The sequence below is a fragment of the Papaver somniferum genome, chromosome 7 (genome assembly GCF_003573695.1).
Source record: "Papaver somniferum cultivar HN1 chromosome 7, ASM357369v1, whole genome shotgun sequence".
NCBI classification, from domain to species: Eukaryota; Viridiplantae; Streptophyta; class Magnoliopsida; order Ranunculales; family Papaveraceae; genus Papaver; species Papaver somniferum.
This window is the reverse complement of record NC_039364.1, coordinates 50,384,962-50,457,050: the sequence shown is the minus strand read 5'-3', so window position 1 is coordinate 50,457,050 and position 72,089 is coordinate 50,384,962. Positions and strand designations below refer to the sequence as shown.

The window sequence follows — 72,089 nt, the reverse complement described above, 5'->3', positions numbered from 1 at the left end:
TAATGATTAAGTCCTGAACTTTCAACTGCATATTGTTATGAACAAAATCAGTATAACCAATTTCATTAATTAGTGGGGATAATCCATACCAGTTATCAAACCATATTGAGATGCTAGCACCATTTCCAATCTTCCAAGAGATGTCTTCTTGTAAAGTAAGCCAAGCCCATTGCAAACCTGCTCTTACTGATGATAATTTCCATTTTGAAAACCATATCCCATATTTATCTTTGAACTTAGCTGTAAAAAACAGAGCCCATTCATCTGATGAGTATACCAATTTCCACATCATTTTCATCAGCAAAATTTTGTTAAGAACTTCTAGCCTTCTAATACCCAAGCCACCTTCAATATATGGCACACAGATCTTCTTCCAAGATGAAGTTTTGTACTTTCTAACCTCTCCATCACCTGACCATAGAAAGTTCCTTATTAGTTTTTCACATATCTTAATAACTGAAGATGGCCATTTATAAACTGCCATATTGTAAAGAGGGTAGCTGCACAAAACTGTTTTTACAAGAATCAGTCTATCATGAAAAGATAATAATCTTCCTTTCCAAGCTGCAAGTTTGCTCTGAAGCATAAGAACTATTGGCCAGACCATTTCAGTAGTTACTCTTCCTGGAGCTAGAATGATACCAAGATACTTATCAGGAAAATTAGATATATCCATACCAACTATGCTGCTAATTTGTTGCTTTCTGGTTGAATTAGTACCATCAATGAAACACTTGCTTTTGGCTTTGTTAATCATCTGGCCTGAGCTATGTTGATATTTGTCAATCAGCTTAAATAGACAAAACAAAGTCTTCTTAGCTCCATTACAGAATAAGAAAACATCATCAGCAAAAAATAAGTGTGTTGGATATATTCCGTTTCTAACTACCATTGGAGTTATCTGCCCTGTATTAACCAAATTTGTGATATTTCTACTCAATACATCTTCTATCAAAATAAATAAAATAGGGGATAATGGATCACCCTGCTTAAGACCCCTATGCATTGAGAAAAAGCCACATGGTCCTCCATTGACCATTACTGATAATTTTGCAGATTTAAACATGGTTAACAACCAATCACACCAAGATGATGAAAATCCATATTTGTGCATAATTTTAAGAAGAAAAGTCCAACTTAAAGAATCATAAGCCTGTGATATGTCCAGTTTAAAAGCCACATTACCGCCTCTTCTCTTTTTCCTCATTTCATTTACCATCTCTGAAGCTAGAAGTATTTGTTCTTGAATGCTTCTTCCTTTAACATAAGCAGCCTGTTGTGATGAAATTAACTTCTCCATGAGTCCATTCATTATGACATAAATTATCTTTGTGAAAATTTTGAATAATACATTACTCAATCCAATTGGTCTATATTGACTTGCTTTCTTAGCACCTGCACATTTAGGAATGAGGGTTAAGAAATTTGAATTCAGGCCTTTGGGGATAAATCTTCTTCTCCAACAAAATTGTATGGCATCTTTTAAATCCAATTGAATTATATCCCAGCAACTTTTATAAAAGGATCCAGGAAATCCATCTGGACCAGGGGCACTATCTGAGTCCATTTCAAAAACAATTTTCTTGATTTCTTCAGTGGTGGTAATGGAGTCCAACATTTCTTGGTCTTTATCTGTAATAACTGAGGGAATAACATCAAGCAATTCTTCAGAAACATCAACATCTTGAGATTCAAATTTTTGTTGAAAATGCTTGACTAAAGTATCTGCAATTTGAGATTGATCACTAATAATATTTCCATTTGCATCTTCTAGTTCACTAATTGTATTTCTTGCTTGTCTAATCTTCATTCTAGCATGAAAGTATGCAGTGTTTGCAGAACCATCTTTAATCCATTTTTCTCTTGATTTAAGTCTCATAAGAGTATTTGCTTGAACTTCTCTTGTTGCATGTTAATTTTGTGCTGCTACTAAGTTGGCTAAAAGATCTTCATTTAAGGGATTTTGATCAGATAACTCCATTGCTTTTTGAACTTTCTCTTCTGCCTCCTTAATTTTTGTATTAATATTACCAAATACACTCCAATTCCACTCACTTAAGAACTTTTTTAGCTTTTTTAGCTTCTGCATGAAAATAAAAGATGGATCACCAATAATATTCTCAGTCCATACTTTCTTCACTTCACTTAAGAATGATGGATGATCAATCCACATTTTCTGAAATTTCCAGGGAACATTCTTTGGTCTGGGTATGCTTGCACAACCACATAATAAAGGAGCATGATCTGAAACTATCCTCAATACAACCTTATATCCCCAATCACCATACTTTTGTAACCATAAAGAATTGAAAACAACTCTATCTAGAACACATAGGATTCTTTTTGTTCCTTGTTGACAATTGGACCAAGTGTATTGCTGACCTGTACTAGGAGCTTGAATTAAGTTACATTCATTAAGGCAATGAATAAAATCCATCATTGAAATTCTGTTTGGAGCTTTACCACCAAATTTCTCTTCAGGTGAAATTATAGCATTAAAATCACCTAAAACAACCCATGGTTTTTGTAGCTGACTAATGATTTCCATGTCTGACCATAGAAACTTTCTTTGACTCTTTTTAACATGAGCATGAACACCAGAAACTAATACTTCACCAATACTGACAGTTACCATTTGGCTAGACATTGAAATAACTTGAGGAGTAGATAAATAAGCATTCCAGAATAACCATAAATTACCTTTTGTAGATGAGGTTGAATTATGTATCACCATACTTTTCATTCCAGGGAGATTTAATTGACTGCAAAAGAAGCACTACAAGAAATTTTTGGTTCTGCAACCCAAATTAGAGATGGGTTAAATTGATTCACCAAAGACCTTAGTTTATTATGAGCCCTAGGTCTTCTTAGGCCCCGAATATTCCAATATATGATCTTCATCTTGGTGGTGGAGGATTTTTGGTACCTCCCTTACCATGATTTTGTCTGAGATTATGTTTCTTATTTGTAACAATTGGATTACCACCTTTAGATGCACCTGGAGAATATTGAGAAGTGGAAGAAGTAGAAGTAGGATTAATCACTTTCTTTTCAACCACTTTTGATCATGAAGTAACCTTAATAGTTTCATCAGAGACTGTCCCTGTCTTTCCATCTACAAATTTGATTTGAGGAGTTTCTACAACATCAGCTGTCTTATCTTCATTAACCACAATATCTTAAAGAATATTTTCTTGAACACATTCAAGAGGACTGAATCTCCCAGTAGTAGCATTGTGAATAATTTGATGATCACTTATGTTGTGCACCTTCAATTAAATTGATCACTTTTTGTGGTTTGATTTAGTTGTGTATTCCAATTAAATTAATCATGGGTTTTCTTGTGATTAATTTGGTTGAGTTTTGGATATAGAAAATCATTTTTATGGTTTTTGGTGTCCAATTTAAAAATCCTTCTTTTCTTTCGAAATTAAGGTCGCTCTTGTTGTTCTTTCGGGAATGACATCAAATGGGGGAGAGTTCTTTTGAAATTGTGCTTAATGGTAATATCTTGCGAGGTGTGCGGCTGTGGAATTTTATAGGGGTTATTTTGTATCTTAAAACTCCTTGATAAATGCATTTAGCTTCGGCTTTATGATTGCGTCTAAATTAAGTTGGTATGTATTTTTCTTTTAGTCTATGAAATGTCTCTTGTGGAAATTTCATTATGATTCTGTTCTTGTACCTTTGCCAATTTTAATAACAAAAAGGGGGAGAAATATTGTAGTTCACACTACAAATACATATGGTTTTTGGATTATTGTGTAAGGGGGAGTGGTTTCCATGATCGAGATGGAGTATTGACTAAGGGGGAGTGATACATATCACCATAGTGTTATTGTTAAAGTCGTGATACAATTGGACTTTGATGTTACATAATAATACTATGACACTGTATAATAATGATCGAGAATCTCGATTTCTCTCATTGTTATATCTACGGATCTTCAACAACGGTGATGCTAAACTTACAACCTTTGGGATCATTGGAGTACTTGGAAGGACGAAGATTTCCGAGAACGTTGAAGATTAGACTATGGAATAGGAGCCACTAAAGTTTATCTTTTTTGTATTCCATATGCATTAATAGTTTTGTCACTAAAATTGACAAAGGGGGAAATTGTTAGAGCATAGCTCGGTCGACCTCGCATGCGTTTCTATCTCAAGCATGTTTGTCAATGTTAGTGATCAAAACTATGAGTCTTGATTTCTAGCCTACATAGCTAAGTCTCGGACTAGGATAGAAAAGTGTAGTTGAGCTCAAGGACTTCATGTCGATTCATCATACAACGACGAAGATCTACTCAAGGAACCGTGGAACTTCATCAACAAAATATATATGGAGACTTGAACTTATCTATCACTCAAAATTCTATCTCTTCTATCTCCTACTTCTTATGAGACAAAAGTCGTATGCTATATAGAATAGATCATACACATTTGATATTTCGAGCCGAGTATATCTTGCCTATCTATATCTCGAAATCATGTGTTGGTAAAGCGTTTCGCTTTGATCAAGTTTATCTTCACCTAGTGACGAAAGTCATGAAAAGTTTCAATTACTTTGAGAATTGCTCTGACGCAAAACGGTCTGTGAATAACGGCTATATAACGTCCTCTGAGAATGTCTCAATGATTGGAATGAGAGTTTAGATTACATAACCATGTATTCCTTAATCCGAAGTTTTCGAACTTTGTTGATTGAGAGAAACCGGAGGAATTGGCTTTGCCAAGTCCGCGAACCCAGTCCGCGAACTGACGGAAGTTCTTGTACCGAGAATTTGTGCTGGGATTTTCCAAAAACTCATTTGCATGTAAGTCCTCGAACTGGCGAAAGTCTCTTTGCCGAGATTTTCTGCTGAGTTTGGAAAAATCCACCGGTTGTCTTAGGTCCGCGAACTTGTTTGTGAACTTAAGAGGTTATGATCTAAAGATGTGCTCTGAACATGAAACTTAAATTACTAAGGAATGCTTTATGCAAACCGTGGCTATAAAGTTCATGAGCCGATTCAATCGAATCGAATCATCTTTGTTTCAATTGTGTCTTGTGTAGTTACATAAGATCTCATAGCAATTGAACAACTCTTTAATTAGTTCATTTGAGTCAATTGAACTAGTTATGGTGAAGAAGAACAAGGTTAATATGAAATGCTCATATGGTTAACCTTTTGGGTTACTATGTTGAACCAACATACATGTACACGTTTGGGCATGGTTTTCACAAACCCAGTAAACGTCTACCCAAGTGTGTGTGACAAGCGAAGTTTTCGATCTAACGGTTGAGAAATATTAGCTTGAATCTAAATCAGGTTTTCATCTAACGGTGAATATGGATTGCTTTGTAACTAAGGCAAAACCCTGATTTGAAGACTATATAAAGGAGACATCTAGCATTGTGCAAAACTAATCCCCACACGTCTGTGTGACACTAGTGCGCTAGCTAGAGTCGATTCTCCTTTAACCTTTGGTTTTCTTCTCTAAAACCAGGTTAACGACTTAAAGACTTCATTAGGATTGTGAAGCCAGACCAATACTTCTTTTATCGTAGTTGTGTGATCTGATCTTGCATCTTCTATCGTGCGAGTACAATATTTGATTGGCTTGAGATCGTGAGAGTTCTCCGATAGGCAAGATAAAGAAGTCACAAACATCTTTGTCTCACTGTTTGTGATTCCTCGACAAACCGCCTGTATAGTCAGGAAGGATTGTAGAGAGGTGATTGATTAATCTAGGGTGTTCTCCGGGAATATAAGACCGGATTATCAATTGGTTCTTGTTCACCTTGATTTCATATCTTAATATGGAACAAAACCTAGGGTTTATCTGTGGGAGACAAATTTATCCTTTGATAGACTTTTCTGTGTGAGGCATATTTGTTTATTATTATCAAGTCTGCGATTTTGGGTTGCAGCAACTCTTGGTTGTGGGTGAGATCAGCTAAGGGAATCAAGTGCGCAATATCCTGCTGGGATCAGAGGCGTAGGAATACAACTGTACCTTGGATCGGTGGGACACTGATTGGGGTTCAACTATAGTCCAGTACGAAGTTAGATTGGAGTAGGCTAGTGTCTGTAGCGGCTTGATACAATGTGTATTCAATCTGGACTAGATCCCGGGGTTTTTCTGCATTTGCGGTTTCCTCGTTAACAAAACTTCTGGTGTCTGTGTTATTTCTTTTCCGCATTATATTTTATATAATTGAAATAATACAGGTTGTGCGTTCGTGATCATCAATTTCAAATCCAACCTATGTTTGTTGATTGATATTGATTGATCCTTGGATATTGGTCTTTGGTACCTTCCAAGTTATTCCTTGTATTTGATAAAGACTCGCTATTGATTTAGCTCGAGTAAAAATAAAATCAAGAGAGAGATATTAACTCTTTGAGATACTTTTATCTAGATTGAGTCTGACTGTCTAGTTGATTCTCTAGCAAAGTATTTCGGAGTTAGTCCATACAGATTGTTAAGCGAAATATTGGGTGGTGTTGTTAGACCCACGCTTTTTCAAAAAATATTCACTAATTTGTTGTGGTAACGACTCGCATCATATTTTGGCGCCGCTGCCGGGGAGCAGCGGACGATTTTAGTTGTTTTATTTTTCTTTTTGCTTTATTCTTGCTTTGTTAGATTTTATATCGTATCTAATTTAGTATTTGAGAATCTTGTTTCAGGTATTATAACTTTAGTGAATGCTTAAAGAGGGACAACCGAGTCCAATTGGTATACGTCTTCGATCCGCCACTCTACTAAAGAACTTCATTCGAGTGGTTAACACTCCGCTTCCTCCTTCTTCATCAAGTGAATTCGCAGATTCGGACATAGAAGAAGAAGCAATGGGTGATCGTACACTCAAGGACCTAGCTTCTCACAAGATCGATACATAACAATGGTGTATCCAAACTAACTCAACCTTCGAGATCAAGCCGGGGTTGATTAGAGAGTTAGCAAAGTTTCATGGCATGGTGAATGAAGATCCAAACAAACATCTTATGGACTTCTATACCATACTTATGGCCATGCTTCCACCGGAGACTAATGAGGATGGAGCAATGTTGAAAGATTTTCCGTTCTCTTTGGCGGGCTATGCTAAGGAATGGTTGTATTATTTGCCTTCCAGAAGTATCATAACATGGAATGGGATGAAGAAACTTTTTCTCGAGAGATATTTTCCTGCATCAAAAACTACTCAAATTCGCAAGGAGATTTGTGGGATGAAGCAAAATGTGGGAGAGTCATTGTATGAATGTTGTGAGCGATACAAGAGATTGGTGGCAAGCTGTCCACACCATCAACTTAGTGACGTTATAATACTCCAATACTTCTACGAAGCTCTCCAACCAAGTGATAGATCTCTTCTTGATGCCGCGGGTGGTGGTGCACTAGTGAACAAGACGGTGACCCAAGCTACCGAGTTGATTGAAAGTATGGCTGCAAACTCGCAACAATTCTACACAAGAGAAGAACCAATGGTTAGGAGAGTGCATGAAGTTAGTGATTCCTCATCACACCTTGATCAAAGGATGGGGAGCATAGAGAGGGTAGTGCAACGAATGGCCACGGTAATTATTCGGGATGATGAGACCGAACAAGTAAATGCTTTATATCCAAATCAAAGGCCAAGGTACGATCCATACTCAAATACTTAAAATCCCGGTTGGAAGGATCATCCTAACTTTAGTTATGCAAATAATCAAGCGGCGACTCTTAATCCATATGTGCAACAAGGTGAATTCCAACAATCACGCTTCCAACCTCAACAACAATTCTAACCACAACAAGTCAAGGAGCAAGATTCTTCGAATTATGACAAGTTCAATGTGATAATGCAAAGCATGCAAGGTCTCACTTCTATGTTACAACAAAACCAACAAAAGACTGGTTCGGCAATCAAGGATTTGGAACAAAAGACCGGTTCGGCAATCAAGGATATACAAACTCAAATGGGATAATTAACGACCGATATGAACTTAATGGAAGCTCAAGCATCCACAAAGCTTCATTCACAACCATTTGTGAATCCAAGAGAGAATGTTAATGCGGCTACTTTCAGAAGTGGGAGACAAGTGGAGAGTCCAAGTCATCATGAAGAAGCTAGTGAATAAGTAGTCAAAGATAAGGAGGAAGTCGCACCAAAGGAGAATTCAACACCAACCGACCAATCCAAGGAACCGGTTCCTACTTTCACTACTCCGCCTCCTTTTCCTAGTCGCTTTGCCAAGTCCAAGAAAGAATCTCAAGACAAGGCACTCATGGATATCTTCAAGAAGATCGAAATCAACATCCCATTCATCAAGGCCATCAAGACAATGCCAAGGTATGCTAAGTTCATGAAGGAATTATGCACAAAGAAGGATAGGTTGCTTGATAATGAAATTAATAAAGTTGGCGAGAGTGTGTCGGCTATGCTATTGAAGAAGATTCCTACAAAGTGCACGGATCCCGGTGGTTTCACGGTGCCAATTACTATTGGTACAAAAAGGTTTGAACATGCTTTACTTGATTTGGGAGCTTCCATTAGTGTGATGTCGGCCGATATATATGACTCCTTGAATCTTGAACCTTTGAAAGAGACAAAAGTTATTATCCAATTAGCAAAAAAGTCTAACATATATCCGAAGGGACTTGTAGAAGACGTGCTAGTGCAAGTAAATGAGCTTATTTTTCTGGTTGATTTCTTCGTGGTGGATATGGACAACAATGAGAATCGATCGTCTACTTCTTTACTTCTTGGGAGGCCATTTATGGAGACCGCAATGACGAAGATTGATGTTGATAAGGGTACACTCACTATGGAATTCGACAAGGAGATAATACGCTTTAACATATTTGAAGCCATGCGCTACCCAAGTGATGTGCATTCCGTTTACTCCATTGATGTGGTTGGTTCATTAGCGCAACAAATTGTGGAATTAAGTCAAGAGGACGAACTTGGTGTGGTATTGCAAAAGAGCATTGAATTGGACATACACGACTTGTCTAACTTGGATGTTGAAATCTCCAAGGAATTGGTGGAGATGTGTGGTGCCTTGACGGCATTACAAGAAGCTAAAATGGGTAATGTTTCATATATTTCTTTACCCGTGAATGATGAAATACTTGTACCATCTATTGTGAAGGCGCCTAAACTAGAGTTGAAGCCACTTCCGGACCATTTGAAATATGCATTCTTGGGATATGGAGATGAGCTTCCGGTGATTATTACAAAGAACCTCACACCGGTACAAGAAGACCGTTTGCTTAGAGTCTTGAAAGAGCACAAAACGGACATTGGTTGGACAATTGCGGATTCAATCGGTAACCATTCTTGGTGTAAATCCTTATGGAAAAGATTATTCTTCCTTCTAAGCATATAAATTCTTGTTTATACAAGGTTGTATCTTAGAAAAGATGATCACAATACTTGATCTTCATGATTACGTACATATTGTGTATTATTACCATGAGATATCTTTATTGTTTAGTAACATGATCTCATGAGAGACTTTCAATGATTGGTTCTTAGTTCGTATCTCCTTATGGGGTTTCTAAAATCTAATATATAAATCCTTATCTCTGGAGTAATATCACTCTTGTTGTTCTTTCGGGAATGACATCTTATGGGGGAGAGTTCTTAATTGAACTTGTGCTTGCCATATATTTGAGGGGAGAAGAGGTTGGCGAACATGTAGGGGTTAACTTGTATTTTAATAAACTCCTTGATGAAGTCACTAATTTTCGATTCTGTGATATCATCTAAAGTAAAGTTTATATGTTTTCCTTTGGTCAAGAAGTTCCTCTATGAAAATTTCATTAGGATCCCACCAGTTTTCGTACCTTTGCCAATTTATATTGACAAAAAGGGGGAGAATTATTTGTAGTTCACACTACATATACATATGGTTTACGAATCATTATGTAAGGGGGAGTGGTTTTCATTGTGAGATGAAGTATTGACTAAGTGGGAGTGATACATATCACCGTAGTATTATTGTCAAAGTTATGATACAATTGAACTTTGATGTTGTATAATAATACTATGATGGATCTTCAACAAGTACAGGATGAACACACACATAGTTGAAGAACCAAGGAAATCAAGCATGTTGGGTTTTGGAGCTGTAATGCTTTTATTTGTTTAAATCCATATGTAAAATGGTTTTGTCACTAAAATTGACAAAGGGGGAGATTTTTAGAGCATTGATTGGTTGAACCCACTAGCGTTGGTATGTCAAGCTAGTTTTCAAATTTAGTTTCCAAAACGCATTCTTGATTTAGTATACTAAAGATAGTTTCAGACTAGATTAGGTCTAAGAAGAGCTATTCTTGAAGGATGAAGACTGAAGATTGCAAGAAGACATCAAAAAGGACTTCATCAACAAAGGTATGTCGTGATTGATTTCATTTGAATTCTTGTTCAATTCTACCTTTCTAATCTGTCGAAAAAAATGCTCAATCTATGGAACAATTCTTATGGCGGTTAATATACATTTATGTATATATACTTGAGGTTATTTGAGCCACGACTTTTGTGACAATAACCTTTATCCTTGGAAAGGTTCTCATGTTATAGTGAATGATCTTACGAATTCAACGAGCCAAGAATCACTTAATTCCGAGTTATAACGATGAAGTTATGAGTGATTTATTAAAGTAACAATTATAAGTGTTGCTATAATTGTTACAGTTCGTTAGTAGGAAACAATCCATGGACTGTTTGTAAGACTTGGGCCCAATTACGTGACTAGAAGTCTTTTTTAGTCAAATTGGTGATGTTTCCTTATCTAGGAAAGTTGGCTATTAATCCAAACATATTTGATTTCCATATTAAAGTGTTTGTGATTCCTTCCTAAGTTAAAATGTGATTTATTCACATAAATACAATATTTGCTAATTAATAATTTATCTAATTATTTTGGCAAGAGTTGTAACTTAGGAAAGACTCCCATAATTAAGAGAGTCTTGAAAAAGGAAAATAATCAAAACCCTAGCTTAGCTTTTAAGCTACCTTGTTCACTATAAATAAAGGGTTCATGAGTGCTACACGTTTTTATCCCCTTTGAAAAATTGGTGTAAGCTTCATAAGGTTGTTTTCTATGTCTTCTGTTCTTCGTGAACAAGAGTGAGATAAAAGTCTTTGTATTGGGGATCACAAAGCCAAGTTGGATTTAATCTTCGTGATTGATCATACAACTTGTAATCTAGGTTTTCACCTCTTGTCTATTCTAAGGTTTTCTCTTCTGATATAAAACCATTCAAGAGTTGTTGATCATAAACCCTAGGTTTTGATAGATTTCAGTTTCCGATCGTATACCAACACTTGTTAGTCGAAATCGGAAGCTAGAAAGAAAACTTCGATTAAGGTATCTCATAAAAATCCTTAAGAAGTTTAAAACAAGATATCTCTAGATTTATTCTAGTTGTTCTTGTTGTAGTTATTAGGGTTTTCTTAACTTGGAAATTGATCTTTGGACTAGTTGATCTGAGGATTAGTTTGCTTGAAATGCAAACTTCAATATTTATAGACCAAGGAAGTTTGGACACCAAGGAATTTCCAAAACCGAAAATATTCTCAAGATATGCAATATATTTCCAAATTCGGTTTTCATAATTTCTGGAAATGCTCTGTCCAAATATTGATCGAAATCTCAGTAGAAAATATCCAATTAGTAAATGTGCATTACCAATTTTTATTTTCTAAAGATATGCATTTTAATTGCTAGAAATTAAAAGCATATAAAACTAAAAACCTTAATTAAAAGATTCTCAATTTATTTCGATCCAGGATTCTCCTTTAGTTATTAAGTCTTTGAACAATAAAAGATAAGAGTTACTGCACATGTTCAAAGTATGTCGACATCTTTACTTTGTAAATCCTTTTCCATATTTACAATCTTGGAACCGATTTGACACACTTCCAAACGAGTTTAGAATTGGTTCATCTGATTTCCAAGAACTATGTGATTGATCAAAAACATTCAATCACCATTCATGGGTTAAACGGTTCTACCAAAACAAGTTTCGGTTCTACCTCCAAGTGTCTACTAGGATCGGTCACATTAGTTTCCAAAATATTGTTAACTAAGTACCAGGATCGGTTACCACTTATTTATGGTACTTACTTGTGATCGGTTGCACAAGTTATAGGATCAGTCACACCAATTACTAAAACTTGTTAACCTACTACAAGGATCGATTACACATATTGTGATTAGTCCCAACCAAGTTCTAGGATCGGTTACCCAATGACTAGGAATGGTCACACCAATTACAAATATTGATCATACCATCTCAGGTGATTACTTAGGATCGGTTTCACTAATGAAAGTCATACCAATACAAAAGTCATGTATTGTGAATAGTTTTACCAAGATACATAAACAAGTTATGAGTGGTTATACTAAACACACATATTGGTAATCCAAAGATTTGCTATGAATAATAATACCAATAAGCCTAGCGATTTCCCTTTCGATTCATAAAAAAAGTTTATGAATTGTACTTCCTTTAAACGAATGTAAAACATTGTTTCCTAGGATGAAATCTTCACCCATACCCATACACATAATCACAATACCATTTATACGATTATGTCGATGTCTTATATACGAACTTTAAAAGATAGACGTTATACTTCGTATTGTAATTCCTTAATACTACGTCTAACTAGAGTATAATCATTCACAGCTTCGCAGTTATGTTTTCAATATGCACGACTTGAAAGATATGTTAGGAAGAAAACAGTTCAAGTCAAATATTACTAACCTCAAGTGGAAGGATAATGTCGTCATTGTAGCTCTTTAATTCTTCACATTCTTCAAGTCTTCATGTAATACTTGTAAGTCTCATATCCTAGTAACTTTCTAGCTAACCTATACGAAGTTGACTCTAGTAAATAATCAAGCGACTCTGTAAATGAGTTTTGATTCACTAAAATATGACAACCAAACTTGACATACCAACTCTTAGTGGGTTCAACAGAGCAATGCTCTAACAATCTCCCCCTTTGTCAATTTTAGTGACAAAACTCTTACATCATATGGATAAACAAATTACAAGAATTCATTACACGTACGCTTGATTCCAAGTTTCAACAACACAGTAACCAATATACATTCAATCCATAAATGCCGCTGTTGACATTATAATAACAAAGCTAATACTCCCCCTGAAGGTAAGATAGGTAGATTTTCAATCCGCACGTCTTTGTTATTCCCTTTGTAGTCCATATAACTACTAGTATCAATATGGTATGTTACTCCCCCTTAGTCTATGCTTTACTCTTTCGTTAGATATAAAGTTTAAGCCCATTGTTGTTTCCTTAGTGATACCAAATCACTTGTTTACTCCATATATTTCTCCCCCTTTTTGTCACAAAATGACAAAGGTACGAGCAAATAAAAGACAAACCGAAAGGATCTTACAAATCTCAAAAGACTTGCAACCTATAAGAGTCAAGCATGAGGGTTCCACACACCATTTTAGATAACCAATATCAAAAGCGAAACTACAAAGTAATTTTGTTTTGATATGTTACCAAGGAAACAATTGCCCAAAGCAATTTTCCCTAATAGTTTAGAAAATCAAAAATTGACTAAGCACCTTAGTTCTTTTGCTAAACCGATTGCACAGATACAATCGCTTGTTCGATAAGACCAAAATAAAGATCAGAACTAACTTTATTTTTCTCATCAGGTTCTAATTATTCAAATAATAACTTAGAACTTTCACTTTTAAACAAGACAAGTACTAGGTTAGTTAACTAGCATTTCTTGTTGAGGCATTCGATTAGACTTGAATAACCGAAACCTCCACTTTGATAAGTCTAACTAAGATCATAAATAACTTAGTTTCTCTTATCCGGAATCAAATTGGACTAAACAATTCATCCCGAAAACCTTTTTGTTAAGCCATAAATAACTCATACAAACCAAATGAATCAACTTGCATAATTATTTACCTCAACCGGAAGCAATTGAAACAAACATAGACATTATAATACCGCAATTGCACCGTAATTTTGTAAGCCTAAACAAATGATACCAAACAATAAAGCAAGATAAAAATAGTTTTTCTTAACCGGAAACAATTGAATCATACACACATCCATACACAAATAATGGAATAAACATCAATTGTACCGAAATTTTGTTAAGCAAAAGCAATAAATATATGCAATAAAATCAGGCTCTTCTTAAACAGGAAAACGATTAACTAACAAATTCGTTACCTCAAGTTCCGCATCCTCTTAACCCCCAAAAGATATGTCATTAAGTGCAAGTTCACATTAGAACTCTCCCCCGTTGTGTTGTCATCCTCTCGCCAAAACAAAAGAACAACAACAAGGGCCAACCTTTACCAGAGAAAGGTTTAAAACCGGTTTTAACTAATGCAATGCAAAAGTTGAAACCCCGAAACACATATGCTTTTATGCTAAACCAAATGATTCAACATATTGTGACTTTTTCACACATGAGTTTCAATCGGAACACCTTATGATCCTTTGATAAAGCCTACCAACATGGGCTAGAACTTAATCCTGCTAAATCAAAAAGTCACCCAAACCATAAGGGTTCACACAATATGAGATCGAATTTTAAGGTTATGAAAACTGAAATCAAATATCCCATAACATACATAGCAATAATATAAAGCATTCAAGCATAGTCTATGTAATTGAAAAAACTATCACAAGAAAAATTATAAACTAATCATTTCATTCATAATAATAGATAGTTTTATTCAAAATAGACCATATACAATTATTGAAAGAAATCAAAAATTGATGTCTATTCTCCTGGATTAATCCTTCATCTCAATGCTATAGGAAGGTAGATTATTACTTTCAGCCTTCAGCTTGTGAAATTCTTCAAGTACCTTGTTGTTTGACCAGAATTTCTTGTAGTTGAGAAGTTTTCGTGAAGGATTCTGCAAGAACATGTAATTTTGTCTTTGATTGAACACAAAAATGTGTCAATGCTTCAATACACTGATCTTTCTTCAGCATATTCTCTTTTTCCTTCTTGCTAAGCCAATCTCTCTTTTTGATTTTGCTCTTTGATTTCTCTATATCAAGAGAAGATGCAGACTTATTCTTAAAGTGATCTTTCTGATTTAGCATCTTATCAAGAGAAGACATTGGATCCAGACTCATAGTTCGGACAAGGAATGACCAAAGAAGGAGAAGGATCTTTTTATAGTTTTCATACTTCCGAAAATATAATATTCTTATAAATACGAATATCTCAAATATTTTCAATTACTAGATTTTATTCCCATAATCTACACATAAGTGCCTTGATTTTTCTTCTTCCTCACTAATTTTGGCACACGAGGTTAGGAAAGAATGCTGATACCAATCAGGTGGTATTAGTATGAGATTTTCTATCATTATGGAAATTTGAATAACCAGAGTGTCCTTGATCTAGTATCGTATGAGAAATTCTCTTTTTGTTACCTCGAACTAGCGAAGTATCTTGAGATTGACTTGGGTTGCCTATGCAACTTTTAACAATTCTGTTTTTGAGACAGTTTTTGCACCTTGTCTTATTTTTTCCTTTACTATTAGATGATTTAATAACATCGGAAGACATGTCCATTTTTAAAATGGGTAAATCACTAATAGAGGAGGAAGGAATAAGATTGACAACTAATGCAATATTAGATGTTTCCTCTTCTTCAGAATCATATGAATCAGAGGTCTCATCTAGAGTTACATCCAGAGCCTTACTTCCAGTGTATTTCTTAAGATTGGGACAATCTTTAGCAATATGACCAAACCATTTACACTTAAAGCACTGAGGCTGATATTCATCATCTTCTTTATGATCCTTTTTGAGAGGAACTCGATCGTGTGGACGTGAAGATCGATGAGTATCCTTTATGAATCTCTTATTTATTTTATTTAAGAGATCTCGAAAATGCCTAGTAATCAATGATAATAATTGTTCAATTTCATCATCAGAATTTTCTGCAATCTGTTCAACTGAATCATCCATCTGTCTATTTCTCTCCATTGGAGCTTTCGAAATTTTTGCAGCTTTAAAAGCGATTCCTTTAGTTTGAATAAACTGTGATTCATGATAAAAAAATATTTAACTTTCCAACGAGTGTGCTTGGTGAGAATGTTGAAATATCATTTGCTTCTATGATTTCATGCTTCTTAGAATCGTATCTAGATGGCAACGATCTCAGAATTTTGCACACTATATCCTTTTCAGAAATAACCTTTCCAAGAGAGAAAGAAGCATTAATTATCTCATAGAGTTTAATATGAAACTCTTCAAAAGTGTCGTTGTCATCCACGAAGGTTTTCCCAATCGGACGTAAGAGTTTGAAGTCTAGCTTCTTTCTCTGATGTGTTTCATTCGAATACGATCTGAAGATTATCCCAAGCTTCTTTCGAAGTTTGACATGTTGATACATGATGTTGTAGATCACGACTTACAACATGTATTATAGCATTCAAACCATCTGAATTATGCTTAGAAAAAGCCTTTTTTTCGTTTGAAAAATCCACTAAGCGTTTAAACTCAGTTTTCCGAATTTTATACTTTCGGGTGATTATAACCATCGACGACTAATAACCATGTATTAAAGTCTCGTGATTGAAGAAAAGATCTCATAGTATATTTCCACCATAGATAGTTTGTTCCGTCAAATCTTGGCGTTACGTTAATTGAAGTCGATTCATGAGAACCCGAGTTCATTTCTTATAGGTTGGATCGCACCAAACACAAATTGTTAGATCTTTTCATGTTTGCCTGCTCTGATACCAATTGAAAAGACGAGGGTACCCAAATATACCTCAATCTAAAACTTTTCCACATATAAGTTCTTTCTCCGAAAGTGATTGTCTATGGACTGAGTCGAGACAATACGACTAATCGGTTCACACTTCGTGTGATCGTCTATAGATATGAGATCAAGACGATACGACAACAAGATAACTTGTGTGATTGACTATGGATACAAGATCGAGATAATACAACAAAGAAGTATGGTTACTTGATAATCGGTTCGGACTTAACCAAACACAATATGATAGCTATCAAGTAATTAGGAATTAACCTTTGTGTATTTTACTTCTAATTATAATAAAACAATTGTAATTGCGGAAATAGAAAAGTAAAAGACACAACAAGATTTTGTTAACGAGGAAACCGTAAATGCAGAAAAACCCCGGGACCTTCTCCGGAATTGAATACTCTCGGGATTAAGCCGCCATACAAAATCTAAACCAAATTCGTATAGTTGAGACCAAGCAACTGAACCTATAGTTCACCTAGTTCCGTCTGTATCCCTGCGCCTCCAACTTGTAATAAGTCACGCACTTGGAACAATTCCTTTGGTTCGTATTCCAAACAGTAAAAGAACAACAAATCTGTTAGGTAACAACTCTTTTCAAACAAGTGATATGAGTTTGACAAAAGGCTCTTCCGTTTATCGCAATAAACTCCTTTGTCGGGTTCTTAGATCTATCTATTTAACAACTACCAAAGTAATTGTCTAGATTTTGCAATCAATATCTTAGTCACAAAGACAATATATTGATGCCGATCTACTCAATAATCAATCAAGATTATCACAAAGATAAACCGATTATAGTTGGATCCCCAGCCGATCAAGTTTTGTGCACACCAAAGATTATGAACTCAAACAAGAAATCTTCTTTGTCTTCAAATCTTTTAGATCTTCAATAAACACCTGCACACAATCAACTTGAATCTCTTGTGATCAATCACACACAGAACAGAGTCTGTTAACGATGGATTATCACAAGACGTCTTTAGATCTAAAACAGTCTAAAGATCCCCGTCGAAACTTCGATCTAGTTTGAGTGAATCTTATATCAGAAGAGAAGATTCTCAAGCATAAACAAACTAGGTGCAATCAAAGTTCAACAACGTTAGTCAATCAAATCAATCGAAAACTAATAATAAACTGCAATTATCTAGTTTCCCACCAACGGTACTCGTAGAGCTTCCCAATCCCAAAGAAGTCTTTAAAACGAGCGGTCGTAAGAGATTTCGCCTAATTAGGGTACTTTCCTCTCCGAATAGACGGCTCCACCAGTAACACACAACTAGGTAGTTTTGCTGGCTCTGAGGATTAGTTTGCTCGAAATGCAAACTTCAATATTTATAGACCAAGGAAGTTTGGACACCAAGGAATTTCCAAAACCGAAAATATTCTCAAGATATGCAATATATTTCCAAATTCGGTTTTCATAATTCCTGGAAATGCTCTGTCCAAATATTGACCGAAATCTAGTAGAAAATATCCAATTAGTAAATGCAATTACCAATTTTTATTTTCTAAAGATATGCATTTTAATTGCTGGAAATTAAAAGCATATAAAACTAAAAACCTTAATTAAAAGATTCTCAATTTATTTCGATCCGGGATTTCCTTTAGTTATTAAGGAATATCTTTGAACAATAAAAGATAAGAGTTACTGCATGTTCAAAGTATGTCGACATCTTTACTTTGTAAATCCTTTTTCATATTTACAATCTTGGAACGATTTGCCACACTTCCAAACGAGTTTAGAATTGGTTCATCTGATTTCCAAGAACTATGTGATTGATCAAAAACATTCAATCACCATTCATGGGTTTAACGGTTCTACCAAAACAAGTTTCGGTTCTACCTCCAAGTGGCTACTAGGATCGGTCACATTAGTTTCCAAAAATTGTTAACTAAGTACCAGGATCGGTTACCACTTATTTATGGTACTTACTTGTGATCGGTTGCACAAGTTATAGGATCGTCACACCAATTACTAAAACTTGTTAACCTACTACAAGGATCGATTACACATCTTGTGATTAGTCCCACCAAGTTCTAGGATCGGTTACCCAATGACTAGGAATGGTCACACCAATTACAAATATCGATCATACCATCTCAGGTGATTACTTAGATCGGTTTCACTAATAAAAGTCATACCAATACAAAAGTCAGGCATTGTGAATAGTTTTACCAAGATACATAAACAAGTTATGAGTTATACTAAACACCATATTGGTAATCCAAAGATTTGCAATGAATAATAATACCAATAAGCCTAGCGATTTCCCTTTCGATTCAAAAAAAGTTTATGAATTGTACTTCCTTTAAACGAATGTAAAACATTGTTTCCTAGGACGAAATCTTCACCCATACCCAACACATAATCACAATAGCATTCATACGATTATGTGATGTCTTATATACGAAGTTCAAAAGATAGCGTTATACTTCGTATTGTAATTCCTTAATACTATGTCTAACTAGAGTATAATCATTCACAGCTTCGCAGTTATGTTTTCAATATGCACGACTTGAAAGATATGTTAGGAATGAAACAGTTCAAGTCAAATATTACTAACCTCAAGTGGAAGGATATGATGTCGTCGTTGTAGCTCTTTACTTCTTCACATTCTTCAAGTCTTCATGTAATACTTGTAAGTCTCATATCCTAGTAACTTTCTAGCTAACCTATACGAAGTTGACTCTAGTAAATAATCAAGCGACTCTTTAAATGAGTTTTGATTCACTAAAATATGACAACCAAACTTGACATACCAACGCTTGGTGGGTTCAACGAGCAATGCTCTAACAATCTCCCCTTTGTCAATTTTAGTGACAAAACTCTTACATCATATGGATAAACAAATTACAAGAATTCATTACATACGCTTGATTCCAAGTTTCAACAACACATAACCTGTATACATTCAATCCATAAATGCCGTGTTGACATTATAATAACAAAGCTAATACTCCCCCTAAAGGTAAGATAGGTAGATTTTCAATCCGCACGTCTTTGTTATTCCCTTTGTAGTCCATAACTATAGTATCAATATGGTATGTTACTCCCCCTTAGTCTATGCTTTACTCTTTCGTTAGATATAAAGTTTAAGCATTGTTGTTTCCTTAGTGATACCAAATCACTTGTTTACTCCATATATTTCTCCCCCTTTGTCACAAAATGACAAAGGTACGAGCAAATAAAGACAAACCGAAAGGATCTTACAAATCTCAAAAGACTTGTAACCTATAAGAGTCAAGCGAGGGTTCCACACACCATTTTAGATAACCAATATCAAAACCGAAACTACAAAGTAATTTTGTTTTGATATGTTACCAAGGAAACAATTGCCCAAAGCAATTTTCCCTAATAGTTTAGAAAATCAAAAATGACTAAGCACCTTAGTTCTTTTGCTAAACCGATTGCACAATACAATCGCTTGTTCGATAAGACCAAAATAAAGATCAGAACTAACTTTATTTTTCTCATCAGGTTCTAATTATTCAAATAATAACTTAGACCTTTCACTTTTAAACAAGACAAGTACTAGGTTAGTTAACTAGCATTTCTTGTTGAGGCATTCGATTAGACTTGAATAACCGAAACCTCCACTTTGATAAGTCTAACTAAGATCATAAATAACTTAGTTTCTCTTATCCGGAATCAAATTGGACTAAACAATTCATCCCGAAAACCTTTTTGTTAAGCCATAAACAACTCATACAAACCAAAAAATCAACTTGCATAATTATTTACCTCAACCGGAAGCAATTGAAACAAACATAGACATTATAATACCGCAATTGCACCGTAATTTGTAAGCCTAAACAAATGATACCAAACAATAAAGCAAGATAAAAATAGTTTTTCTTAACCGGAAACAATTGAATCATACACACATCCATACACAAATAATGGAATAAACATCAATTGTACCGAAATTTTGTTAAGCAAAAGCAATAAATATATGCAAAATCAGGCTTCTTAAACAGGAAAACGATTAACTAACAAATTCGTTACCTCAAGTTCCGCATCCTCTTCACCCCCAAAAGATATGTCATTAAGCGCAAGTTCACATTAGAACTCTCCCCCGTTGTGTTGTCATCCTCTCGCCAAAACAAAAGAACAACAAAAGGGCCAACCTTTACCAGAGAAAGGTTAAAACCGGTTTTAACTAATGCAATGCAAAAGTTGAAACCCCGAAACACATATGCTTTTATGCTAAACCAAATGATTCAACATATTGTGATTTTTCACACATGAGTTTCAATCGGAACCCTTATGATCCTTTGATAAAGCCTACCAACATGGGCTAGAACTTAATCCTGCTAAATCAAAAGTCACCCAAACCATAAGGGTTCACACAATATGAGATCGAATTTAAGGTTATGAAAACCGAAATCAAATATCCCATAACATACATAGCAATAATATAAAGCATTCAAGCATAGTCTATGTAATGAAAAACTATCACAAGAAAAAATTATAAACTAATCATTTCATTCATAATAATAGATAGTTTTATTCAAAATAGACCATATACAATTATTGAAAGAAATCAAAAATTGATGTCTATTCTCTGGATTAATCCTTCATCTCAATGCTAGAGGAAGGTAGATTATTACTTTCAGCCTTCAGCTTGTGAAATTCTTCAAGTACCTTGTTGTTTGACCAGAATTTCTTGTAGTTGAGAAGTTTTCGTGAAGGATTCTGCAAGAACATGTAATTTTGTTTTTGATTGAACACAAAATGTGTCAATGCTTCAATACACTGATCTTTCTTCAGCATATTCTCTTTTTCCTTCTTGCTAAGCCAATCTCTCTTTTTGATTTTGCTCTTTGATTTTCTATATCAAGAGAAGATGCAGACTTATTCTTAAAGTGATCTTTCTGATTTAGCATCTTATCAAGAGAAGACATTGGATCCAGACTCATAGTTCGGACAAGGAATGACCAAAGAAGGAGAAGGATCTTTTTATAATTTTCATACTTCCGAAAATATAATATTCCTATAAATACGAATATCTCAAATATTTTCAATTACTAGATTTTATTCCCATAATCTACACATAAGTGCCTTGATCTTTCTTCTTCCTCACTAAATTTGGCACACGAGGTAGGAAAGAATGCTATACCAATCAGGTGGTATTAGTATGAGATTTTCTTCATTATGGAATTTTGAACAACCAGAGTGTCCTTGATCTAGTATCGTATGAGAAATTCTCTTTTTGTTACCTCGAACTAGCGAAGTATCTTGAGATTGACTTGGGTTGCCTATGCAACTTTTCAATTCTGTTTTTGAGACAGTTTTTGCACTCTTTCTTATTTTTTTCCTTTACCATTAGATGATTTAATAACATCGGAAGACATGTCCATTTTTAAAATGGGTAAATCACTAATGGAGGAGGAAGGAATAAGATTGACAACTAATGCAATATTAGATGTTTCCTCTTCTTCAGAATCATATGAATCAGAGGTCTCATCTAGAGTTACATCCAGAGCCTTGCTTCCAGTGTATTTCTTAAGATTGGGACAGTCTTTAGCAATATGACCAAACCCTTTACACTTAAAGCACTGAGGCTGATATTCATCATCTTCTTTATGATCCTTTTTGAGGAACTCGATCGTGTGGACGTGAAGATCGATGAGTATCCTTTATGAATCTCTTATTTATTTATTTAAGAGATCTCGAAAATGCCTAGTAATCAATGATAATAATTGTCAATTCATCATCAAATTTTCTGCAATCTGTTCAACTGAATCATCCATCTGTCTATTTCTCTCCATTGGAGCTTTCGAAATTTTTGCAGCTTTAAAAGCGATTCCTTTAGTTTGAATAAACTGTGATTCATGATAAAAAAATATTTAACTTTCCAACGAGTGTGCTTGGTGAGAATGTTGAAATATCATTTGCTTCTATGATTTCATGCTTCTTAGAATCGTATCTAGATGGCAACGATCTCAGAATTTTGCACAAACCATAAGGGTTCACACAATATGAGATCGAATTTTAAGGTTATGAAAACTGAAATCAAATATCCCATAACATACATAGCAATAATATAAAGCATTCAAGCATAGTCTATGTAATTGAAAAAACTATCACAAGAAAAATTATAAACTAATCATTTCATTCATAATAATAGATAGTTTTATTCAAAATAGACCATATACAATTATTGAAAGAAATCAAAAATTGATGTCTATTCTCCTGGATTAATCCTTCATCTCAATGCTAGCGGAAGGTAGATTATTACTTTCAGCCTTCAGCTTGTGAAATTCTTCAAGTACCTTGTTGTTTGACCAGAATTTCTTGTAGTTGAGAAGTTTTCGTGAAGGATTCTGCAAGAACATGTAATTTTGTTTTTGATTGAACACAAAAATGTGTCAATGCTTCAATACACTGATCTTTCTTCAGCATATTCTCTTTTTCCTTCTTGCTAAGCCAATCTCTCTTTTTGATTTTGCTCTTTGATTTCTCTATATCAAGAGAAGATGCAGACTTATTCTTAAAGTGATCTTTCTGATTTAGCATCTTATCAAGAGAAGACATTGGATCCAGACTCATAGTTCGGACAAGGAATGACCAAAGAAGGAGAAGGATCTTTTTATAGTTTTCATACTTCCGAAAATATATATTCTTATAAATACGAATATCTCAAATTTTTCAATTACTAGATTTTATTCCCATAATCTACACATAAGTGCCTTGATTTTTCTTCTTCCTCACTAAATTTGGCACACGAGGTTAGGAAAGAATGCTGATACCAATCAGGTGGTATTAGTATGAGATTTTCTATCATTATGGAAATTTGAATAACCAGAGTGTCCTTGATCTAGTATCGTATGAGAAATTCTCTTTTTGTTACCTCGAACTAGCGAAGTATCTTGAGATTGACTTGGGTTGCCTATGCAACTTTTAACAATTCTGTTTTTGAGACAGTTTTTGCACCTTGTCTTATTTTTTCCTTTACTATTAGATGATTTAATAACATCGGAAGACATGTCCATTTTTAAAATGGGTAAATCACTAATAGAGGAGGAAGGAATAAGATTGACAACTAATGCAATATTAGATGTTTCCTCTTCTTCAGAATCATATGAATCAGAGGTCTCATCTAGAGTTACATCCAGAGCCTTACTTCCAGTGTATTTCTTAAGATTGGGACAATCTTTAGCAATATGACCAAACCATTTACACTTAAAGCACTGAGGCTGATATTCATCTCTTCTTTATGATCCTTTTTGAGAGGAACTCGATCGTGTGGACGTGAAGATCGATGAGTATCCTTTATGAATCTCTTATTTTTTTATTTAAGAGATCTCGAAAATGCCTAGTAATCAATGATAATAATTGTTCAATTTCATCATCAGAATTTTCTGCAATCTGTTCAACTGAATCATCCATCTGTCTATTTCTCTCCATTGGAGCTTTCGAAATTTTTGCAGCTTTAAAAGCGATTCCTTTAGTTTGAATAAACTGTGATTCATGATAAAAAAATATTTAACTTTCCAACGAGTGTGCTTGGTGAGAATGTTGAAATATCATTTGCTTCTATGATTTCATGCTTCTTAGAATCGTATCTAGATGGCAACGATCTCAGAATTTTGCACACTATATCCTTTTCAGAAATAACCTTTCCAAGAGAGAAAGAAGCATTAATCTCATAGAGTTTAATATGAAACTCTTCAAAAGTGTCGTTGTCATCCACGAAGGTTTTCCCAATCGGACGTAAGAGTTTGAAGTCTAGCTTCTTTCTCTGATGTGTTTCATTCGAATACGATCTGAATATTATCCCAAGCTTCTTTCGAAGTTTGACATGTTGATACATGATGTTGTAGATCACGACTTACAACATGTATTATAGCATTCAAACCATCTGAATTATGCTTAGAAAAAGCCTTTTTTTCGTTTGAAAAATCCACTAAGCGTTTAAACTCAGTTTTCCGAATTTTATACTTTCGGGTGATTATAACCATCGACGACTAATAACCATGTATTAAAGTCTCGTGATTGAAGAAAAGATCTCATAGTATATTTCCACCATAGATAGTTTGTTCCGTCAAATCTTGGCGTTACGTTAATTGAAGTCGATTCATGAGAACCCGAGTTCATTTCTTATAGGTTGGATCGCACCAAACACAAATTGTTAGATCTTTTCATGTTTGCCTGCTCTGATACCAATTGAAAAGACGAGGGTACCCAAATATACCTCAATCTAAAACTTTTCCACATATAAGTTCTTTCTCCGAAAGTGATTGTCTATGGACTGAGTCGAGACAATACGACTAATCGGTTCACACTTCGTGTGATCGTCTATAGATATGAGATCAAGACGATACGACAACAAGATAACTTGTGTGATTGACTATGGATACAAGATCGAGATAATACAACAAAGAAGTATGGTTACTTGATAATCGGTTCGGACTTAACCAAACACAATATGATAGCTATCAAGTAATTAGGAATTAACCTTTGTGTATTTTACTTCTAATTATAATAAAAACAATTGTAATTGCGGAAATAGAAAAGTAAAAGACACAACAAGATTTTGTTAACGAGGAAACCGTAAATGCAGAAAAACCCCGGGACCTTCTCCGGAATTGAATACTCTCGGGATTAAGCCGCCATACAAAATCTAAACCAAATTCGTATAGTTGAGACCAAGCAACTGAACCTATAGTTCACCTAGTTCCGTCTGTATCCCTGCGCCTCCAACTTGTAATAAGTCACGCACTTGGAACAATTCCTTTGGTTCGTATTCCAAACAGTAAAAGAACAACAAATCTATTAGGTAACAACTCTTTTCAAACAAGTGATATGAGTTTGACAAAAGGCTCTTCCGTTTATCGCAATAAACTCCTTTGTCGGGTTCTTAGATCTATCTATTTAACAACTACCAAAGTAATTGTCTAGATTTTGCAATCAATACTTCTTAGTCACAAAGACAATATATATTGATGCTGATCTACTCAAATAATCAATCAAGATTATCACAAAGATAAACCGATTATAGTTGGATCCCCAGCCGATCAAGTTTTGTGTAAACCAAATATTATGAACTCAAACAAGAAATCTTCTTTGTCTTTAAATCTTTTTAGATCTTCAATAAACACCTGCACACAATCAACTTGAATCTCTTGTGATCAATCACACACAGAACAGAGTCTATTAACGATGGATTATCACAAGACGTCTTTAGATCTAAAAACAGTCTAAAGATCCCCGTCGAAACTTCGATCTAGTTTGAGTGAATCTTATATCAGAAGAGAAGATTCTCAAGCACAAACAAACTAGGTGCAATAAAAGTTCAACAACTGTTAGTCAATCAAATCAATCGAAAACTAATAATAACTGCAATTATCTAGTTTCCCACCAACAGTACTCGTAGAGCTTCCCAATCCCAAAGAAGTCTTTAAAACGAGCGGTCGTAAGAGATTTCGCCTAATTAGGGTACTTTCCTCTCCGAATAGACGGCTCCACCAGTAACATCACAATTAGGTAGTTTTGCTGGCTCTGAGGATTAGTTTGCTTGAAATGCAAACTTCAATATTTATAGACCTAGGAAGTTTGGACACCAAGGAATTTCCAAAACCGAAAATATTCTCAAGATATGCAATATATTTCCAAATTCGGTTTTCATAATTCCTGAAAATGCTCTGTCCAAATATTGACCGAAATCTTAGTAGAAAATATCCAATTAGTAAATGCAAATTACCAATTTTTATTTTCTAAATATATGCATTTTAATTGCTGGAAATTAAAGGCATATAAAACTAAAAACCTTAATTAAAAGATTCTCAATTTATTTCGATCCGGGATTTTCCTTTAGTTATTAAGGAATATCTTTGAACAATAAAAGATAAGAGTTACTGCATATGTTCAAAGTATGTCGACATCTTTAGTTTGTAAATCCTTTTTTCATATATACAATCTTGGAACTAATTTGCCACACTTCCAAACGACTTTAGAATTGGTTCATCTGATTTCCAAGAACTATGTGATTGATCAAAAACATTCAATCACCATTCATGGGTTAAACGGTTCTTCCAAAACAAGTTTCGGTTCTACCTCCAAGTGGCTACTAGGATCGGTCACATTAGTTTCCAAAACATTGTTAACTAAGTACCAGGATCGGTTACCACTTATTTATGGTACTTACTTGTGATCGGTTGCACAAGTTATAGGATCAGTCACACCAATTACTAAAAATTGTTAACCTACTACAAGGATCAATTACACATCTTGTGATTAGTCCAACCAAGTTCTAGGATTGGTTACCCAATGACTAGGAATGGTCACACCAATTACAAATATCGATCATACCATCTCAGGTGATTACTTAGGATCAGTTTCACTAATGAAAGTCATACCAATACAAAAGTCAGGCACTGTGAATAGTTTTACCAAGATACATAAACAAGTTATGAGCGGTTATACTAAACACGCATATTGGTAATCCAAAGATTTGCAATGAATAATAATACCAATAAGCCTAACGATTTCCCTTTCAATTCATAAAACAAGTTTATGAATTGTACTTCCTTTAAACGAATGTAAAACATTGTTTCCTAGGACGAAATCTTCACCCATACACATACACATAATCACAATAGCATTTATACGATTATGTCAATGTCTTATATACGAAGTTCAAAAGATAGGCGTTATACTCCGTATTGTAATTCCTTAATACTATGTCTAACTAGAGTGTAATCATAGATTCGCAGTTATGTTTTCAATATGCACGAATTAAAAGATACGTTAGGAATGAAACAGTTCAAGTCAAATATTACTAACCTCAAGTGGAAGGATGATGTCGTCGTTGTAGCTCTTTACTTCTTCACATTCTTCAAGTCTTCATGTAATACTTGTAAGTCTCATATCATAGTAACTTTCTAGCTAACATATACAAAGTTGACTCTAGTTAATAATCAAGCGACTCTTTAAATGAGTTTTGATTCACTAAAACATGACAACCAAACTTGACATACCAACGCTTGGTGAGTTCAACCGAGCAATGCTCTAACAAAATCAGTATAAAATTTTAATGCCAAGAAGATTTAAAATTTTGATATTACGTAGAAACCCCCTAAATTTTTGGCAAATCCCAAACTCTTGAATCAATCCAAATCCAAACTAGGCATGCACAGTTTCCAAGAAAAAGAAGGATTAATAGATTAGGTTTTCTTTTTACTATTTAAAAAAAGGTAAAGAGAAAAAAGTAGAAGAAAAGAGAGATGAAAGTGATGGACAAGGGTTTACTCAATAAATACTTTTAGATAATTTTAAAGACTTTAACGAAATTCTAAAGTATTGTGTTATTGGTTGTCTATTTATAAAATCTCTTTCAAAGTTTATGTTATTGGTTATATATTGTTAAAAGGTCTTCTAAAGTTTGTGTTACTCGTTGTAAACTTCAAAATTCAAAGACTTTGTGTATTTGCCTATTTTCAAGACTTTGAATGACTTTTGCGTATAAATTTGCCTTGATGAAAGTCTTGCAAAACATGTAAGATTTTTGAAGACTTCCTAAAAATTAAAATATTTCTTGTTCTCTTTTATTTTATCTCATAAATATACTACCCATATCATATATGCATATATCCCTAAAAATTAAATCATAGATGCATATAAATTATAAGATATGATTAAGCACTTTTTTATTCTATTTACCTCGTACATATATTGTAATAATAATTATTTTTATTATTACTATTTATTGCGTTTTATTTGTACACTTCCTACTAATTAGTGTTCTGTATGTAATGATTATGTTTTCTAGAAACTTCAATAACATATAAAGATGAGGAATATTATTCTTTTAATCACAAACTCAACCACGATACAAGATTCTACGACAATCCTACCAAATATATCTAATTATTCTCACTTACATTGATTAATAAACTGAATTCGAATTTATGCAAATACTATAAAGACGAAGATAAGAGAGAGCCTAGGAAGTGATATGTTGGTCATGTCTAAGTTTTTCAGTAGTTGTAAGTTACACCCTTTAAAATATTAAACAAACCAATTATAATAAAATAAGTTTTTTTTTTTTTGCTCAACCAAAAAATTTCGCTTTATTCATATAAAAAAGTGATTAAAAGTTATGAAAAATTATTTATCTCTAAAGAAAATTGGAAAAACTAATCACGCATAGTGAGTCATATATCGCAGAAAGGTTATGTTTTAGTAAACTTTGTCAACAAAGATTATCGAGGTAAAGGTCTTAGAAGGCTACCGAAAAAATGAAACTGTGAAATGTGTCCAAATCTAGACTGTCGGATGATTTTAATCTCGGTTACCAACAAGAAAAGTGTTTACACACATATAAAACTTATAATTAGTGTTTATACAAAGACTTGTTATTATCTAATTTATTTATTTCATTTCAATATAACACAAAATGATTAACATTTCAAACTTGTATATAAATGTTTTTTTTAGTTTTAAATTATACCAAAATGTCATCCTAACATATACACCAATAATGGTGTGTGTAGCAACCCAAAAATCAGATAGTGATTTTAAAGTCCGATGGTCTTCAAGGTCTAAAGTTTGTAAACTTGTGTGTGACAGATATCTTACCCATTATACGTATATAAATGTTCATTTCAATATTGGATATAGTAATAAATAATTATGTTTAAAACTGTATACCCTAGTTGCTATAGGGTATCATAGATGAACGTTTGAATAAATGATAACTTAGGAGAGTTACTTCCTAGGTTTTACTATATTTTACTGAATAATATTAAATTTACATCTTATATGTTATATCACAAATATCACACATATCATTCATATGGAGGTTTATAATTTTTTAAGTTAATAACTTCTTATTGATATGTCACAAACTATGGACCATAAATTTTTTTTACAAAAAAAGGGTCTCTATGTATCCAGACAACTTCATATTTTCTATTAACTTGCTTTTCTCGCTAATAGTTAAATTAGCTTACAAAATGATAATCTATTGTTCAATTTAACTCAATATTTTATTACAGAGTTTTGCAAACGTGATATAAAGTTTGTTAATATGATTAAAGTTTGTTAAACATGAGTTAAGATCTTTAAATGCAATGCACGACTATTTAGCATCTCCGCATATCAAGGATGGGCAAGGCCAGCGCAATTAGAGAGGCACTCTCATGTGGAAAAATATGATAGATGACCTTGTCTTACATTGTTGTTGTTTTTTTTTGCAGTGTTGGAAGTTTTGGAGAAAACGGAAATATAACACAAGTTAAGGATATTCACGTGGAAAGGATCAATTTTGTTGGGAAAATCAATGGGTTCGGCACCAAAACATGGTAAGTATATTTAGTATTTATGCTACATTCTCAATTTTGTTTATATTTTATCATTATAACCAATTAAAGTCTTTTTTATTGAAGGACGGCAAAGGAGAATGCCACTCTGTCTCCTTTAAACACTTATAATTTCACCAATGTCTGAAATCCAGTTATAATCGACTAACATTACTTAGCCAAGTCTACTGAAAAGGTAAGTTCATTTCTATACTGTATTCTTGCTTATCGTAGATAGATTGCAGCCTTGTTCTTGCAGTATAATTTCATAAAACCTGTAGGATTGAATTGAATTTTCTTTAACAATATTCTTAACCAAATAACTCATAGATTCCATGATCCATAGTCTCATCTATTTATTGAACAAAAGAAAGATGTTATATATATATATATATATACATATATATTAATTTAGTTGAAGCTAGTATAATAAATAAGGTATGATTAGATTTATAATTATAATATTAGTTTTATATAATTCGTTAGATTTATGCGGACATCTATATAAAATTTATTTTTACAACTCATCAGAACTCTACAAATCTTTGTAAGTCATTACATAACTCTTCGTAACTCTGCAATATTTTACCTAATTTTATACAACTCTCAGAAAGTTATTAATTTTCGTGACTTTTAAAATCGCCACGAATATGTAAAAGTATTTATTGAGTAAATCCATATAAAAGTGTTTTGGGTTTCTGTGCTAGAAGACAAAAAGAATAAAGGTTGGAGAAGAAGAAAGTGACGTCTCAGTTTTTCTTTTTTGGTTTTTTTCCTATAAGTATCTTTGTTAATAAAAACCCTAGCTTACTTTTAACCACTATTCAAGTTTTGATAAGAGAAATTACTTAGATAAATACACTCTACTATTAGTTATATGCATCCAAGACATACGTTATTAATAATAAGTGATAGATGCACCAATTTTAGCGAAAATATATACACGTCACATTGCATAACCACTACGTAATTAAAGTTTATATTTTTTTTTGGCAATCATAAATATACTTATAATGAAATATATTTTATTTTTTTACAAATTAAGTATTAATTAAAATCTAAATAAGATAATATGGATGGGTTTAAGGCGTGAAAGTCGTATTAAGAGAATTATGAGGTTTTACGGTATCGGTCATATAGGTTGATATCAAAAAAATTGTGGTGTACTTGGTACCCTCGTCATTTCACTAAGAAATCCCCAGTCTTGAAAATCTATAAATAAAGAGACTAGTGTTGCACATGAGTCGAGCAGTCCGAGTTTCATCTAATACCAACCCGCTAGTACATCGGGTTTACATTTTTTTGACCAACCCCGCCCGCCAATTATCAATTTGGGTTTTTGACCCGCCCGCTATGAGACGATTGGTTTTGGGTTTAAACCCGCATTAACCCGGTTGGTGCACTATTGTCATTCGGAGACTTGTATGTTCCTATTTTTGATTCTTGTATTTGTCCTCTCTACAAATATCACACAGTCACAAACGACAACACAAAAAGAAAACCCACAAATTTATAGCTAAACTTAGAAAAACAGAGCTGCGGGTGAGAAAGAGTTGCACATGCCTTCTTCAGTTTCTTCCCTATCATACACGCAACAATATGAGAGAGTAGACAGACAACATTAAAAGCATCTATTGAATTCCTCACCTGCTTTTCCTTCTCCTTCTACCCTCAGTTTCCTCTCTGTCACATCATTTTTCTCCAACCTACTTCTTCTTTTGAGCCCTTCAAGCCACTATTTCTACTAGCTAGTGGGTGAGTGGAGATCCATTTGCATGCAGTCAAAGATTACTTCCATGAGAAGAAGAGATCATTGCACCAATTTTGAGCCACCCCTTTATTCTCTATGGATTATTTTCTATCAATATATAACAGGTTTTTCGGGTGGGTTAGGGCGGGTTTAGAATCATAACCAACTACCAACCCATTTATATCGGGTTTTTATATTCATAACCAACTACCAAAACGCTACAGGAGGGTTCGGTTTAAAAACCCACGGGTTCATCGGGTACGGACGAGTTCGGGTAAGAGGGTCGGTTCTTGTGCAGCTCTAAGAGAGACTCAAATAACCTGGAAATTCAATCCCTTGCACTTCTATTTCCTAGTTTTTTGCTAGATTCATCCTCTATTGACCTATATTTCCTATGAGTAACATAGTTAGGTCTAAGACTTAAAGATTCCACATAGGGATTCATGAAGCCAGGTCAGACTATGTTTACCTTGATACTTCGTGTATCCTGATCTTGTTCATTTTGTTATCGAAGTATGGTAATATTTTTCAGGAACAAGATAGATAGAAATCACAAAGGTCTCTTCGTCTAAAACTTTGTGATTCCTCAAGATCAATGTTCTAAGGAGAGGTGGTGTCTATAATGGACAAAAAATGTCTAGTATTAATTCTAGGCTGGAAGGATGAGATCATGCCTCGGCCCAGCTAGCCCAGTCTGTAGAGTCCCGACTATAGTTGATGAGTAGAAAATCTTGGCATTTTCTCACCCGTCAATTACTATTAATTATTCCTTCCTTCTCAATCGAATACTCTTCTTCTTATCTCACCGATCTGATTTTGAATATACCTTGCCGTCACAAACCATGGATATACTATCTAGTACGAATGGTTAAGGTAATCAAACAAACTTTTCATTGAATAGACCAGAGTTTTCACAAATTTGTATTGGTTCTACTCGATCGTGTGACTTTGTGGAGTTCAGATCATTGTTAATCTGCAACAAAATTTAATGTGACAAAATTGATAGAAAACTATTTTTTTCTAGGTGGAGAAAGAACTTGGATATAAATTTGTTGGTGATTTGAGTGAAGTTGCTGCCGTTGAGTATGGTGATACATGGAGGTGAAGTCGAAATATTTCAGAGTTTGTAATTGAATGTTGGGTTGTTGTTGGATTTTGAGATTAGCAGTACCAAATTGGAAGAGTTTGTAAGATTTTTGGATATTGTTACAAGTTAGGATATTATAAATGTCAATCAACCTCCATTACATAAACCATGTCAGTTGATTGTTAAACCTCCGTCTAAACTCAATTGTGTAAATTTCTTTTTGGCTACTGTGATATTTCTACTGGGTTTGGTAGTCAAACTACTATTGGTTAATCAATTATCTATGTAAGTTGTCTAAATTGTTTGATTGTTGTCTAACTCTAAATAAGTCAATTCAAACTTTTATTTTTTAAAGGCATAACTGAATGCATGGACTCTGGATGAAAACAACTTTTTCCGAGTATGAATTTACCTCGGGTACGTGTATGGATGATTCAGGGGCTATGTATATGATCGTGTAACATTAGGAATAAACTTCCAAGGAATAACTAGGACTTGAATTATGTTAAAAGTCATAATAAAACGAGAAACATTGCCTTTTGATTTCACTAAGACGACATTATGTTTCTCGCTAACCAAACATGACTTGTGGATTCATTTCATAATGTGGGTAATTCTTGGAATTTGAAGAAGCCATTTAAATTTGCAAATGCAGTCTATGAAAATCAGTTCATAATTTTTGCTTCATTTGGAATCTACGTTCACTGCACTCCAAAGTTCCCAGATGGAACAATGTCAGATAGCTGATATAAACATGGCTGCTATAAACATGGTAGATATCTCTTGGTTCTCATGAATATAAAGAAAAGAAAAATTTGAATTCATTGTGTCAGTAGAGCCAAATACAGTTCATATTTTTAATGCACATATCTACCAGTATTATATATACCTTTAGCTCACTTCAAATAATGTACTAATCATACATTTCCAAGAATTAGGAGTGAACACATATCAACTAAATAATGCGCTTACTAAATAGCAAGTACTATATGAGCAATAACACTTATCAAAAATTGTACTATAAATGATGAGTAATAATGACATCTAAACAGTTGCGATTATAGGTCATATCCCGCTATGATTTAAACAAATCAAGGGTTACTGGTGAATCTTTTTATTTTATTTTATTTTATGTTTTATGTGTGTATCAAATCAATTTAAGTAAAATTTAAATAATCAAATTAAAGTTTATTTATTAAAGTTTTAATTTGTATTTTGGGTCTAATGACCTCAAGTGTCGAAGATAAAATTCATGAGTAAAAGATCTTTGAAATAAACTCATGCATGTTTTATCAAGATGGTGAACCTTTTTTGGTTTCATGTAAAATTTACCCCGACAATAGATAACCCTAACCTAAGTTACCTAACATTAAGGAGAATCCTAATCGACTACGGCCTCTGATACCCACAAAAAGGTTGAGACTCGGCTGTACGCCAGGGTGATACCTAATAGAATATCTAAAATTCTTCTTAATTGATCGGTTTAAGGATGTTCTTGAGAGGTGGTTAATAATCCAAGCTTCTTTAAATGAGTGTATGTTTTCCGGATTTGTGGGGTTTGCTAGCTTTGGCTATTGCAAATAAATTTTGAAGCGTTGATATATTCAATCTGAAGACAAAACAATTGCATAGAACCTTGCGAAGTTCAAGAGACGACAGGAGCACGACTGCAGCTGAATTGCTTGGAGGTCTAATTTAGTCTCAACTACATTCCATTCTGAGATGTAATAATAGGATAATATATTTAACACTTTAATACAATTTGGCGTTCAAGTTGGACGAGGTCCTGGGTTTTTTTCTGCAGGTGCAGTTTTCCTCATCAACAAAACTTGTGGTGTCTTGTATGTTTTCATTTTCCGCATTATATTATTTATATTTATAATAGGAATAACACAAGTAGTATGTAATCAATCTTAGTAGATAAGTCCATATTAGTTGTGATTGATTACGAGACTCGTTTTTGTAGAATTCGTATCTTGAAAGATAGATGTCAAGTTTCATACTTGGCAAAATTCATATTCAATTATTTGGATACGACTAAATCGATCTTGGATATTGATTTTTGAGATCGTCCAAGTACTCTTCTAAACAATCAGGTTGACGGAATCTATTGTCTAGACTCTATATACATATTGAATAGATAACGATATAACCACTGATTATGAAGAGATAGAGATATAAACTCTATATTGTCAAGTATCATTAAGTTGGTCTATTTGCAATTGTACTAGGTTTTGTCCATACAGGTTTCTAAACGAAAAAATTGGTGGTGTACTTGGTAACCCTCCCTTTCAAAAAGTACATTATGTTAGCATTGCTCAGTGTTAGTATGTGAAGTTTGATTGTCATATTTTTGTTCCAAAACTCGAAGCTGCTTGGTTTGATTACTAGAGTCAACTTTGTTAGGTTAGACTAGGAACATAAAAATGTTGAGACACGCTCTTGTTACTCAAGAAGAACCTTAATATATATCGGCACCAACGAACACATCATCCTTCATTTCGAGGTTACTAACAACATACCTGACTTATTTTATTTTTATCTTTTTTTCTTTCCTTTCAGTATTTTTTGAAAACATAATATACGAAGTAAATTTTGTTTACCTGTCTCTAGTATCAGTGACTTGGTCGTTATACTATGATCGAAGTATCGAGGAAACATATACCATTTGTTTATCACAACTTGAGTATATGGAGTTACGAAGTACAATTTATCTATGGACTTCGTGAATCGACATAACATTATATGGTAACTTGTGATTATTTAATGTTTGAATTTCCGGAATGAATATTCAACCCTTGAGATCATATATGAATAAATATCATAAACATAATCTAAGGATATAGACTTGCATAATTTTGTTTCATAGTCAAAAGAGAATTCAGGATCAATCCCATATTTGATCCCTGATAAGGAACGATCCCTCATGTACGACCAATCCCAGGCGTAGGACCGATCCCCTACCGTACCTGTTTGAAGTTTAATCCGTATTTTCATTTTCAAAATTTTTGGTGATCTTCGGATTTTTACTGACATCGAGATGTACATGGATTGAACTTGGAATGTTCACATATGTCGACATAGTGAATTGATGCTCAAGTATTTTCCTTTGTTACTCAAGGCGAGATCTCAAAACCGAAATATTTTATATCTTTTATAGATATCGGGTTTGTTTGCTTACCATATTCTAGAGTTTTTGCATATCTCTAGTTGCTATATTTGTAAAGTATATGTAGCATGATAGCTAATTTAGTTATCAACCAAGAGTGATTTCGGTTTCTGAGTTGGAATACATTGGTATTTCATAATTTATGAAATAATATTCTTTGAATATGTTTAGGAATTTCGAAAATGAAAATACCTTGTCTTCGACTCAAGCCTTGGTCATAACACTATAAATAGTGGAGCTTATATTCTCAAAAATTTATCCCTTGACACACTACCTAACAGTTATGTGGGAAGCCAACTTGTTGATAGAGGAAAGTAATTTAATTAGGTGAAATCTCTTATGCTACCTTCATTTAAAGTCTTAGTTGGGCTCAAAAAACTTTTAGCAGTACCATTGTTGGCAAACTAAATCATATTCTTATTTTAATTTTTAATTATTGATTTGATTGATTAAAGGTATAATTATCCTTGATAGATCAGACTTGATTTTTTTCATGGTCCTTCTCTTCTGATATAAGGCCACTCAAGGTTGTTTGAGTATTGACTATTACAGACTAGTAATTCTATATTTGTAGATAAAAGCAGTGGTCATTCAACGTACATTGACAGACTTCGGTATGTATGTGATTGATCATTTATGAAAAGACGAGGGTGCCCAAATATACCCCAATCTGAATGTGATCGTCTATGGACAGAGTCGAGACAATACAACAATTCGGTTCACACTTCGTTGATCGTCCATGGATACGAGATCGAGACAATACAACAACAAGATCACTTGTGTGATCGAAAATTTTGCTATGACGAAAATTTTCCCATACAAAATTTTGCTTAAAATTTTTTAACTTAATTTAATGGAAAAAAAGATTTAATGAAAAAAGAAAACTTAACTTACCGTGTTCAGAATTTTATGGAAGTCCAAACTCACTTTGGAAATCGAGTACCTAATATATTAGGACTCTTTTTTCTAATTTAATACATAAAACACCTATTTTAAAATAAAAGGAATAACCAAATCCAAAATGCATCCACACATCGAATCAAAAATATGATTCAGAAAAGAAAAACTCTCGGTGTGTTGTATGGGCACAAATTTTGTTTGGTTTAAATGGTATCGGCAGAGGACTCTTTGGACCATTGTAACTTTTTTGGACGTCCGTTGATTTAAATTTTTTTCTTTTATTTTTTTTTGAAAAAGAAAAAATGAATATCTTTTTCATTAAATTCGTAACCTCCCCAGACCCCAGTCATTTACTCTTGTTATCATGTCCCCAACTACAAGCCTCTCTCGTCGACCTGACATTCGTAAACCAAATCAAATAAATCTAGTTTGTAAGACACTGTTCGATCATCAACAGTTCACAAGCATATTCGTTTGAGGAATCAGCATATCTTTGTTCAGTAGCATATTCGTAATAAAGATCCTATCCTTTTCCTTCTTGGACTCTAAATATGGTTTCGTCAGCAAGTATAGTATTTGATCTGTTATGTTAATCATTACATTAAAGTGTTATTAAGAATAATAAACACTTTTGAGGACAATCTACTTTTAACAAGTGCGTAAGGGTGGCTTTTGCAGTTTTGCTTCTTATTTCGTCGTACAGGGAACGCACCACCTTAGTTATTGCTCTCCTTCAACGCGTAGTACTATGGATTCATACGTAGTGTTGTTTTTCGCATCAATAAATAGGCTTGTCGATTCCAAGTATTCGAAGCAGATTTCAATTTCTCCCTCTGCTTAATTTTGTGTTTGGTACTGTCGTCTTTTTATTCTCCAGTTAAACTTCACATGCCATCCCCGACAATTAGCAGAAGGTGATTTGTACATTGCCCGCACATTACAGAAGGTATTTGCTCGTTTTTTTTTTTTTTAAAACTAGTGTTCATGTATATATATTTCATTTTGAATTGGCAGTAAATATATTTTTTATTTTTTAAATATGCGACATATATGAAGTTAGTTAATAGTTAAGGAGGGACATTTGGATTGGTGTTATTGGCCCATGCATACGTCACCTAGTTTGCACCCTTGCAACAAAATGGGAAGTATATGTTTTTGTTTAATCCATCAAAGGTTTGGATCATATCTTTAATAGCATAGAGAGCTGATGATAATGGTTTTCAGTCGATAGAAGTTTGTTCTCCTTGCAAAGCTGTAATGGCTCGGTCACAGGTATTATCAATTTGCATTTTAGTGTAGTGTAGGGCCAAGCCACAGCTAGCACAGCTTGTGCCTCCGTGGTGTGTCAATGTGGCAATTAACTTGGCACGTCGCAATGCATAAAATTCTAAACAGTGTGCATGGAAACAAATTAACTTCATGGGGTTTTCCTTAAGCTTGGCCGATTGTGTCAAAACTAAAAAAAAAGAAAGAAATAAAATAAAATAAAATAACTTCATGATGAATGTTGTAAAAAAATAAAGTCAGAAAAATCACTGCGTCTTGCCGAGCGTGTCCAATTCTTTTTAATTCTGCAGTTGGTATGGTCAATTTTGTTTTCGATGCCGATTATATACGTATGGTCGGCATGGGAATTCTCCCGAACAAATTGGTACCTCTACTAGCAGCCATGCAAATATAGGTGTTGTTGTTTTAAGTTAGACATAGGGTCGAATCTTCTCATTTTGGAACAGTCAGTCATGAACAGCAGTTGTAGCTATCTCGTTGTCAACTTAATCTATAACTTTTAATTAAACAAGTTAGGCTTGATTGTTGGAAGATCAGCTTACGTATACGGCATTGTGATGTTGTCAATTATTTGCCCCTATGCTTCAAAAAAAAACAATATTATTTGGCTCTTGGTTTACTCTTCCGGCTAAAGCGACTGAATCCCATATTCCCAGAAACCTTATATTATTATTTTAACATGTTAAGTTAAACAATAATTTCACTTTAAAACCGCATTAGAAAAATTGCTATCTCATCCCTACGCATGACAGATTTTGGACCACACTCGGAGATGGCATGGGGGATCTCCATGACATGATAAGAGTATAACAGTCCCCCTCATTTCTTTGCTATAAATCATTTAAGGGTGTGAGATACAGCAAGGTTTAGGTGCTCGGAAGTTAGCTCTTAAGGCCTTGCCAACCAAAGAGGACTAATGAGATCCAACGGTGTTGAATCAAAACTAGGGAAATTCTAAAAGGTAGTCTATGTTTTTGTCTAGGGTTCCCTGCGGTTAACATTGTCTTGTAGCTCCAGACCCGACCAGAGACTAGACCGACCTCCAAAGTCCAGAGTATCTTTTTTTTGGTCGTTCGGAGCAAAGAATATCCAAACGCATATTCTGAGGGAGGCGTACAAGACCAAACCAACATGTCAATCAAACACAGCTGATTCCACAATTCCATTATGATGACTCACTACCAGCCAATAATGATTGTGCTGAGCCATCCAAATAAAGTAAGCTCATCTGTACGATACAACATAACATAGTCATTAAACTTAGTTCTGGTTCTTATATCAAATAGATATAAGTAAAGACATTTAAATGTGTAGAACCAAAAGAATACATGTACATTTGAACTTGAAGTGACGGAATCAAAGATAAAATCAAAAACTGGCATGATCATAAACTCTTTTTCCAGAGCCCACAATTGAAATTGAATGCTCCAGCCTTAGATATTTTTCTTTACAAAGGCGTCGTATGAGACAGGGAGGCATATATCATTCATCGACCTCAAGAAGAAAATATCATCTGTGGTAGTTGTTGTCCATATTTTCTCGAGTATTTTCTTCTCACTTTCGTATTACCTTTCTTGAAAATCTTGAGACATCCCCAATCTTTTTGGTTCTGATGTTGACCGGTTCCAATGATACGTCATCACATAATGTCTTCGTGGCATGATGATACGATGTTTAAACACGAAACCCATTTCACTCCTCCTCCTGGCTACAAAAACACTTTCGAGGTTACCGTACAGTTCCACCTTATTAGTTCCTGATAATCTAGAAAGAGAAATTGTGTGTGAATTCCACGGAAGAGGGTGAAGGGTGATATTTGAAAATTACGTTCACGTTCTTCATTTATCCAATCAAAGATTGTTATTCCGAGTATTTCGTTTTTTCTTCTTCCCTCGTAATCATAATCAATCTTTTTCATTTGCAAACAAAAAAAAAATCAAAAAAATCAGTTTCTCTTTATTTCTCTGGTTGATCAACCTCGATTGATTTCTGAAAGAGAACCTGAAGATAAAAAAGAAGACAGACATTACATGTGTTCATTACCTCAAAACCATGTGTTTGGGTTGCAATATTAATCTTGTTTTTCTTCAATTTCATTGATTTTTAAGGTATGTTTTTCCTCTCATTTTGATTCTTTACTACCATTTGATTTATTGATGGGTTCATTTTCTTAAATACTAGTATTTTCTAATTTTTGTGAATTTAATTTGTTTTTTTTTTCTTTTCTTTATTGAATTTAGGTTTGAGGAGTGTTTTTGTAATTAATTACAGAATTTCTTGTTTTTGAAATGATTATACTTAGAATTGACATATAATCTTCATTGTTCTTGTTAATCAGTTTGAGTAAGGTTTCATATGTCGTCGGATTTTCTTATAATAGATTTTGGTGTTTCTTATAATAAGCTATCGAATCAACCATCTTTTATTTTTAATTAAAGTAGAGTTAGAAAACATTCATATTCTGATTTCGGTTTTGCACATTTAGTTATCCATTTCTAGTTGAATTGAACTTCATCCAATTGAACAGTTGTGTAGTATATGTTTTGAGTGAGAATGGTTATGGAAATGAAGGCGTTTTCGTATCTATCATATATATGCTCTAATTGAACAGAATCTTTCAACCACAGTTAATTTTAGGCATTGAATTCTACTTATTTGATTGCAGGGTTATTGTAACAGTATGCCAATGATGCGAGAAAGAATTCCACCTGGAATTCATCTAATAAGAAGCTTAAGAGGCAAAGAATGGAGTCTAACTACTTACAGATACGTAGTTCTCTTACTAACATTCATAGCATACGCTTGCTACCATGCTTCTAGAAAACCTACAAGCATTGTTAAGAGTATATTGGATCCAGAACCTGTTCACCGTGGTTTAACTCATCCCTGGCCAGTCGGGGAAGTTTTTATCAAGGAGACTGTGATGGTTAGTAATCTCACCGCTTCTCCTGGAAAGGGATGGGTTCCTTTCAACGGAAAAGATGGCACAGCTAAGTTGGGAGAGATCGATGTTGCATTCCTCGCATTTTATTCTGCAGGAATGTACGTGGCAGGGCATCTTGGAGACACACTTGACCTTCGGTTGTTTTTGACAACTGGGATGATTGGGAGTGGAATTTTTGTTGGACTTTTCGGGATGGGTTACTTTTGGAATATACACGTGTTTTGGTTTTATCTTGTTATGCAAATGATTGCTGGATTGTTTCAAGCCACTGGGTGGCCTTCTGTAGTTGCTGTTATCGGCAATTGGTTCGGGAAAAGAAAAAGAGGTTTGATAATGGGTGTTTGGAACGCTCATACATCTGTTGGTAATATTACTGGTTCCCTTCTTGCTGCATCTGTTTTACAGCATGGATGGGGTTGGTCTTTCATTCTTCCCGGGGCCTGTATATTTTTGGGTGGAATCATGGTTTACTTGTTCTTGGCTGCCTATCCTGAAGATGTTGGGTTTGCTTGTACGAATGGAATGGTCTCCAGTGAAGCAGAGGTACTACCTAAAGATGTGCAAGCTCAGATTTCAAAAGGAAATGATGTAGAAGCAGAAAGAAAGCCAGACCATGTCTCAAGGGAGAGGGGTGCTGCTGTTGGTATTCTGGAAGCTTTTCGGATACCCGGAGTAATACCTTTTGCCCTGTGCCTCTTCTTTGCAAAGCTTGTGGCGTATACATTTCTGTATTGGTTGCCATTTTATCTGAGCCAGACTGGTATGATCCTCATTTCTTTCTTTTTTGTTTCTCGCTTCTGTTATAATGAAAATTCTCTTACTAATTGATGCTGTGCTTCTTTATCAACTTGTATACTATAAAGATTAGTACTTGCTCTAATAAATCGAGGTTCGTATTGAATCTTCTAATCTTAAGTCTCCAAAAAGTCGATATAGCTAACATGCTGGTAAAAGATCATTTAGAATGTTAGTTTATTTTGGCTTTGCAACTTTCCCACAGTGAATTAAGTATAACAGTCGACTGTTTCTTTCTTTTGTTTCTTTATCTTTTGCAAGAATTCCAATTTGCTGCATATATGTTGCTCAATTATTTCATTGGCCATGACATAGCCACTGAAACACTCACAAAATAACCTATAACTGTATTTAAAAACAGCTAGTACAGTTGAAGTAGTCCTTTTATTACAGTTTGCCTTCTCCTCGATAGGAAACCATCTCATTATTGTTTCAGATTTATTAATTTGGTGTCTCTTAGATTAAGTTTCGTATCTCTCTTCATTGATTCGTTCTATTACCTGGCCTGATTCTAGCGTGTCTCTGACTATTCTTCAATTCTCACAAACCTTCTCTCGGTTTTTGTTATTGCTTGCAGAAATTGGTGGAGAATATGTATCTGTAAAGTCAGCTGGAAACCTTTCTACTCTGTTCGACGTGGGGGGAATTGTTGGCGGGATCCTTGCTGGGTACATATCCGACAAACTTAATGCACGTGCCATTACGGCAGCAAGTTTCATGTATGCTGCAATTCCTGTGTTGGTCCTCTATCGTATATATGGGGGTATTTCCAAGACTTGGAACATCATGCTGATGATGCTCGCGGGGCTGTTTGTGAATGGGCCCTACGCACTAATTACAACTGCAGTTTCTGCGGATCTTGGCACACACAAATCTTTGAAAGGGAACTCCAGAGCACTGGCAACAGTGACTGCAATCATTGATGGTACTGGATCAGTTGGTGCAGCTTTGGGCCCCCTTCTTACTGGATTTATTTCTACCAAGGGTTGGGATGAAGTTTTCTTCATGCTTTGTGTCGGGGCTCTTATTGCCGGTCTTCTTTTGTCACGCCTTGTTTTCGATGAATTTTGCGAACGAAAATCTGAGCGAAAATCCAAGCAGAATGTTCCAACTGATGTCTCAGGTATCAGGTTACTTTCTTATTTTCATTTCAAGTAGAAAGCAGAAAGAGTTAAGTAATCGTATATAGGAAACAAAGTCTCGTCTTGTATATCTGCGTACGTGCGAACTAACAATCACCAACCCTCACCCCATTGAACCAAGCAATAGTTATCTTTTGAGGAGGTTGATGTCTTGGGCCCTAGAGTTAAGCATTTGACAGTGTCTTACTTTTGATTATATATTTTTTTTGCATATGATTTTTTACGGTAAATATGACTTCTTAGAGGGAGAGCTATTGGGTTTTTATGAGGATACTAACTTCCTTTCTCACCCTCACAAATTGCTACGGTGTAAACATCTGAATCCAACTCATAACTATACTTTCACTAGAATGACAAGAAAAACTCGTCTAGGAAAATACCATTATTGGAAGTAAGGGTGTCTCTATTTCTAGTGCTATATTTTGCTAACCTTAATTCTCAATATATGCAGGTGTGACTCAACCTCTTCTAGTAGATCAAAGTTCATAATCATGACTACGAGGGTATAGAAAAAGAAAGTCCTGTTGAATTTTCTGTCTGAAAATTCCCACAGTTAAAAAAACAAAAACAAAAACAAATTAAGATTATACAAAGAGAACCAAATGGGGATCACCGTGGTCTTTGGCTGTTCTTTTCTTTCTTCCTTCTCTTTCTTTCCTCCCTTTTCCTGGGTTTCTTGTATGCATTTGTAATATCAAATTGTTGTCAAATCTCGAGTTTTGTTTTTGGTTTGCTGGACTACGTCCATTGACTGCAGTTATACAAGTTATTTACCATGTAGACTTTTGTACTGTGAATGTTTTTCTTTTATAATCAGAAGAGAAAGCCAGAAGGTATTACCGTATTACAACCTACATTAAATAGTGATTTTTGCGTAGTTGGTTGTGACGCACCAACTGCAGTTTTCGTTGCGACTGCCTCATTATTAAGAACACATTCAAGTACCGTCCTAGGATGTTTTGTCCTAGGACGGTAGTCCTTAAGCTGATGGCCATCATTATTAAAATACATACTGTCTCGGGCTCTGGCTGTGTAGTCCTTTGCACCTGCGAGGCCACTGCATCATTATAAATACCACTTCCAACACCAGTAACAAGCTGATGGCCAATACTTAAAAACTAATCAACTTCATCACTAAGAAAGGCCTCTGATGGAGGGGGTGGGAGGATGGTACAGTTTTAAGAAAGGCCTCTGATGGAGGGGGTGGGAGGATGGTACAGTTTAGCCATGGTCGCCGTTCGGAAAACCGAAAATGCTATGTATACCCCAACATTTATACCCAAGTCTTACCCCCTACGTGTCAAGTTTTTATTTGCTCACTTTTAAAGATGACCCCTGTTTTTCCCTGGTGGGTAGGGTGAGGATGAAATCTATGGTGTGGACATGGATGACACATAGGGGTAAAAGGTTTGGGTATGAATCCGGTGTATACCTAGCAGCTTTGGTGAAAAACGTGAACTGCAGGGTTCTCCACCATAAAAGAAGGTACCTCGCTGCTTTGTAAACTCAGTCTCTCATCACAGCACTCATACCAAACTTTCAGAAAAAAAAAAAAGGTTACAGTACATTGCTTGTTTTTAACCAATGCTGATCCTTGGTCGTATCCTTCAAATGCGTCTCTAATTAGCGGAAGAAACCCGAGTAATCTACCTGCCGAGAAGCTGTGTGCGCGAACGTTCATCCAAGTGAAAACCTCGGAAGAAAAAAGAAAAGAAGGCTAGAGCCTAGAGCCTTAGACGCGCAAGATGATTTGTTAAATGAAGGAGGAATCTTATAGACGGAAATAGTCTTTGACTTCTTATAATATGATGATACGGATCGGCTTGATATGATCTATACCAACAGGCAGCACCATTTTGATTTAGTATCTGATAATTGGAGTTGAACACCACCACTATTGCTAAGGTAACCCCAGGACCTACTAGCTAAAACCTCAACCCTATAAATACAGGGTTATTCTCTCATTGATTTACTATCTAATTAGAGCTTAATCATGGCTATGACACGAGCCATATTCGTTCTAACAATGTCCTTTGCACTGATTGCAATGTGCGTTGCAGCCTACAAAGGTGGTGATGCCGCTGACAGTACTGGGCCAAAAGGTACCGGTTATGTAAAGGGTGGTGGATCAGGAGGTGCAATTGTTCATGCGAGTATCACGACAGCTATGCTTGCATTACTTGGAGGTGCATTCATCCATGTTTGATCAAAAAATTACATGTTTATCATTTTGGGTCATCAAACTAATGTGTTTGTTACCTACATGGAAGTCTATTTCGAGTTGAATGAATAAAATTGTTTCCGTTAGCTGCTTGTGTATCTGTTTATATTCTAAAGTGTCAGGCCTCTTTGATACTTTTCATTTATTGAGAAAATACTAGTATGTTTCACAGAATTTTGGGGCAAAATTAGAGCTCATTACTTTTCCCAAATCACTATGAGAATCGGTACAATAGTGTTAAACTATACGATTGGCAAATTATCCAGAAATTGTTTGCAGAATTACAACCTATGGTTGCGCCTTGGCGATATTTTGTTCATTGATCAACTAATCACTAACCATATGTGATGAGGTTATAGTATGACAAGATATCTGTTTTTGTTAGCAAGAACTCCACAGCGGAAACAAAGAGTTATTCAGCGCGTCCGCCTACAAACTTTCAAAAGGAACTCCGATTGCGACCCTAAAATTAGGATATAAAATCTGAAGGGAATTAATTTCATCCCCTAAAGGGCTTATAAGAGAAACCCTGATTATAAACGAGCACAAATTTTTTCGCATCTCGCTCCAACAAATACATGTTGTCGATTTAAATGAATCGGAAACAAGTAAAGTCTGTCAGAGTATACTGCATCCTTGTTTTTTTCTTATTTCCAGTCAACTCTGCTGTTGGCTAAAGAACTAATAATGTAACCGAGAAGAAGATACTTATAGCTCAAATCGATGTTGCTGGAGATGCACAGAAAATGTAGAGGCACGTATACGATACGCTGTCCTAAAGGCAATATCGCCTGCTACTCCGCTGAGATGTTATAGCAGTTGGCGAGTCACCTCCAGGATACAACTACTGATAGTACCCCTCAATGTAGCATACAAAGAGAGTACCCTTAGAACTTGGCAGTGTTAGCAAAAGCTAAAAACAGAGAAACTAGAAATAAAAACTTATTTTCTGAAAGCAGAGGGAGAGCAGAAGAAGAGATGTTTCTCTGTTGTGTCAAAAGAGCTCAAGAGATCAAGACTCCTCCGTTATATAGTGTTTAAGACGTTACAAACGAGAGGAAAAATGCATGCAACAAAACCATGCGTAAGACAGAAATACTGATAATGTTTGGTTAAAAACAGTGTTGCTTTTGTCAGGCTTAGAGCAGTGTGTTGGTTAAAAACAGTGTTGCGAAAACAAATACGTACAGACAAGAAAGCCAAGACAAACATGTGCAGACAAAGAAGAAGATTCTTCTACATGTGTGTAAAAAGATAGGATCTAATGAACCCACACCCACACCCACACCCACACCCGACCCGACCCGACCGACCGGACGGACGGCGGCGGCGTGCGTGCTTCTGTGCGAAGCACCGCGCGTACGGGAAAGGCAACCTTGCCCTAGTCTAGGCCTTCCCCCCTCACACAAAAGTATAATGACCCAAGGGCCATGCCCTTTTAGCCAATTCTATGGTATTTAAGTCTAAAACTCTTTAGTTTTTGTCTATGTGGGACTATTGTTTTATCTATTCAAATGAAAAAACAAGTAGTGGGCAATAGGTCTAGAGCAATGTAGTCAATATCGGCCGTATCGGCCGATATATCGGGGATATTTCGGATATCGGCCCAGAACGATACGATAAGAAGGATATCGGGGATACGATATTCGCCCGATAATATCGGCCGTATCGGTCGATACGAAATTTTCCTACATTTCCTGATATGAGACGGTATTGGTCGTTTTCTATAAAGTTTAAGGGTAATTTTGGCGAAGAAAGTCTTCCGGGTGGTAGTAGAGGTGCATGTAGCTCTCGAAGCAAGTCTACTAAAGTTACTCTTTTGTTTTTTTGATAAAATTGATGTTATCTATTATATTTTATCCAAAAATGTGTGGAGAAATGTTTAATATAAAATTATAGTCTCTAAATCTAGAACCGATATTTCAACGATAATATCCCCGATATAAAATCGTACCAGTGTATCGGTCCCGGCCGAGATGAACCGATATTCGATATTAACTAAGTTGGTATAGAGATCAAAACATAGTCCATGCAAATTTGGTATAACAAAGCCGTTTTTTCTAACAATCCCCCACATGAATGATAAAACATATCGACTAAATACGAGAAAACATAATACATCAATATTAGGCTAAGGTGTCCCAGAGATTGAACCTTAACTTAGTGAGAGGTTACCGGAACTGCTTGTTGTTACAGTGAACACAATGTCTTGAACCACCAACAGTGAGTGCAATTCAGAAATAACAACCACACTTTGATGTCTCAAAGAAAAAGAAAGATGCCAAGCTCTTGCCGTTGTGCCCGTTTTGGCCGTGGGCTAAATCCCGGACTTAATGAATGTCTCTAGAGAAAAAGCTCAAATTCTCATAGGAAGCGGCCCCACTTCCAACATCCACATAGGTGAGTCCATTAAGAGTGTCCTTCCACACTCCGCTTTAAGCAAAGTCATGGAACTCATTAAGATCTTGACAGATCATCCTAAAACATGCAGGCAACACTATCATACGGTTACACCATAGGGAGGGACAAAGATAGTGCTCTCTTGACATCACCAAAAATTAGTTATCTCATTGAACCTTATTCTTGGAGCTCCATTCACAAGGTTGAGTGTCATTCATGGCGATTTATCCTATGAGCTTGAGTCCCATCCCCTTCGATGTGGATCTAACTACCTCTCTAGATAACCCTTTCGTCTAAGGATCTGCAATATTCTCTTTAGACCTCACAAAGTCTATAGAGATGATACCTATAGAGAGTAGTTGTTTCACTGTCTTGTGTCTTCTTTGAAGATGTATAGATTTTCCGTTGTATACACTATTCTTTACGCATCCAATAGCAGCTTGACTGTCACAGTGGATTGCGATCGAAGACACAGGCTTGGGCCAGAGTGGAATTCCTCCCAGGAAACCTCGTATCCATTCAGCTTCCTCCCCAGCTTTCTCCAAGGCTATAAACTCAGACTCCATGGTGGATCGAGCAATACATGTCTGTTTGGAAGACTTCCATGACACAGACGCACCACCAAGTGTGAAGATGTACCCACTAGTGGATTTGCACTCATCTGAGTCTGATATCCAGTTAGCATCACAGTACCCTTCTAGCACAGCAGGATACTTCCCAAAACTTAAGCAATAGTTTGAAGTTCCTCTCAGGTACCTTAGAACTCTATAGAGAGCATTCCAGTGATCCTGCCCAAGGTTGCAAGTGTACCTGCTTAATCTACTCACAGTGTAGGCAATATCAGGTCTTGTACAGTTCATTAAATACATAAGACTGCCAATAACACGAGAATACTCAAGTTGATAAATACCCTCACCCTTATTCTTTTTAAATTTACAATTGGGATCATAAGGAGTAGTTGCAGGTTTAGCATTTTCATGAGTAAATCTCTTAAGAACAGTTTCAACATAATAAGATTGACTAAGACTATATCCATCAAACATCTTTCTGATTTTCATCCCTAAGATTACATCAGCAGGGCCTAAGTCTTTCATGTCAAAGTTTTCGTTAAGCATGCTTTTAGTGGTATTAATACTATCAAGGTTACTACCTAATATGAGCATATCATCAACATATAGGCACACAATAACATGAGAATCATCCACAGATTTAATGTAAACACATTTATCAGATTTATTAACCTTGAAGCCATTAGATATCATTACATGATTAAATTTTTCATACCACTGTTTAGGTGCTTGTTTTAAACCATACAAATATTTTTTCAGTTTGCATACTTTATCTTCATAACCTTTCACAACAAAACCTTCAGGTTGGTCCATATAAATTTCTTCATTCAATTCACCATATAAAAAAGCAGTTTTAACATCCATCTGATGTATATGCAAATCATAAATAGAAGCAATAGCAATCAGCATCCGGATAGAAGTGATTCTAGTGACCGGTGAATAGGTATCAAAGAAATCTAATCCTTCCTGTTGTCTACCCCTTAGCTACCAACCTAGCTTTGTGTTTTTCTATAGTTCCATCTGTTCTAAGTTTCCTTTTGAAGACCCACTTGCAACCTATGGTTTTACTACCAGGAGGTAAGTCTACAAGCTCCCAAGTTTCATTTTGTTGAATGGAATCCCACTCATTATTTGAAGCTTCTTCCCAGAAGGGAGCTTCCGGAGAGTCATAGCTTCCTTATAGGTTTGGGGTTCAGACTCTACCGTAAGAGTCACAAAATCTGGACCGAAACCTTTCTCGGTTCTGACCCTCTTACTTCTTCTAGGTTCGGTTTCAGCATCTAGAGACGGGGGTTGACTAGTCGAAGGAACATCTGAGAGATCATCGCGGACCCTTTTATGAGGTCCAGACCCTAAAGGGAAAATGTGTTCGAAAAACACTGCATCTCTGGATTCCATTATGGTGTTCTCACCAATTACCATGAACCTATAAGCACTAGTGTGCTCAGGATATCCTAGGAAAACACAATCTACAGTTTTAGGTCCTATTTTGGTTTTCTTGGAACGAGGAGTGGCCACCTTGGCCAAACACCCCCACACTTTAAAGTATGCATAGGACGGTTGTCTTCCTTTCCATAACTCATATGGAGTTTTGTCGGATTTCTTAAATGGAACTCGGTTCAAGATATAGCAAGCAGAGAGAATTGCTTCCCCCCACAGGTTCGAAGGTAGCCCTGAACTAGCTAACATAGCGTTCACCATATCTATGAGTGTTCGGTTTTTCCTTTCAGCTACTCCATTCGACTCAGGTGAGAAGGTGCAGTAGTTTCATGAATGATGCCATTAAGTTTGCAGAATTCTCCTATAGGTATCACATACTCACCGCCTCGGTCCGACCTAAGAGTTTTAATAGTAACACCTCTTTGGTTTTCTACTTCAAGTTTATATAATTTGAAAGCGTCTAGGCTTCATCTTTACTTCTAAGAAGATAAACCTGACAGTATCTTGAGTGATCATCTATAAAAGTGATGTACCATTTTTTACCTCCTCTAGTTGGTGTTGATTTCAAATCTCCCAAATCGAGTGGATTAGTTCTAGGGGAGTTGTACTACGTTCAACCTTTTGTTAAAGGGTTTTCTAGCATATTTAGATTCAACACAAATTTCACATTTATGACCTCTGTCAAAGTTTATTTTAGGAATGCAGCCTAATTTAGCAAGTCTTTCAATAGATTTGAAATTAACATGTCCTAGTCTATCATGCCAAACATGTGAGGAGTCACAAACATAAGCAGAAGAAGATGCATTATCATTCAAGTTCAAAGAAAGTACACTAAGCTTAATCATGTTATCAGTGACATATCCTTTTCCTACGAAGTCACCACCTTTAGAGATTACAACTTTGTTAGACTCAGCTACAAATTTAAAACCTTTCCAAGTAAGATGGTTTCTGAGATAAGATTCTTGCATATGTCCGGGACGTGATACACGTCATTCAATGCGAGAGTTTTTCCTGAAGTGAGCTTCAATTCAACCTTGCCTTTTCCTACCACTTTAGAGGTAGAAGAGTTTCCCATAAACAATTTCTCATCGTCTCCTACTTTGTTATAGGAGGAGAAAGCATTTCTGAACTTACAGACATGCCTAGTGGCTCCAGAATCAAGCCACCAGTCTCTCACATTGGTCACATTAGAGACAAGGTTGACTTCAGACACCATGCCAGTAAAATATCCAGAATCATCTACTACGTTTGCCTTATTTTTCTGTTTAGGATCATTTTTGGTCTTTTTAGGTGCCCTACAGTCTTGGCCATATGACCAGTTTTCCCACAGTTATAGCAGTCGCCTTTGATGGTGTTTTTGGAGACACCACCCTTTGGCTTAAGATGGTTACCTTTGGAGTTACGTTTTTGTTACGTTTACCATTTTTGCTGGATTCTCCGTGCCTTTTCTTTGACCAGCATTATCGTCCATTAAGCAAAAAAATGTAGGAATGAGCTTTGTTTGGACATGTCTTTGCTCAGCATCAGGCTTTTGTCCTTGCAGCACAGAATTCCTCCACCTGGATCTTTTTCCCCAGCTCCACCATGGTGATTCGCGATTCTTGTGTCGCAGCCTCCTCTTGTACTCGTTCCATGAGGGTGGTAGCTTTTCAATACTGCAGATACTTGTAGAGATTCATCAATATGCATCCTTCAGCAAGAATTTCGTTGATGAGTAGCTGGAGTTCGACGAATTGTTCTACAACAGGCTTTTCATCAGTCATCTTATATTCCAGGAACCTAGCACCAAGAACTTCTTGCTTCCAGCAGCTCTGCAAGATATTTTTCTTCTAGGGCTTCCCATAAATCAAAAGCAGTAAAATTCTCTTTTGCATTATAAAAGTCGTACAAGGAGTCATCCAGACAGTTAAGAATGTGGTTTTTGCACATGTAATTTTCCTAGTCCACCTATCCAGTCTATCTTCATACCACGGTCATGAAGCCTTCTTGAGGGTCTTTCTAAGGCAACTTCATCTAGCCTTTGGTCTTTTAAGAAGAATAACATTTTGGACTGCCATCGTTTAAAGTCTTTGCCACTAAACTTTGGGGGTTTGTCTACAGTACTCTTTCCCATGTTGTTACAAAAATATAGTAAAGAGGATATTGCCTTTAGATTGTTGGAAAAACTAATAATGTAACTGAGAAGAAGATACTTAGCTCAAACCGATGTTGCTGGAGATGCACAGAAAATGTAGAGGCACGTACGATACGCTGTCCTAAAGGCAATATCGCGCCTCCTCTTGAGATGCTAGCAGTTGGCGAGTCACCTCCAGGATACAACTACATAGTACCCCTCAATGTAGCATACAAGAGGTACCCTTAGACTTGGCAGAAAGCTAAAACAGAAACTAGAAATAAAAACTTATTTTCTGAAAGCATAGGGAGAGCAGAAGAAGATATGTTTCTCTGTTGTGTCAAAAGATCTCAAGACTCCTCCCTTATATAGTGTTTAAGACGTTACAAACGAGAGGAAAAATGCATGCAACAAAACCATGCATAAGACAGAAATACTGGTAATGTTTAGTTAAAAACAGTGTTGCTTTTGTCAGGCTTAGAGCAGTGTGTTGGTTAAAAACAGTGTTGCCAAAACAAATACGTACAGACAAAAAATCCAGGACAAACATGTGCAGACAAGGAAGGCAAGACAAACACGTACAGATAAGAAAACCAAGACAAACATGTGCAGACAAAGAAGAAGATTCTTCTACATGTGTGTAAAACACGTACCAAAAGTTTTAGCAAAAAGATAGGATCTAATGAACCCACACCCACACCCACACCCGAACCCGAGCCTGACCCGACCGACCGACCGGACGGAAGGCGACGGCGTGCGTGCTTCTGTGCGAAGCACCGCGCGTACGGGAAAGGCAACCTTGCCCTAGTCTAGGCCTTCCCCCCTCACACAAAAGTCTAATGACCCAAGGGCCATGCCCTTTTAGCCAATTCTATGGTATTTAAGTCTAAAACTCTTTATATTTTAGTCTATGTGGGACTATTTTTTTATCTATTCAAATGAAAAAATAAGTAGTGGGCAATAGGTCTAGAGATCAAAACATAGTCCATGCAAATTTGGTATAAAAAATCCGTTTTTTCTAACATCTGCGACTGACAGTTTAGCTAAAAGGGGAGCCAGGCCCGGATATGGCCTAGTCCCCATGTTGTAAATGATCTTTTATAGCGGAAAAATTCTCTATTTTGTTAAAAACAAAAAGGTCCTAGGAGCCACCAACCAATATGAAGTTTACACAATTTTTATAAGTTTCAACAAACAAGTTTTTTACCAACTCACTTGAAGGGCCGTTTTGGTCTTGAGAGGAAGGAAGTTGCAAAGTTTTTGTTTGCGCATATCCAGTACTCTAAAAATACGAGGAGATGTTTCTATTTGGCGAATAATAGATTTTCTAATGAATGAGTACCCGAGAAGTGAAGCAAAAGGAAATATAACTCTTTTTTTGCTACGAAACACACCATACATTAACAAACCTGAGAATTACAGATATTGTTCAGGTTTACATTCTTAACAAGAGAAACCAGAAAAGAAGGAACAAAAAACTAAAGACTCTTAAGACTATTTTTCCTACCCCGACGTGCAAGTCGATCAACTAGGAGATTATTCAAACGCTTAATGTACACTACTTTAGAAGACACTGAAGAAGAAAATAAACTCCGACATTGATTTAAAAGATCACCAGATCTCCAATCAACATTAAGACTGACGCCATTAACAAACTGCACCAGCTGAAGACAATCACTGAAGAAAAACGACATTGGAGAGATTCATCTCTTCTGCCCAAGAGATGGCCAAAATAAGAGCAGCAGCTTCAGCACCTAATGCTTCAGAAATCAATCCAAAATCAGAACGCACACTAGTTATATTTCCTACAATGTCACACCAAATAACACCCAAACCCATGTTAAAACTTTTGAAAGAACCATCCACAAACATAAAGTGCTCCACCTGAGCTCTAGGAATCTTTACATTCCAAGTAAAAACAGGATTATGAGTCTGCGGAAAGATATAAGTGTTAATCATTCTTTTCGTATCCAAAATGGTCTTGTTCAGATCAATAGAGGCATCACCAAAAGTCACATTACACCTTAATTTCCAAATACACCAAAGCACTATGGCACCAACACTGAGCCAAGAGACAATAAAGGGAGAAACACCCATAGCAGAGTCATGCCAAACCAGAAAATAATCATCAATCCAATCCAAATCAATAGAAATCATATGTTGCAGAGATACTCCAGACCATATTTGTTTCGCAATGGAGCAATTAATAAACAGATGCATAACAGTTTCCTCATGATTATGACACAACGGACAACTGACATTAACAACAGAATTATACTCATGAATCAAAGAGTTAACCGGCAGCATGTAAGCGAAAATTTTCCACAAAAGAACTTAATTTTAGGCAAACAGTCAACTCCCCAAACTTTCCTCCAAAAAGCAGCATCATCCGAGGAAGCAATATCATTCTTATAAACACGATAAGCAGATTTAATTGTAAACTTTCCATTCCTAGTATGCATCCACATTAAGGTATCATTTTGGTATAAATTTAATCTAATTGTCTTAATCCTAGTAACTTCATCAGGTGAGAACAGATCCGTTAAAAGGGTAACATTCCAACAACCATTGTGAGAATCAATAAGTTCATTTACATAAGTATAACTAATATTAGAAAGATGACCTGGAACAGGAGGAGAAGAGTATCCAGGAATCCAATTATCCTGCCAAATCCTAGTAGAAGCCCCATTATTAATATTCACCACAGAGTTAGCTTTTAAAAACTTTAACCCTTTCACTATGCCTTTCCAAATACAAGAAGAAGTATTTGTCGCCTTATCAATTTCTAGCAAATTTTGATTAGGAAAGTACTTATCTTTCAAAAAAATGGAGAGTAAACTATTGGGATTATTTATAATACGCCAGCCAAGCTTACAGATAAAAACTCTATTAGTAACATAAGAGTTTTTAATACCCAATCCACCATTAAGTTTAGACTTACCTAAATCTTCCCAAGATCTAAAATAAGCAGCCCTCTTTGGATTTTTTTAGACTACCAAAATCTCCTCTGAATAGAATCTAACTCTGAAGTAACTGTTTTCGGAAGGGGGAAAACTAAGCTAGAGAAGACATGCTTGGTTACCACTGTTCTTCCAGCAACATTGAGATTGGTTTTTTCTTGAAGAACCCAATCTAGCATACAAATTATCAATAAGAAATTTAAAGGAAGTGGTTTTATTCTTCCCTATAAAGAGGGGGGTGCCCAATTATTTTTCAGTGCTACTGACGTATTTCATCCTTAGAGTCCTAGTTAAGATTTTGATATGTTTATGATGCATTTTTCCACCAGTAATAAAACCAGATTTTTCTAAGTTGATCGCCTGCCCAGAGGCTTTAGCAAAAACATTAATGATATTGAGAAGATTCCTAGCATGAGAGACAGAAGCCTTAGCAAACAACATGCAATCGTCAGCGAAAAAGATGGGAATAGAAGGAATATCCTTCTTAAACTTAAAACCTTGTATCAGCTTATCCTCTTCAGCTTTGACGAGCATTCGAGATGAAACATCCATACACAAAATAAATATATAAGGTGACAGACAATCCCCTTTCCTAATACCACGAGTCGGATAAAAAGTATCACTAGGGGAACCATTCACCAATACTGAATACGACACAGTGCTAATACACTGAAAAATCATTTGACACCACTCTTCTGAGAAACCTAATTTCTTAAAGACAACAATAATAAAGGGCCATTCCAGCCTATCAAAAGCTTTAGAAAGGTCAAGTTTTATTGCAATGTGACCATTAGTCGAATTTTTCTTTTTCTTTTTAAAAGAATGCAAGATTTCATGAGTGATGACAACATTGTCATGGATCTGCCGGTTAGCTATAAAAGTTGACTGAAAATGCGAGACCAAAGAGTCCATTAACAACTTCAAGAGATTAGTCAAAATTTTCGAAATAATTTTATAGACTGTGTTCGATAAACTTATGGGCCTAAATTCATGAGGAGAAGAAGCATTCTTGATCTTGGGGATTAAAGAAATAAAAGTAAAATTAATCTGTTTCAAAAGGAATCTATTAGTGAAGAAACCCTGAACATGAGAAATTACTTCAGATTGAACTATCTCCCAATTTTTCTGAAAAAAACCCGCCTGAAACCCATCAGGCCCCGGAGAACTCCAAGAAGCTAAATTATTTACCGTGTCTCTAATTTCCTGTTCAGAAGGAATGGCAATCAAAGAAGTATTATCTTCATCAGAAATTCGAGTTTCAACAAATCTAAGAACTTTCTCAATATCACTATTACCAGGATTAGAAGAAGTGTAAATTTTATTAAAATGCTTTGAAAGCAATTGAACAACTTGAACTCTGCTTTTTAACCAGTTACCCTGCTCATACCTAATCGTATGAATGGTATTGTACATGTTTCTAAGTTTAACTGAGTAATGGAAAAAACTAGTGTTCCTATCATACTGAGTAAAATAATCTATCCTAGATTTCTGCTGATAAAAGCTATGTTCAATTTCATACCAATAGTCCAACTGTTTAGAATAATTCAAAATATACTCTCCAATCTGAGGCGAGTAAGGCAACATCTGAAGTTTTTCTAATTCAGTATTAAGTCTACCGATAGTAGTTTTGATATGACCAAAGGAGTTAACATTCCAATTACTCAAATCAAATTTAACATTCTTAAGCTTATTAACCACAACAAAAGTAGGAGAACCATGAAATCGCTTATTCCAAGAAAAATATAAGATGTCCTTGAACTCAGGGTTCAGCTGCCAACACTTGAAGAACTTAAAAGGGATATATACATTTCTCTCACAATGAAAACATTTAACCAGGACTAGACAGTGATCAGAGTATATTCTTCCTAGATTAGTGACTCTAGTTTGAGGAAGGACAATGACCCATTTATCATTCATGAAAGCCCTATCTAACTTTTCAAAAATTAATTCATTCGGATTTTTAAATCTTCTATTGCACCAAGTAAAGGGATTACCATAGAAAAAAACTTCATTCATATTCAGACTTAATAGCTTATCTCTAACAGAATTGGGCACAAAAGAACTATTAGGATTACCTCCTTGTTTTTCCGAAGAATGCGAAATGAAATTAAAATCACCTAGTAAAAGCCAAGGATTGTTGTTGTTATCATTCATATCACTAAGAAAATTCCACTGATTTCTGATGCCGAATAAATTTAGAGAACCATAAATGAAGGTAACCACACAATTCTTGATGACAGGCGAAACATCACACAAAATATGAACCATATTCAAAGAAAAACCTAAGACTTCAATATTCGATTTTTCAAAATACCCAAAGGCCAATCCCCCAGACTTACCAACAACAGGAATAATTACCCAAGAATCAAAGGGAAGATGATGCATGTATTTTCTAACAATGTCAGCATCAACCATAGTTTCAAGCAAGCAGATACTATCGAACTTAAACTTTCTAAAAAGGGATAATAAATGCCTCAATTTCTTATCAGAGCAACACCCATTAATGTTCCAACTTAAAAACTTCATGATGAAAAACAGACAAGTAAAAACAGAATAATAACCAGACAAAATGGCAGAGAAAAGAAATAGAACAAAAAGCAAGCGAAAAGTTATCAAATAACCAGAAAGACACTTAAGCTATAAAGTAAAACTACGAGTATTAGAGAGACTTACATGGTCATGAGCATTAGAGGCATCTGCTGCCATAGGGTCTTCATCCAACATCATAAGGTCAATCTCCCTCTCAAATTCTTCATCAGAGACCTCTGGTTCAGGCGGGAGAGCAGATATAGGCATAGGCTCAAGGATAACAGCTTCATTAACACCCACATTAGACCCAAAAAGACCATTCTCACTCAAGTTTTCATTGTCAGGCATAAAAGAACCAAAGGAAGCAGAGGCGAAACTTAATTCCGAAGAAGCATTAAAAGTAAAACCCTAAGAACAACCCAATGGCGATACAATAGTCTTAGAGAAGGAAGAACATGAAGAGGACCAAAACATATTCCCATTAATAGCACCCGTCGAGGAAGAATCTCCAACAGACCCCACATTAAAAAACACATCAGTAGGCGGAGTAAAATGAGGCACAAAAGACACAGGTTGCCAATGAGGTGTAGGCATGAAAGCAAAAGGATTAATTTCAAAATCAGTCCTCGGCCTCTTACTTTTTCTATCAAAAGGCGACAAGATGGGAAGCTCGGGCAAAAGAGTAGGATGAGGAGAAGAAGGCACATTGCTAGTCGGTTCTCTAATGATTAATGGAGCGTCCGAAGGCCTTGCAGAAGAAAAAGATAGAGAGGAGAAAGCTGAGCTTCTATTACCTAATGCCCGATAAGGTTGAAGACTTACAGAAAAAACAGTGGGCTTTGAGTCAGAACTAGAAACAACATCTGCAACAGAAGTATGAGAAGCTCTGATATTTGCTGAGCCCACACCAAATACAACAATATGAGTAACTCTAGCAGTATGAGCTGGCAGAGCTCTGACGAAGATTTGTGCTTCTATTTGTCGACATCTAGCTTCATCATGGATTAGAACAAAACAGCGCTTGCAAGCACGGAAAGGAAGACGAGGATAAAAAACATACATATAAAAAGTCTTCCTAGGAGTATTAATAACAACCTTTCTAGTCAAAGGTGAGTTGATAGGAACCATCAACTTAACTTCAGACCTGTTACCAACAACAGATTCAGCATTGACAAAGACACCAATCTGGTCCATGACTTCTCTCTGCCTTCCTTGGTTAACCAGATCAGAAGGAATAGTAACTTGCACTGGCATAAGTGTTTTCTCCCATACCAGATCAAAAATATCCTCCAGCTTGTTCAAAGGCTGAACTGCAAAAAGCTGACCAAATACTAAGGTAGGACGAGCAGAGAAAGCAATATCCCTATCCTGACTACTCTTAAACATGACTGCAAAAAGATTATAATAAGGCATTCCTTGCATTAAGGGTTTTGCAAGCTTAAAATCAGCAGAGTTAATTGGCCAGATCATATTAAGGTTGTGCTTCACAGAAGTTTTGTAGTAGCTTCTAGTATTATCACAAAGCAGAGCAGCAAAAAGATGAGGAAATTCTTCAACATCTTCATCTAAATCTAAAACTTTAACTTGTTCAGCAGCAAATGCCATTTCAGTAAGAGAAAGTGATAACTATGAAGATAATCAGAAAGATAAAAACTGCATAATCAAAAAATTGAGAGACTAAGGTATAAATAGATAGGTTACTAGAGACATTGCATTAAGACTCTGCATTAAGACACTGTCTTGGAAATGGAAGATGAAAGACCTGTCATTATGATAACCATCACGCCCAACATGAATTAACAACTGATAACAGGATGTGAAGAGACTGCAATGAATATTCACAGTTTACTGAGAATCAAAGAACAACTAAATTGGATAACCAAAATTTCCAAGTGTAAGCATTCATCTGAGACAACCACCTTTACTCAGTGAGAATTAGTGTCCAGATTAAAAAATAACTAATATCTTTTAATAAAAAATTATCTCTAAGTGAAAGAATATTCATTTCACAGCTTTTGATGAAGAGAAACAAAACTTTAGATAACCACAAGTAATTGCAGTGAAAAATAGCAGAGAGAATAACTTCATAAATTCCAAAACTTATCACTAATACCATCATTAAGAAAAGACTACACCATGCAAAAGCATATTTAACTCACAACAGCAAGAGAGAGAGAGAGTTTAAAGAGCTTCAATGGCTTAAAGATAAAATATTCTTCATTATTCATTATTCTATAAGATACATATACTAATCCCAACAGTAATAGTATCTCAAAACCCCCCAAAACCTTGAATGATATATCATCAATACTAGCAAACCCTAACAGAAAAGGAACTCAAAAAACAAAAACCAGAGACTTGTTCTAATCCCTACAAGAGTAGGATCTCATTACCCCCAAATCCTTGAGAGAAATAGCTATAGTATAATCCAATCCATAGCAAGATATGCTCTCAAATTCCAAAGCCAATAATGAAAAACTACAGTGCATACAGGAATAAAGCCTAAACAAAATACTTCGAAATAAACCCCAAATTACGAGCCCCACCACTGCCCATATCTCTAAAGAAATCGAACCTTATGATGTTATTCAGAAAACTCTATGACTGCACCTCCATTAGCTCATGACCTAATAAAAAGAACAAAGAGAAAACTCGTGAAAAGCAACTGAGTTGCAGAGATTAGAAAGAGCAATAATAGAATCAATCAATAAATTATTTGCATCAAGGATTAAAAGAGATTAAACGAGAAAGAAATCAGAGAAACCAAAAAATTTCTAATTGAAATTATTAGGTCAAAATAACGAGATAGGGAACCTAAATCATAGATCGAGAAGGAACCAGATAAAAAAACTAAAAGATCAACAATTACCAGTAATTCATAAAATCAAAGGATTTAATTGAAATAGAGTTCCAGAAATGATCCAGAGATTGAAGAAGAGATCGAAGTTGACTTTGTCAACGTCGCGAGAAAAATCGCCTCGACTTTCCCTTGAATCCCACAGCTCTAAAAATCAAAAGGAAATATAACTCAACAAGGAAGAAGGTGAACACTTTAATTAGTTCGTTGCACATTTATGATGCTAGCTTTAGACGTGCCCGATTGTAATATTTTTTTAAAATTTATTCTATGGAATTCAACGATTCTTGTAGCTCTCATATAAAGTTCAAAATTTCTTTATATGAACATACATATGTTCAAGGTCAGCACGATTATGTAAAAGTTGAGGGCCGCCACTACCAGTACCACGCGCATAAGAGCCTGCTGCCCTGTAAGTTGAGAATGTTAACCCTGACACTCCATTATAAATAAAGCCTGCCTTAGATCTTTTCATCTCATTCCTACAATTCTATTCTCTCACTGATCCGTCATACATAGGAATCATATTAGAGCTTGATCATGGCTGTTACACGATCCATCTTCGCTCTAACTGTCTCCTTCGCTCTGATTGCCATGTGCATTGCACAAGCACCTTCACCTTCACCTTCCCCAGCGCCTTCCCCAGCGCCTATGTCGGTTGACACCCCACCGACTCCATCACCATCCCCAGTCGTTCCAACCCCAATGAGCGCACCAACAATCTCCCCACAAGCTCCACCAACAATGGCTCCAACTCCATCTCCCTCTCCCACGCCATCTGTCATTGCTTTGCCATCTGGACCATCACCGTCACCAGTTAGTGATTCAGCCGATTCTGACAACTCCGGAACAGTTGTTCAGGGAATAAGTAGCTTGACTTCTATGCTCGCATTGCTTGGAGCTGGACTAATCTTTGCTTAATTGCAATTACAACTTGTGCTTATATACTTGTTATATTTTATTGAATCTCGGTCATAAATTTATGGAGGGAGACGAAGATGATTTTTAGTTTTCTTTTCGATTTCATTGTTTGTTATTTTCCGATGCAATTATTGTATGCCATATGTACCATCTTTTTTGAGGTTCGCGAATAAAAATGTTTACGTTTGTTGGTGTCTTAATTAATCTATCATTATCTAATGTGGTTAACCGCTGACATCTTTCATAGGTTTTGCTTCAAAAAAATTTAGGTGGTTTAGGGCTGCATATGGGCCGGTACAGTATGGACTTTTATGAACCCGGTACTTGTGCCTCCTAGTAAGGGTGAGCATTCCGACCGTAATCCGCAAATTTAACCGAGATCAACCGTTTTTTTGCGGATGGATGCCCGGACCATTCGTTAATGGGTTGGATGCGGATGTAATTTTTGAAATCCAATGGATTACGGATCGGGCTCGGATGTAACCTTAAAATCCGTTGGACATCCATATCCGTTAATTTATTGGAATTTATATAGTTCTAGAAAATACTATGGATCATTTAGGAATTCTTAAGGTATTTGCTTGGGGTGTTGTACATGACATTTTTATATTTGTATACATATATAGGATATAGGATATGTAGGTTTTATAAGGAGTCATTTGTGTTGGCTTTATATTTTCTTTATTATAAATTTTAATTTTAACTAAAACAGATCCATTGGATTATCCGTATCCAATCCGTCCATCCATGCATCCATTGGATGTTGGCAGGGCCGTTCCTAAGGAAAATTTGCCCCGAAGTGAACTTCGTTTTTTTTGTCCCCAATTTTTTTTTCTACGCAAATTCAACTAATAAAGATCATCAATTGTCTCTAATATAAATAAATAAAATGAAAACCTACAAAGCTTTTTTTAATGTCTTTACCCGACGAGTATTCTTAGACGCAAACTCTCTAATAATCAACTTATAATCTATCTTTTCGGCTATGGCTATTTCAATAGATTAGCATGCATTTCACTGTCACTTACATCTTGATTCAAATTCACACCATTGCTATTCTCATTTGCTTCACTTGCATTGCCCCCATCTCCAACCATACCATTGACATTTGCATCATCACTAACACCATTTAAGTTTCCATTTTGGTCAACATTTAAATTGTTTGCAATATCATCAATGCCTGCAATATCATCATCATTCACATTCTCCTCAATGCCTGCAATATCATCATTCACATTCATATTCACTTCACTCACATTTACATCTTCTGCCAATATTGGTTCAGTAGCTCTAGTAACTCATTTCTCTTCTTATACCTCTTCCAGTTATGAGATCCTGATTGTTGTTTTCTCTTTAGTGGAGACATACCTGCAACGAATTAGCAACATCTTCAATGAATATTGAACACATACAATCACACCTTGACATCCATTAAGATCAACACTTAAATATATATGAATATACCTAAAAGATCAACACATAATTACTATGAATTAAATATCGTTTAATCAAATTAAAGATTGACAACATCATAATTACCATGAATTACAGAAATAAATCAATCATCAAGAGGTCAATTCACAATAGAAACATAAATTAGGGGAAAAAAAATTAGGGCAAAAAAAAGAAAGAAGCAACAATACCTTTTATCCTTGTAGAAACGTTCAATTAAGGCATCAATCCAGATTTCAGACTTCCAATTGATTGTTTTAATGGGTTTTGTAAGAAAAAGAAATGAAAACAAAAAAGAAAACTTTAGTGCGCCGTGATCTGGGAAGAATGGGGGCAGTAGAGCCGTAAAGGTGAAGAGGAAAGAACGAGATGAAAAGAAACTAAAAGACGCTTCTTCTCAAAGTTCAATTATTCAGATAATTTGTTTTAAACCCTTCAATTTAATGTAACTAACAATTCAGTCCAAAAAAGTTTTTTTAATAAAAACCCCCGATTATCACAAGGCTTTTTGTTGCCCCTGGGCTTTTGTTGCCTGCAAGCTCCACTTTGCCTGCTTCCCTATCAGGCCCGGCCCTGATGTTGGATTGGATGCGGATACCAAATTTAAAATCCGTAATGTACTGGATTGGATGCGGATGAGGTGAAAACCGGCCCATGCTCACCCCTACCTCCTACTGACCAGTCCTTTGGTTTGAGTAATTGTACCTGTACTGGTAAAACAAGTCTGGTTTCTGTCCGGTACTGGGTAATTACCCATTGCAGTTATTGTTAGAGCATAGCTCGGTTGAACCCACCAAGCGTTGGTATGTCAAGTTTGGTCGTCATATTTTAGTGAACCAAAACTCATCTAAGAGTCACTATTATAAACTAGAGACAACTTCGTATAGGTTAGACTAGAAAGTCTAGGATTATGAGACATACAAGTATTACTCGAAGACCTGAAGAATGTGAAGAAGTAACGAGCTATAACGACGACATCATCCTTCCTCTTGAGGTTAGTAATATTGACTTGAACTGTTTCTTTCCTAACGTATCTTTCAATTCGTGTTATATTGAAAACATAACTGAGAAGCTGTGAATGATTATTATACCCTAGTAGTGAGACATGATCATATGATCATAGTGTTAAGGAATTAGAATACAAAGTATAATGCTTAACTTTTGAACTTCGTATATATGACATGGACATAATCGTATGAATGCTATTGTGGTTATGTGTAAGGGTAAAGGTAAATATTTCATCCTAGGAAACAATGTTTACATTTGTTTAAAGGAAGTACATTCATGAACTTGTTTTATGAATCGAAAGGGAAATCCCCAGGCTTATTGGTATTGTTATTCATTGCATATCTTTGGATTATCAATATATGTGAGTTAGTATAACCGATCATAACTAGTTGTGTATCTTGGTATAACTAATCACAGTGCCTGACTTATGATTTGATATGACTAGTTTTTATTAATTAGTGTAACCGATCCTAAGTAATCACCTAAGATGGTATGATTGATATTTGTAATTGGTGTGACCGATCCTAGTATATTGATGTGACCGATCACAAAAGAATTGTGTAGTCCATCCTTGTAACTGGTGTAACCGGTCCTAGTAATTGGTGTAACCGATCCTAGTGACTGGTGTGACCGATTACAAGCAATACCATGAGTATATGGTAACCGATACTGGTAATTGACATAATCCATCCTGGTAACTTGTGTGTTCGATCACAAGTATTCCATATTAAGGTGAAACCGATCTTTGTGATTGGTAGAACCGATTGAACCCATAATTGTGATTTTATAATTGATCAATCACATAGTTGTCTTGGAATACAGATGAACCAATTCTAAACTTGTTTGGAAGTGTGGTATAATCGATTCCAAGATTGTAAATATGAAAGAGGATTTACAAATAAAAGATGTCAACATACTTTGAACATGAACAATAACTCTTATCTTTTATTGTTCAAAGATATTCCTCAATAACTCAAGGAGATCCCGATCAGAAATAAATTAAGAATCTTTTAATTAAGGTTGTTAGTTTTATATGCTTTAATTACCAACAATTAAATGCATATCTCTAGAAAATAAAAATTAGTAATGTGCATTTACTGATTGGAGATTTCTATTGAGAGATTTCGGAAATGTTGGACAAAGCATTTCCAGGAATTATGAAAACCGATTTTGGGCATTTATTGCATATCTTGAGAATATTCGGTTTTGGAAATTCCTTGGTGTCCAAACATCCTTGGTCTACAAATACCTAAGTTTGTATCTCTTGAAAACTATCCTAAGAGCCATGCAAACTTCATCTTTTTGTTGTTTCTGGTGGAGCCGTCTATCCGGAGAGGAAAGTACCCTAATTAGGCGAAATCTCTTATGACCGCTCGTTTAAAGACTTTTGTAGGATCCAGAAGCTCTACAAGTACCGTTGGTGGGAAATTAAATAATTGTAGTTTATTAGTTTTCGATTGATTTGATTGACTAACGATTGTTGAAATGTGATTGCACCTAGTTTGTTTATTCTTGAGAATCTTCTCTTCTGATATAAGATTCACTCAAATTAGATCGAAGTGTCGACGAGATCTTTAGAATTGTTTGTAGATCTAAAGACATCTTATGATAATCCATTGTTAACAGACTCCGTTCTGTGCATGATTGATCACAAGAGATTCAAGTGGTGTTGTGCAGGTCTAATTGTAGATTAAAGAAGATTTGAAGACAAAGAAGATTTCTTATTGTTTTCTCATATCTTTGTGTAGCACAAACCTTGATCGGCTAGGATCCAACTAGAATCGGATTCATTCGATTGATTAGTTGCGTGAGATCGACATCGCTTTATAGTCTCTTGTTAGATTCTATATTGATTGGTTGCAAATCTAAACTCTGCTACTTCGGTAGTTGTTGGATAGATTGATCTAACCTGGCAAAGGAGTTTATTATTTTAAACGGAAGAGCCTTTGCATACGACTTGAGATATCTTTATCTGGAAAGAATCAATAGAGTTGTTACCAAACAGATTTGTTGTTCCTTTACTGTTTGGAATACGATCCAAAGGAATTGTTCCAGTGCGTGCACTTATTGAATGTCGGAAGCGCAGGGATACTGAAGAAACTAAGTGAACTAGGTTTAGTTGCTTGGTCTCAACTATACGAAGTTGGTTTAGATTTTGTATAACGGCTTAATTATGAGAGTATTCAATTCTGGACTAGCTCCCGGGGTTTTTCTGCGTTTGCGGTTTCCTCGTTAACAAAATCTTGTTGTGTCGTTTACTTTTATTTTCCGCAATTATAATTGTTGTTATTATAATTTAAAGTAAATTACATAAACGTTAATTCCGTATTACTTGATAATGATCCTATAGAGTTTGGTTAAGTCCGAACCTATTATCAAGTAATCACACTTTGATTGTTGTATTGTCTCGATCTCATATCCATATACGATCACATAAAGTGTGAACACCGATTTATCGTATTGTCTCGACTTAGTCCATAGACAATCACTTTCGGTAAGAGGACTTATAGGTGGGTATTTTAAAGATTGTGGTGTATTTGGGTACCCTCGTTGATACGGCACAACGGAAACGATTTAAAAACAAACCGACACGCGGAGAATCCACTCCGGTAAATAGGACCCAATAATGATAAACAACTCCAATCCAGGAGCAAAGTGACGAATAACGATCAATAATGATCAATCTCTCAAAGAGAATAAACTGGTTTTAGCCCAAATGGTATTTTCATTAAACGAGCTCGCAAGCTAAAATACAATGATAATAGAAAAGGCTATTTATAGCCTGCAAACATAAACCCTACATTCTAGAACGTTCCTAAATTAGCCTAGAGAATATATCGTTCTCATAAAAACAATATACTTCAAAGAAAGAAACTAATTATCCTAATAATAAAGTACTAAAATTAAGAGATATCCAAGATTTAGCCAAATCTTGGAATATAGGAGACTTGCCAGCATACGTCCCATATCAGGCTCCCCTACTGCGACGAAACTCGTCTCGAATTTATATTGAAAATGACAAGTCGAAGAAAGAACCTTGGCACTACCACTGGTGGCACAAGTCGATCTTGAATCATGCATCAGAATCACTAGCCGTTCAGAAAATAGTCTCGACTTTACATTCTTCATTTTATGCATGTAAAAACTCGTCAACCAATGTCGCTTGCTCTCTCCACTGCAATGTAGAAACTCCCACGATATCTTCCAAGCACTGTCCCTCCGGTGTCCATAAGAGTTGGAAGTACCATCATAAAACTTGGTAAACGGGTGTTCATAAGTGCTTTGGGAAACTACCACTACAGCTGCATTCATCCCGGAAGGACTAACCTTAAGCATCTCATTGCCCACGGTCACTTGATTAATTACCTGGACATCATTAATATTGTTCTGTTCAACTCCACCAAGATTGTTTTTCAACTCAGCCTCATCTGTTGTATAAAGTGAACTTTCTAAAGACGTTTCTTTCGACTTTTCTGGTGGTCGTTTTCCAGGCATTAATTTGACTTTGGTTGTTCCCCATACAAATTCACAAATGTTGTCATGACAACTTGCTCGAACGTCAAACAACCACAAAGCACCCAACACCACATCACAAACGTCAATATCAACTATTTCACAAAATATTGTGTCGGAGTAACACTTACCGATTGCTATAGGGATTTTGCAAACACCCAAACAAGTGACCATGCCTTCGTCGTTGGTCACCCATTTAATCTGGTCCGGTATGGGATACCAGTCCATCTCATAAGCCAAAGCTTCCACCATTTTAATGGAAATCAAATTTTGTTCACAATCACCATCGATAACAAAATCCCACAGCCTCTTTTGAAGTATGTATCGACCACGAAAAGTATAGTTATGTTCCTGCATCTTGACTCTTGCATATATATTAAGTTCCTCGCCTAGGCACCGATTGGTTAAGGAAAGGTTTGAAAACTAGTCTTGGTGGAACTAATGTTCACTGTAACCTCATTGTATTATACGAAAAGAAATGGGCTTATGAAATATAAGAACAATAGAGTAATAATTAATGGGTTGGACTCAAGTTAAGTAGTAACCGAAGAAACCCAATCAACTTATCCTCTTCTAAACAGAAAGTCTATCCCACACACACAACTCTACAACCCTAGAGTTTCACAAATTGACGTGACACAACAGTAAATAAAGATGAAGGAGATACGTATCAAAACTGAGGTACGCGGATGAACAATCAATAGATCTTTTTTTCTTCTTCTTCCTTTTTTTTTTTTTTTTTTTTTGATAAATAACCTAGATATCACGAGACTCCTCAATCGATCCTTTCAGGCAAAACTCACAGATGAACATCACAGGAAAAGCCTGCTCTGGTAGCACCTGATACGGCACAGCGGAAACGATTTAAAAACAAACCGACACACGGAGAATCCACTCCGGTAAATAGGACCCAATAATGATAAACAACTCCAATCCAGGAGCAAAGTGACGAATAACGATCAATAATGATCAATCTCTCAAAGAGAATAAACTGGTTTTAACCCAAATGGTATTTTCATTAAACGAGCTCGCAAGCTAAAATACAATGATAATAGAAAAGACTATTTATAGCCTGCAAACATAAACCCTACATTCTAGAACGTTCCTAAATTAGCCTAGAGAATATATTGTTCTCATAAAAACAAGATAATTCAAAGAAAGAAACTAATTATCCTAATAATTAAAGTACTAAAATTAAGAGATATCCAAGATTTAGCCAAATCTTGGAATATAGGAGACTTGCCAACATACGTACCGTATCACTCGTCTTTTCAATTGGTATCAGAGCAGGAAAACACGAAAAGATCTAACAATCTGTGTTTGGTGCGATCCAACCTATAAGAAATGAGTCAAAATAAGAAAAGCAAAGATAAACTTATAAAGGACTCGGTTAAAGTACATCAAGATGTTGAGAATAAGGTCTCAGAAAAGGTCAATGGTAATTGGTCTCGTAAGTCTTTTCAAAAATCAAGAAGAAAGTCTAAGACTGGTAACTTGATCATGATCAGGAAAGAATGTATCCAAAACTAAAGGGACATGTTTTGGATCCGACTCCAATCATTGGTGAAAAATCTTCTGTTTCTATTCCAGAAAGAAAGAAGAGCTTTGATTCACTATCCTGCCCAAATTCTGAATTTCGTAAAATGTTAGAAAGGGTTTTCAAGCATGTTGAAACCTATTCAGAAGCATGAAAGACCATTGATAGCCTGGATGATGTCCTAGAACTTATTGTTCGATTAAATGTAAGAATCTGTGAAGGAAAACGAGAAACACTCAGTCTTCAAAATAATCTAGCTGATTATTTGGAACAAAAATTGGTTATGTGCGACAAAGTACATCAGCAAACCTCAGAGTGTGAATATCTTACACAATCACTGGAACATTCACAAATAAGGAATAATCTTCTTACAGATGACATGTCGAAAGGTATACCTTGATAAGTGTTTAGAAAAGCATTTTCAAGAAGGAATAGACACCTTGAGGGGACATATAGAATGTCTTGACAAAAGACATCTGCAATCTGTTTAATGGCAGATCAAGATTACACGGGTTCGAATACAAAGAATATATCATCCTGGGATCAAACTGTAATCAAGGATATAACATCACGCAATATTCCTGAAAAAAAGATGAATTCGAAACCCACACAAGGGCACAAGATCATGTCCCTAAAGATAGGAAGGAAGATGTTACTTCAATGATACTCGGTGAGGAAGGTTCTTCTCACCCTAACACTTAAATGTGTTGGAAAGTGCATCCTTACAATGCCTAATTGTTTGATGTAAGGAAGCACAAGTATCTGGGGATCTTGTATCCTGTTAAATATCTCTTATTCAACATAGAGAGAATACACAATCTACCTGAAGATACTTAATTATTAGTCCTCATGTGTATAAAAGTTGTCTTACAACAACTTGTGTAAACATGATAAGTTTTCTTGTCTAAAGTGTTTGACAATGATCTAGAAGATTGATTCTTTTCAAAGAATCTTTGTGATTCGACAACACATAAGATGCGAAAATCTTTTCAAATCTTGTCAGAATTATTTATTTAAGGTTGATACCTATGTTTGGTATGTGTTGAAATTCTCCTGTATATGTACTCATTCTGTTTGAGAACTTATACTAAAGGATGCATCCTCAAACCAGATCTCAAGCTAAGATCCTAAAAGCATTGAGCGGAATGGCTTTAAAGGAAACTATTAATCTTGTAGATTCCTTCAAGGAATCTTGTTGTGAGGATAAAGGAAAAGAAAAGGAAGATTTGACTAATCTTCTTGTCCAAAACAGTGTGGATGCTAAGATTGATATTCTCAATCCACATCAATTCCTCCTCAGTACTATTGAAACACATCACAGACAGACAACATTACTAAGAACTGTTATCTGTAACCAAAGAAAGATGATTAAACTTGGGATCGGTAATAGGGAGTACGCTCGTAATGTTAATCGAAAGGTTAATGCTTTAGACTGTGAACGTAATCAAGGTACTATGTGCAGAATCCGGGAAATCAGTTGAGATGTTGTTGATGAAGATCCTGAGAAATTTGAGGAGATTGAAGATGATCTTTGAGATACTGTTTAAAGATTCATCCAAGAAAATAAACATCGGTTTTTCATTTATTTCGATTATTGTATAAGGTATATTTTTGAATAAAGCTATCAATTATTTATGAATAAAATTATTATTTTATAATTTTTCTGATAGTTTCCGATTACATAGCCTGTTGAATGTCTATATTATTGTTATGTGTTTTTGGTTTATGGGATGTATGATTTCGGTTTTCATAACCTTAATATTCAATCTCATATGATGTGAACCCTTATGGTTTGTGTGACTTTTTGATTTAGCGGGATTAAGTTCTAGCCCATGTTGGTAGGCTTTATCAAAGGTTCATAAGGTGTTCCGATTGAGACTCATATGTAAAAAGTCACAATGTGTTGAATCAATTTGTGTATACATGAGTCGTGTTTAGCATAAACATATATGTTTCGGGTTTTCAACTTTTGCTATTGGCACGCATTAGTTAGAGCCGATTCAACCTTTCTCTGATAAAGGTAGCTCTTTGTTGTTTTTCTTTTGTTCTTGCAAGAGAATGACAACATACCGGGGGAGAATTCTAACTTGAACTTGCGCTTAATGATATATCTTTCTTGGGAGAAGAGGATGCGGAATATGAGGTAACGAATTTGTTAGTTAATTGTTTTCCTGCTTAATAAAAGCCTGCTTAGGTTTTTCCTAAAACCATTATAGGTTTACGACTTAAAGACTTCATTGGGATTCTGAAGCCAGACCCAACTATTTTCTCTGTAGTTGGGTGTTCTTATCTTACTTTGTTCTATCGTATTGAGTACTGTCTTCTCTAAGATTTGCTGGATCGAGATTTAATTTCCGATAGGTAAGATAAAAAGTAGTCACAAGGCTCTTCGTCTCATTCTTTGTGATTCCAAAATATCTTGTTTCACTACCATACGATTAAAATTATTGTGAGGTGATTGATATTACTAGGATGTTCTTTGGGAATATAAGTCCGGCGTATCAATTGGTTCATGTTCACCTTGATTTATCAAAATACGGAACAAAAACTCGTAGGTATATATGTTGGATAAAGATTTATCTATTCAGTAGACCTTTCCTTGTGAGACATATTTGTTTATCAAGTCTTCGACTTTGATACGTAGCAACTCTTAGTTGTGGGTGAGATCAGCTAAGGGAATCAAGTGCGTAGAGTCTGGCTGGGATTCAGAGGCGTAAGGAACGCGACTATACCTTACTTTGTGGGTGATTGGTTAGGGCTCAACTACATTCGAGTCCGAAGTTAACTTGTAGTAGGCTAGAGTCTGTAGCGGCTTAATACAGTGTGGTGTTCAATCTGGACTAGGTCCCGGGGTTTTTCTGCATTTGCGGTTTCCTCGTTAACAAAATTGTTGGTGTCCATGTTATTTCTTTTCCACATTATATTTTGTTATATAATTGAAATATCACAGGTTGTGCCTTAAGTTCAATCAATTAGAATATCCGACCTTGGGTTGTTGATTTAAATTGATTGACACTTGAACATTGGTCTTTGGTACCGTTCAAGTTACTCATCTTATATTCAATCGGGCTCGCAGATTTCTATTTGCTGATTGAATTAAGAGTTAGAGATATTAAACTCTGTGATATATTATTCTCTAGATTGAGTCTGACTTTTTAGTTGATTCTCTAGAAAGTATATTGGTGTAAGTCCTCTCAGATTTCCAAACGAATTGTTGGGTGTGGTTGTTAGACCCCCGCATTTTCAATACATACTTGTATGTATTACCTGATTCAGTCTGAATTCTACATACTATATAGGTTTGCAAACCCGGTTTACGAACCCTTTATATATGAGTTCGGCAATGAGGTAGGTTTGCAAAACCTTGCCATCTGACTTTGCGAACTTCCAAAGGATTCCAAA

At 35.4% G+C, this 72,089-nt stretch overlaps 2 protein-coding genes across 2 annotated transcripts; both read left to right on the top strand.

Annotated features, from left to right (window-relative positions):
- The first annotated feature begins 39,975 nt into the window (after positions 1-39,975).
- LOC113297261 (putative glycerol-3-phosphate transporter 4) lies at positions 39,976-44,021 on the top strand. The gene is made up of 4 exons (XM_026545691.1): positions 39,976-40,394; positions 40,952-41,990; positions 42,603-43,148; positions 43,619-44,021. Exons 2-4 carry the CDS (start codon positions 40,967-40,969, stop codon positions 43,654-43,656), a joined length of 1,608 nt encoding a protein of 535 aa, XP_026401476.1. The 5' UTR covers positions 39,976-40,394; positions 40,952-40,966; the 3' UTR covers positions 43,657-44,021.
- A 16,734-nt stretch (positions 44,022-60,755) lies between these two features.
- LOC113293674 (vegetative cell wall protein gp1-like) lies at positions 60,756-61,377 on the top strand. Its single transcript, XM_026542233.1, has one exon. The coding sequence runs from the start codon at positions 60,797-60,799 to the stop codon at positions 61,175-61,177; it is 381 nt and encodes a 126-aa protein (XP_026398018.1). The 5' UTR covers positions 60,756-60,796; the 3' UTR covers positions 61,178-61,377.
- The last annotated feature ends 10,712 nt before the right edge of the window (positions 61,378-72,089 follow it).

Bases quoted from the DNA above. Each gene is read 5' to 3' on its own strand.
- LOC113293674 (XM_026542233.1), top strand. From the start codon at position 60,797: ATGGCTGTTACACGATCCATCTTCGCTCTAACTGTCTCCTTCGCTCTG.
- LOC113297261 (XM_026545691.1), top strand. From the start codon at position 40,967: ATGCCAATGATGCGAGAAAGAATTCCACCTGGAATTCATCTAATAAGA. The intron at 41,991-42,602 runs GTATGATCCTCA...TATTGCTTGCAG, and splicing joins ATTTTATCTGAGCCAGACTG to AAATTGGTGGAGAATATGTA. The intron at 43,149-43,618 runs GTATCAGGTTAC...CAATATATGCAG, and splicing joins TGTTCCAACTGATGTCTCAG to GTGTGACTCAACCTCTTCTA.